Source organism: Cucumis melo, chromosome 1 (genome assembly GCF_025177605.1).
Source record: "Cucumis melo cultivar AY chromosome 1, USDA_Cmelo_AY_1.0, whole genome shotgun sequence".
Classification (NCBI taxonomy): Eukaryota; Viridiplantae; Streptophyta; class Magnoliopsida; order Cucurbitales; family Cucurbitaceae; genus Cucumis; species Cucumis melo.
The window spans coordinates 19,344,885-19,404,457 of NC_066857.1; the positions used below are offsets into that span (position 1 = coordinate 19,344,885).

General features: G+C 35.0%; 2 protein-coding genes and 1 long non-coding RNA gene across 4 annotated transcripts; all 3 read right to left on the reverse strand.

The window, feature by feature from the left end:
- Nucleotides 1–12,386: 12,386 nt before the first annotated feature.
- Nucleotides 12,387–13,191, reverse strand: LOC127149099 (amino acid permease 3-like). Its single transcript, XM_051084143.1, has 3 exons — nt 12,990–13,191; nt 12,737–12,876; nt 12,387–12,634 (listed from the first exon to the last, which is right to left on the reverse strand). The coding sequence occupies exons 1-3, from the start codon at nt 13,129–13,131 to the stop codon at nt 12,551–12,553; spliced, it is 366 nt and encodes a 121-aa protein (XP_050940100.1). The 5' UTR covers nt 13,132–13,191; the 3' UTR covers nt 12,387–12,550.
- Nucleotides 13,192–15,279: 2,088 nt separating this feature from the next.
- On the reverse strand, nt 15,280–15,803 carry LOC127149102 (uncharacterized). 2 transcript variants are annotated; one of them, XR_007820438.1, is made up of 3 exons: nt 15,704–15,803; nt 15,532–15,592; nt 15,280–15,358 (listed from the first exon to the last, which is right to left on the reverse strand). It is a non-coding gene; the product is annotated as an uncharacterized LOC127149102 (long non-coding RNA). The 2 variants fall into 2 exon arrangements; XR_007820442.1 differs by having other exon boundaries at nt 15,358–15,376.
- Nucleotides 15,804–19,096: 3,293 nt separating this feature from the next.
- On the reverse strand, nt 19,097–22,091 carry LOC103503087 (polyol transporter 5-like). Its single transcript, XM_008467255.3, has 3 exons — nt 21,825–22,091; nt 21,375–21,721; nt 19,097–20,464 (listed from the first exon to the last, which is right to left on the reverse strand). Exons 1-3 carry the CDS (start codon nt 21,958–21,960, stop codon nt 19,394–19,396), a joined length of 1,554 nt encoding a protein of 517 aa, XP_008465477.1. The 5' UTR covers nt 21,961–22,091; the 3' UTR covers nt 19,097–19,393.
- Nucleotides 22,092–59,573: the final 37,482 nt, after the last annotated feature.

Sequence of the window (59,573 nt, forward strand, 5' to 3'; positions counted from 1 at the left end):
CAATATTTGTGGAGTTTAAGGTTTGAAACTATTGATATTTGAAATAGTAATTGATGTTTTATCCCAATGACAAATGAACTTATAGTTTGTGTATCATTACTCTATGTTAAATGTCAAATGTGTATCATTGTGCACCTTTTTTTTTCAAGTACTTCAATATTTTTGAATTTCTGGCATATATATATATATATAGTAAACTCTCTGACCGTGATTAATGAACATGTAAATCTTGTATTGATTTCTCTATTATTTACGTTGATTTCATAACAAGCGCTGTAATTTAGTGAAACAATGAAAAATGCAGGCTGGGTTGATAATTGGTTGTTCATGGAAGCAAAGGGATGAAAGAGGTACAAACTTTTCACACTAGAGAGCCAACCCACACTTTCAGTATTAACATATTTTGGTTATATGCTGTATCTCTTCATGTTAGGATTGAAAATGCCCAAAGTTTCTTTATCGATCAGTTTACACAGCATGGTCTCATTGCCTATCATTGAAAATTTTCTAAGTGAATTGAAAATTTTGAATTCAAAGATTGGCCATTTGAGACTATCAGTAGGATTGGTTGGTGACATCTTAAGCCAAGTGGGTATCATAATTAGTAACATCATAAGAGTTTATCAAGTTGATGCTAGAAGTGGATTTTTCTTTTTAGGTGGATTCTTTGTTGAGGCTTTTTTGCTTTATTTTGTGTTTAAGCCAACAATTGTTTGGATAATCAAAAGAACTCCAAAAGAGAAGCCAGTGAGTAGCACAAATATTCAAGCTGTTATTTTTTTGGTTTTGTTGAGTTCTGTTGTGTCTGTTTTATTCGGTTAACCATCAATTTTTGGTCCTTATTTATTGGGTTTGATCATTCCTCATGGCTCTCCATTGATCATCTCTACTGTTGGTAAGCTCGATTTAATCGTTACCGAGTTGTTTGTCCCGATTTTCATTGCTATTTCGACTTTACAAGCAGATATGTCAAAAATGTTTGTCGCATGTGCGTCGGGATTTACACGATTCAATATAATCGTTGGGATCATAACATTTTTGGTCAAGGTGATTTCTAGCTTTGTTGGTTCATTGTACTGCAACTTGCCTGTTCAAGGCTCTTTGGCATTGGCTTTCTTGATGGAGCAATAAAGGTGTTGTAGAATTGCTCTTCATCACAATTCTCAGAGGATATGATGTATGTATATCTAAAAGGTAGGTGTAGGAAATATTTTTCATGTAACAACCAACAGGATGCCATATTTATTATTTATTCACAAAGTTCATTGTTGTTTCTAGTTTGTTGCCATATTTTTCAGTCAGGTTATGGCAAGGAGGAAATACCGCTGGCCCTGGTGTGGTGTTTTTTCTTTTGAAGATTAAAAAAAAAAAAATCTTTGTGATATGTGGTTTGCTTGCTTTGAACGACCTTTTTTTCTCTTAAATAAGTTGGTTTCTGTTTTTTACATTTTTGTTTTGTTTGTGATATGGATACTTAGTTACGTAGGTTTCGGTTGCGAGACTTGCAATTATAACTAGGTCATAACATTGTTACTTATCAATTCAACCATCTTGATGTCTTTTACAGGGAGATATCACTAAACAAATGACTGCAATAGAAGAAATGGTTGCAAGTGAGTACAATTAGCCAGACCCTTATCTTTGTGACAAGATCTTGAAGATGGTCATTTGTGAAGCGTTCTAGTTTGCTATTAGTTGCAATTTTAGTTATTGCTCTCTCAATATATTCTTTTTCTTTCTTTCTTTCTTTTTTTCCAAAGGATGATCAGTGTATAATAATTAAGCTTCATAATTTCTTTGTATTTGGAGCCAAGTTGTATATAAATGTACACATTATTAAGATTTCATTTTGTATATGTACAAGTAAAAGATTTCATTTTTAACTATTTGGTGTCAGACAAAATGGACAATAATGCAAGGATTTAATAAAAATAAATTTGAAAAAACGACATTAAAGATAGCTTTAATGTCGGTTAAAAAAAATTAAAGACATCTTTAATGTCGGTTATCCACCGACATTAAAGATAAACCGACATTAAAGGCCTTCAATAACACCTTCAAAGATGTCGGTTTATAACCGACATTGAAGGCCTTTAATGTCGGTTTATAACCGACATTAAAGATGTCTTTAATGTTGGTTATAAACCGACATTGAAGCCCAACCGACATTAAAGTCCTTTAATAACGCTCGCAAAGATGTCGGTCGCCAAGTGACATTAAAGGCCTTTAATGTCGGTTTTAAACCGACATTAAAGGTCAAATTTCTTGTAGTGAGAAGAGGAGAAGAGGAAGGAGAAGAAGAAAAAGAAGAGGAGAAGATGGGGAAGAGGAGGAAGAAGAGGAGAACATGAAAAAGAGGAAAATGGAGAAGAATTGAGACGAAGAAGGAAAGGAGGAAAAAGAATGAGGAGAGACAGGAGGAGGAATTAGAAAGGAAATATCAATGATAAAAAATGATAAGAGATTTAGGACGTGAAGAAGATAGTGGAGGTTTTGAGATTATGGAGGAAAAAGGCAGTTGAGATGGATTTTGAGAATGGCAAAAATGAGGAGAAATAGGAAGGAGGGAGACGATTAAAAAGTGTTTGGAGTAATAGATCTGGTGTTGAAGTCCCATTCTTTTGCAAAAAGTTGATTGGAGTACAAGTCAGAGCAACCAGTACTCAAGTAGATACACCTCTATTTGTTTCTTGTGTTTAGGTGTTGATTGATGAAATGTCATGAATTCGACCTCCGACCTACATTATATTGACTAACACAAGGCTGATATGGCATAGCTAACATGCATGGTGCAAAGATGCTTGGGACAAGCAGAACAAGCTATATCAACGCCGTCCTATGGATTACATTTGTTTAAAAAAAAAACCTCCTTGTTAGGACGAATTCTCAACAGCCTTCCTATGTTTTATATATATATTTTTTAAAATCATTTATTAGGATGGGTCCGCAACACCCGTCTTTTCAAACAAAATCTTATTTCTCTAAATACTTTTGAAACTGTGATATTTTGATAAATATTTTAGAAAACTCCATTATTAAAATAAAATGCCTGAATGTGGAAATAGGAACCTTGTATACCTATTTTCTAAAACTCGAAGACTAAAATGATAGAAATTAGAACCTCGATACCAATCATACATATTTCTAAAAATTAAAGGACCATGGAGGAAAAATTATATTAATTTAGCAATTTGGAAAACTATTTATCAAGATATTGCTCTTTCAAAACTATTTAATTAAATAATGTAGTTTTGAGTCTCTCTTTGGTCGAGTCTTCAAGACTTGACCAATTCTTTTTCTCTCTCCTTGGTTGAGTTTTGACCATTCTACTTTATTTTTTCTTATTTTTTTTCTCCCTCTTTCTAGTTTAATTTTTTTTAATTTAATTAAAATGTGAAGAAAAAGTTGTAAGGAATTAGTTAAAATGTGACTAGTGAAGGTTTAAATTTTTGAATTAAAAAAAGGTTAAAATGTGTTAAATTAAGAATTTGAATTAAAAAATATCGTGGTCCTCGTCTTGAATAAGAATTATTTTAACTAATTCTTATTTTATCTCATTTTATCTTCTCTCACATTTTAACTAATTCTTATTTTTTTAATTTAATATTAATTTATTTTTCTTCGTCTAACGAAAAAAGCTACCATTATTCATGTTTTTTTCTGAAAAAATTGGTTCAATTTTATTGTTATTGAAACATATTTAAAAAAATGTGTTCTTTGTAAAAATTGATGAAATTTCTTTCAACTTCTTTTTCTTTTTCAATGTTTTTTACGTTTGTTACTTGGCATGATAGATTTGTAATGATCAACCATTTATCAAAATTTCATTACTTGAGTGTGAAATTTTCTGTTAATAAGTACTTCGTTCGGTTTATATTAATGTTATTTCCAATGGATATTTACCGTTATAATTCATTTGTTTTATATTTATTAAAGGCGTAAATTTATAATAATTACTTCTGAGTGGAAAGTAATTAAATATAAAGCAAAATGTAAATACAATAATTTAACAGTTTTCATTTAATGAAAATTTAAAAAAAAAAAAAAACAATAACTTTGACGTCGTTGATTTCTAGTGGTTGTGCCCATCGACTCTGCACTCTTCGTTGGTCTAGTCCCTCCTAATTCTCTTGTTGTTATTGCTCATTTGGTTGTTTGAGTACTGCTGCAAGTGCTTCACAGTATAAATATTTGTTATGTTCTCCACGATTGCGCCCGTGTTCATGCATGTATGAAGTATGAAGATGATAGATCAGCCTCTAAATCATAGTATGATTGCCTAAAGTTTGACGATGATGAACTTGCGTTTAAATTATAATATTATGTTATGAAGTCTGGCGATTGACCTGATGGAAAAAAAAACACTGGAGACATGCAGCAGTGGAAATAAAGGATAATGCTTTACTCTATATGCATCTAAACGATTTAGAAGCTAACATGCACATGCTATGCGATGGACATAAACGAAAGGGATAAAAGGTATATAAAGAAACTTATGGCTATGGTCCCAAATATACCAAAACAACAAGCACCCAGTCTTTCTTTTGTCCCATCAAGAGAAAGATCCCACTAAGGGCATTCAGAGTTTTGGTTGAGGAAGATAATAACCATCATTAATTCACTACAAGAAATCTGGCCTTTAATGTCACTTGGCGACCGACATCTTTGCGAGCGTTATTAAAGGGCTTTAATGTCGGTTACGCTTTAATGTCAGTTTATAACCGACATTAAAGACATCTTTAATGTAGGTTATAAATCGACATTAAAGGCCTTCAGTGTTGGTTATAAACCGACATTTTTTAAGGTGTTATTGAAGGCTTTTAATGTCAGTTCATCTTTAATGTCGGTGGATAACTGACATTAAATTTGTCTTTAATGTCACTTATGATACATCTTTAATGTCGTTTTTCCACCGACATTAAAGATGTCTTTTTTTTTTTAACCGACATTAAAGTTGTCTTTAATGTTTTTTTCAATTTTATTTTTATTAAATTCTTGCATTATTGTCCGTTTTGTATGACACCAAATAGTTAAAAATGAAATAGTTTACTTGTACATATACAAAATGAAATCTTAATAATTTGTACATTTATATACAACTTGGTTCCAAACACAAAGAAATTATGAAGCTTAATTATTACACTGATCATCCTTTGGAAAAAAAAGAAAGAAAGAAAGAAAAAGAATATATTGAGAAAGCAATAACTAAAACTGCACTAATAACAAACTAGAACGCTTCACAAATGACCATCTTCAAGATCTTGTCACAAAGATGAGGGTCTGGCTAATTGTACTCACTTGCAACTATTTCTTCTATTGCAGTCATTTGTTTAGTGATAGCTCCCTGTAAAATACATCAAGATGGTTGAATTGATAAATAATAATGTTATGACCTAGTTGCTAGTAGAAATATTCACATTTGATTACTAAACTTTTGAGGGGGAGTACCAATACCAATCTCACCAAAATACTGAGCATTCAAGTAATTCTTTAATCCAACAATATCATAATCACAGTTAGTTACGAGATGAGGATGATATGATAGTTCCAAACAAAGGCAAGATTTTGTTAACTTCCCATGAACAAATTCTCCTTTAGTTACTTGAAAAATATAAGTGCATAAAAAAAATCCAAGCATCTAATAAGTGACCACATCTACATTTCTTGCTTTGTTATCAACTTTCTATTCATGTTTTTCAAAAACCAAGTCAAGTTTTGATAAATAGTCACCACCATAATAGTCTTTTCATTGCCAAACAAAAGAACCAAACATAAAGTGACCACCAAAACAGTTCTAAATATTAGAAGAAACTCAAAGTTGGATCTTGAATTCGAAAGGTTAACTGAAATAAACCTGATCAAAAGGAGTTGGGAGCTTCCCACGACAGAAATTAGATAAAGTCCATGTTGCATTTCTCAGCATGGATAATTTTGAGTGCTCATTTAGTTGACCAAGTAACGACACTAGTGCACAATGGCTATGAACAAGATCCCTACAACTTGGAGAGTCACCAGCAACATTACCTAAGGCCCACACAGCCTGTGCAAGAATAGGAAATGATGTTATTAAGCAAATCAAGTAATAGTGGTGTTATCCAAAAAAATAAAAAATAAATAAACATTCTAATTATTTTTTCTTGAACACAGTATGATTCATATTTAAGATTTTATGCTTAGGTTCCCAGCATTTTTTAATAGAAATAACTACTTTCAGAACAAATGAAAGAATACAAAGTCAGTACAAAAAAAGTAGAGAAATAGTTATAATAGCACAAAAAAAATGAAACTATCTACAAAACATATCAAAAATGGTTTTCACTAATCAAAAAGTACTACTTTATATTATTCTCAACACAAAGAAATACTAATAACCAACTGATTACCTCAGGAATTGCAGTGGCTGTTTCATCCACAATTAAACTGTCATCTTCAATCCAAGACAAGAGACCTTTCCCCCTCGCTGCAAGCATAGCAGATCCTCCACCACTCAACTCACCTATTAGATTATGCTTATTAATATCTCCACCAAACTCTTAATTGTTGATATTGATATACTATTATTACCAACACTACTAGTTGAATCTATCAAAACAATGCAACACAATTCTCTTTTATATGTTCATTGGAGGTCTAGCCAACACAGTAAGGACGGTGGAACATAAATGATTTTATCATAATGCACAATTCTCTTTTATATGTTCATTGGAGGTCTAGCCAATTCAACCATACCTCAGACCATCAATTACAGTAACTCTAAAATCAACCAAACTAACTGAGACATATATTTTTCACTAACAACAATAACACATTCATATGTTCATATATAAAACTAATAAAAAAATATGTTTATTACAACATAAAAAATAAACACAAACGTTAGAACTTATTTCAACAAGATGGTTTTCATTCCAAATCTTAGATGAGTGAAGAATGATGTTAAAGATAGTTAGTACAATAAAAATATAAGAGAAAAAGAGACATAAACATTTGACCGAATAACAAAAAATAGTAATTTAATGTCCAGCAATCCAACAATTAGGTTAAAGAAATTAACACAAATCGACAGAAACAATAATAATGTTTCTTTCTCTTTTCCTTTTTTTTTCCAAAAATTTATTGGTTAGTTTATAAATATGAAATTTGTAAGACAGTCTATGTACATTATTGAAAAGCTATTAAGAAGTTAGGAGGGAAAATTTATATGTCATTTATCAAATCTTTTAATTAAAAAAATTGCCGGAAAAAAAATAATAAATTGTAGAATAAAAAGAAGACGACGTGTGCAATTTCAGGACTTTGGTTAGGCCGTTAGGGCAAAGTCAAAGGGAGAGCGACGGCCGCCCACCATCCGCCTTACCTCACCGGGCGGAGAGTATAAAGAAGGCGTAAGAACACGCCGTCGATGAAGACGAAGGAACATTTCTATCGTCCATCCGTTCTCTAAACGGAACAATCTTCGGTTTCTTGTCACTATTCATCATCTCTTCATCAATCGACAACAAATCAACGACGACCATTTCAGTATCCGGCGGGTCCTCCACCGCGACGCGACCTTCAAGCATAACCACCACCATCGCCATCCTCGGCCTCAGCTTCGCCTGTTCTTGTATACACCATAAACCCACACAAACCAGGACGAAAGAGTAGGAAAAGCTATTTAGCGGCTAGTGGTCGACGAAAGGGCTAGGCACGATGGTAGCGAAGGCTGGACATGATCGCGCAAACATAAGGAACGAGGACGACGAACGAGCACAATAGTGACAGACGCAACGGTGGCTGGGACGACGACAACTGTGTGCGCGGTGACTATTCGCCAGAGAAGAGAGGGTTGAAAGTGAGATTGAGAAGAGATGGAAGAAATTGATAAGGAGAGGGAAGAAATCATGTGGCATGGCATCGTGAGAAAGAAAAGAGTAAAGTAAGAGAGAAGATACTTAAGTTTTTAAAAAAATTAAAAAAAAAATTAACTATACCTTTAATGTCGGTTTGAAACCAACATTAAAGCTCTCTCTCTAATGTCGGTTTAAAACCGACATTAAACATGCACATTTTAAAAAGCGACATTAAAGCTCCGTTTTCATTTTTTCAACCGACATTAAAGACCATATTTCTTCTAGTGATTAGTTGGAGATGAAATCTGGTATGCAACTTATTCGTGACAATGAATTTGGTATGTAACTTATTCTTGACAATTTGGCATGAATGATCTTGAGGTAATCTATTATATAGATTTAAAATATTTATTCTAACACAACCTTCTTCCGACTTCATAAATTGAATGACCAACTTTATTGGTGTAGACTCTGCTACTTCGTATGGTGTGTCTCTTAATAGTAAAAACTTAACCATATGTTGTAGCGTTTCTATCTCTATAAATCATTCCCTTATACAATTTAGTGTCGTTTGTCACTAGTGGGACTATCATTGGATTGTGTTCCTAAGCACTATCTACTACATTCATATCCAACTTACTAAATGAATTTAAGGGAAATTCATGTTCACGACCATCGAAGTCCATTTCTTCAAATTCATCATCAATATCTTTTTTGAAGTTTCTATATTCATTGTTAGATAGCATTTCTTCTTCATCGTACACTGATTGTGCATCTTATTTCGAATCAGCATCAACATATTCTTCAACTAGGTGCGGTTCTGCATTTAAGTTTATAGCCAAATCTATCCTACTTACAGTCGTATATATGCACCGTGTTCGAAAACGACAGTGCAATAAAAAATATAATGTCCATTGCTTGTTCATTCAAAATAAGGAATGACATAAACCTTACTGATTTAGATGATGTTAAATTTAGGTATCTATATATTATCTATATATTATCTCTATATGGTTTGAACTCATATTCACACCAAGTGTTCCCACCATTTGGAGGAATTGTTTTCCACTATTCGGATTTATATTAAAATTTCCGAATGGAGGTTGGTCATAATCAATCTGATACAATAACATAAATCACAAAAATTAAAACTAAAATAGATGGAACCAATTAAAAGATACAAAATTACAAAAATAGCATATAAATAAAATCACATAAATCACAAAAGAATTAAATTAAATTAAAATGAACCAATAAAAAATATAAATTCACCTAAATTAGGAAAATAAAAGGGGTTTTTTAAAAAACATAGTAAAGTGACAAAATATTTATAATGTATAGAACAATTTCGAAAACGAAAAAAGCCCACAGGTCCACAGTAAAAAATACCAAAAATGTCCCAGTCAATAACGTCGTTAACAACGCGCGTAATATATTGGTACACGATCGTTTAGATTTAGATATTGTTTAGTACACGATCATTTAGATTTGAGTGGCCAAATCTAAATGATTTTTTCAAGATTCATTGTACATGATCATTCAATTTAGTTACACGATCATTTAGATTTGGTACATGATTGTTTAGATTTGATCATTTAGATTTGGGTAGCCAAATATAGATAATTTTTTTTCAAGATTATTTCGTTTAGATTTGGCTAGACGGTTTTTTTCAACATTTTTTTTGTACACGATCGTTTAGATTTGACTACCCAAATCTAAAATATTTTTTAAGATTTGACTATTTTTTATACACGTCTTTTAGATTTGGGTGTTTTTTTTTCAAGTTCTTTTATATTTAAATCATGATCTTAGATAACCAAATAATAGTTTGAAAAAAATTTAAAAAAAAATTATATTTGGTACACGATCTTGAACTAAATAATAGTTTGGAAAAAAAGAAGAACGGGGAAGAGAAGAAAGACGATGGAAAGAGAAAAAATATCGTAGAGGAGGAAGAGAAGAAAGACCATGAAAAGGAAGGACAACCCTGAAATATTTTAAAAAATGGTCGCCTTCATGGTATTTTTCATTTTGTTACACATGATGTAAATGTTTTGTCGGTTTGTTATATTTATGAAAATTTTCAAAAATAAAAATTAACTTATTTAGGAAAGTGAACAATAATTTTATATATGTTGGATCGTGTTTTATATTGGATATAAAAATTAAAACTCATGAGTTAAATTTACTACAATGATCTAGAAATTGTTTGAAATAGAATTGAAAGATCAACACCCTCATTAGTGATTGAATCATATATCTAATTAGTTTAATTATTGTTTTACTTATCATATTATAGTATACCCATATTCAAATATTCATATAATATTTTGAGCGATATTATATATCTAATAAGAGAACGATAATGATTTAAAATATTTCTTTAAAAAATATATGATAAATCAAAGTTTAACTTTGAAAAAATATAAAACAAAAAAACAAGACTTTCCTTTTTAGGCGACTATTGATTTTTTTTTCTAAAATTAAGTCTATAAAATTAACTTTCACCTTTAAAAATCTATATAATGTTTTTTTCTAAAATTTTAAAAATAAACAACTAACGAAAAGCACTATCACTAATTTTGAAAACCAAGAAAGTAAAGTTTTGAAGAAATAAAAAACTTTTTACAAATTAATTTTTTATTTAGATTTTAACTAAAAATAAGAAATTATATAAAAAAAATAAAACCTAAATGATTATTCAATAGAATTTGATTATATTTGTGAGGAAAAAATAGACTTTAATTGTATAAAGACATTTATATATATAAAACTTAATATAGATTGCATCATATAGTCTTGAATTATAGATTAAAAAAAAAAAAAAAAGACATGTGGAGATTAGTCACATATTAGACAAATTAAAGATGCAATAAATAATGTGAGATTAGCGTGGTAGTCTGTCTTCTACTAACTTATAATTATATCAAATAACTAAAATAAGAGAGATGTTGTTCGATTAATTATTAGTTTACCAGCTTAGTTAATTTAAATAATTTTTCCTTTCAGCCAATCATACATGTTGAGGTTGATGGCCTATATTTCGTGTCTTGTAGTTTGTACTTGTATCATACAAGCATTTTATTTATCTAATAAAATTAAGTGTTTTATTTTATTTGACATTTAGTTGCATTAAGACATAAAATTAATAAAGTAACATCCAAGGTTATCTTCTGTATGTGGAGACCTACAAGTGGATCATATTTAAATAATAGCTTAAATTGTTTGTAGTTTGGTGAAACTACGAATACCACCTGTTTTGCGGTTGTTACAATTGCTCTAAAGTGTGAAAAATGATTTTATTCTAATCATTTATTGTGTTGAGGCATTAGAGCGTGGAGTATACTATACATTGAGTTTGTATAAGACCGGTCCATGAAATGAATAGTTTCTCTTATTAACACCGTTACTAGTTGAAATCACATTTCACTACAATGACCATAGATGACTTGACTTGAATCCTTAGTTAGTTATGAACTCTTATCTATGAAGGCAATCCTTAATTTGATATGCATGGGTGAAAGTGGCCTATGTCGCTGACTTAATATGTCTACCATTTAGGAATTCGTCTGATTGAGGAGCTGGAAACATAACTACACAACAAAGAATTCACTTCTTCTTTATAGATAAAGTAAGTAGAGAATTTGCGCTCTTGAGGGCTGATTCCAAAGCTTGAATAATGTGGCACCACACCTTCTCTTGGCTCGAGAGGAGTTCAATTATAGTTGGACTATAACTTATTGTTTATTAAAGGGATCAATTATACTTAATGAATTAGATGCAACTATAGGGGCTACGCAAAACAGTAATTTTTGGTTAGCTGTACTTACGAGAAATTTGTAAAGGGCAATGCGCTGTAGATTGGTTATATCTAATGGACACAAAAATATATTTACAAAAGAAGAGTGTAAATCTTAGTCTTCAGTGGAATAACTAATAGTTAATGAATGGTGATTAATTTAAATTAATCTCATATCACTAGAGCTTCAATTTGTAGTCCATATGGTCCCCATGTTAGCTCAATAAGGATAAACGAGAATAAATTTTATTTTTGGTTTAATTTACATTATTCAAATTGATTAAAGCACTACAAGAAATCTGGCCTTTAATGTCGGTTTAAAACCGACATTAAAGGCCTTTAATGTCACTTGGCGACCGACATCTTTGCGAGCGTTATTAAAGGCCTTTAATGTCAGTTGGGCTTTAATGTCGGTTTAAAAGCGACATTAAAGGCATCTTTAATGTCGCTTTTAAACCGACATTAAAGGCCTTTAATGTCGGTTTTCAACCGACATCTTTCATAGTGTTATTGAAGCCTTTTAATGTCAGTTGGGCTTTGATGTCGGTTTAAAACCGACATTAAAGAGGCCAACAATGTCGGTTTATAACCGACATTATAGATCCCCAATAATGTCAGTTTAAAAACGACATTAAAGCCTTGTTTTTGGATCCATTTTTACAAATTTATTTTTATTTAATTGCTGCATTATTTTCCATTTTTTATAAATTGACAGTCGATCCGTGTAAATAAATATTTTTTCTCAGGCCAACAAATCAATAAAATTAATATTATTTAGAAACTTTAATATTTGTCTTTTACATTTGCATACACAAAATGAAATCTTAATATTGTATTTATATATAGAACCCGAACCCAGTGAGTAGGTTTCCCGGTGCCATGTCCCCGAATGGTGCGTAGCCAGCAGCGCCACACAACATTAAAAAAGCGTTGTCACCGACACACTCACTAGAGTTGCCTTCTTCATTGTCTTAGCCTCTGAAGGTGGAGATTTTAGAGTGTCCTGTTCCACAAAACATAACATACCTCCATCAATCAAATTGAAAAAAGAAGAAAAAAGGAAAAGGAAAAGGAAAAGGACATCGATTTTTTCCGAGATTCGTACCTGAACTTCAATGAGGATAATCGAGTATGAGTAGGCAAAAGCAATGTCTCCAAGAGCTTGGAAGCTCCTCCATACTTTTTGTGTTTGAGTGACAGTTCCTATGATAATTCCAGTCAAGCTCCCTCCAATTTTTCCATTTGCTAAAACAAATTACAATCAAAACAAGAACAGTACAGTCACAATCTTCTTCTTAAAATCGCATTAAAAAGGTTTTAAATATTATACTATGATCCATGTGTTTAATGGGATTTACCAGTAATTTGAGCAACTCCAAGGCCAAGTCCAATAGTTGAGTAAGTAAAAGACATAACAGAAGCAACAATGGAGAACCACCAAAGTTGATCGAAGTCTTTAATTTGGGAAAATATTATCTCTACAATACCAAAACCTATCATATAAGGATTACTGTTAATTTGGCATGGATCTTTCCCACCACTTGCATGAAAGCAATTTGACAATTTGACAATTTCCCACCACTTACACAAAGCAATTTGAGTAATAAACCCATATTTTGCCTCTCTATCTATAAGAACAATAATGAGTAATAAATTTTAGGTTTATCTAACATTTACTCCTGCACTGTATCCAAATCATAAACCCGCATATATATTGACCTCTTCGAATGAATTAAAATCACTACGAAAAAGGATGTTAAATGATTACAAAGATGTTATAAGAGTGATTATGAATATAACAATAGTGATTTAACCTTTCTAAAATCAAATTATTATCAAAGAATCAAACATTATCCTTCAGTCTATTTTGGTCATGTATAATCAGAACAGTAATGAAGAACAGAGGCATAACTACTTTTACAACTTCTATCACCAAACATGATATTCTATGATCAAATAACCAACGCTTTGATGACAGATCACTAACCAGACTCTGTAGAGAGGGAAATTCGATCTCTTAAGATCACAAGTTCATGCGTCAATTCTTCAGATCACAAGTTCATGCGTCAATTCTTCAGATCCCAATATTTTTCATTGAGACGTATCACATACGTGACTTTAGTGAACACAGTAACATTCATTAACTTTCTACAATTTTTATTTTCATTCACAACATGATAAGTTGATAACTGATAAGGGAGTGACCTTCGTTAATTCAACGCAGTTAAAATAAGATGAAAGTCTCGAGATCTAACTCCAAGTCTAGATTTGAACCATAAATGGACTCCACTGATATAGCAAATAGAACACAAAGGCAATAACAACATATAAAATGGGGCGAATAAAGAAATTCAGCTCACCTCTTCAACCAATGACTTTATTTTAGAAGCTGTATCTCTTTTCAAATGTTTCTTCCTCTTTGCTAGAAGTTCTTCTGAAGTTCAAAATACATACAAGTGAGAAATTCTATGAGCTCCATAAAGCTCCAGAAAAGAAGACAGGAAAAACAAGTAACACCACTGAAAAAAGAATATCCACGAGGCATGAATCCCATAACATCCAGAATTTAAGGACCCAGGTCACGTAAAAGAACCCTTGTGATTGGGAGAATCTAGGCTCTACATGCATTTCAGCAGAACTAATTTCAGCTGAATTACAAAAGATACAATTTACAGAAAAACCCATAAAGACACCCACACTTATTGACGTGTTAATATGTACACATACACAAATGGATGTGGATCTTACTGCACCAAATACAAGTATGGTTGGCAAGCCAGGCACTGAATGAGTCAAAACCAAGGTCATTGAAATCAGTGGACTTACACTAGGACATAGAATAAGGTCAGTGTTTAACAAAAATCTTGATCGTAGATCCAATTTAAACTCTGCAGCCATAATCTTGTTAGACTCTAAAATTGTAAGATATAAATGGTTAGTTTCCAATCCACAATAATATGGATAAGAAACTAATAATAGCTGCATTTTACAATGTTCATGCAACCACTTAACTTTGTGGCTTTAGTCATTTCTGTATTTTGTTTATTAACCAAACCCATTCCTCAACAGTGACTGCATTTTCTGAAGGTTAAAACTTTCTTAGCCTTGTAGTTCTAGGCTTTATTTGTTCTCCAGAATGAGAGTATAGGATTATGATACTTCAATCAAGATAGGGTCTGTCCAGGGACAATGCATGGTGTAATCTAAGGGTATGTTTGGTTTAACTTTTCAAGTGTTTAATTTTGAAACAAGTCATAGAAAAAACTTAAGTGTTGGGCAATCACTAAAAATAGTTTTTGAACCACTTTCCAAGTTCATTTTCAACCATTTTTTAATAATAATAATAAAAAAAGTAAATAAAAACGAATTTTTCGAAAAACATTTTCTTCTCTAGTCAATTTAAATAGGCCTTAAATACGTGTAAACATCAATTCTCCTAACTCATATGGTGGCATGAGTTAGTGCCTACGTACTTTTTGGTCTTGATCAGTTGTACGTGTATCTACTACATGCAATGCAATTAAGAAACTTTGTCGCCTGAAATACAATGCAACAATAAGGTATAAATACAGGTAGGCATAAATTTTATTTTCCCCAGCCTCCAAGCCCCATTCTCTTTTTATATCTCTAAAAGCATTACTTCACTTGCCTTTTGCTGCATTGACTTGGCTAAGAATATAATTCCTTTCCTGCTCATCAAGTAATATCTGCTGGGCTTTTGCCAATGCTGCTCAGTATCAACAAACTGATTTTAGTTGGATACTTCAAGTAAGTTCAGTTTAATAAAATTTAAATTGCCTCAAACACAAAATATTACATGCACGAACAGTTAAAATAAAATCTCAATGTCCTTAATGCAAAACATTGAACAGGACAAAATTAATATCATAAATAAAATACCTGCAAAAGCCTCTTTCGATTGTGGATGCTTACATTTATCGGGGTGAACCAGCAATGATAACTACAAGTAATTAGTCATTCTAAAGTCAATAAGATGATTGGCAAAAACTCGAAGACACGATTGTACAACCTATAAAACAAAACCTGCCCAAGACCAGATTTCATGCAGTACCTTACGATATTGTCTTTTCACCTCTTCTGGAGATGCGTCAAATGGTAACTTCAGATACTCAAATGGGTTCAATTTGAAGCAGGACAAGATCCTATAAAGAATGAAGAGCAATTGGAATATTTCTCACAAAGGTAAGTAGTTGCAGTAATGTGCAACAGCAACAAAAATATCAGACATTTAGAATGTGTAATAGAATCCATAAGGATCTATACCCTAAGGCAATCATTTAAAATAAGTTGATATCCAGAGTTAGTAAATACCGGTTTGATTAGTATTTTGTTTCCTTTACACCAAATCCAAATTAAGTTTGAGTCTGACAATGAAAACATAATAATGACTTGATTTTCCTATGAAGATCAGCAAGTAAATGAACATACAAGTTCCAGAACAATTCAAAAGAGTGGCTTGGATTCTGCCTCTTCAATCTTCAGTTTCTTGTTTCCTTTTTACAAAAAGCATCATTTAGAACCAAGTAAGGAAACACAAAGTATGACTCATAGGCTAAATCAATGTATTCAATACTGATTAATACAGTTCAAAGTAACCCAATCCCACCATTATCAAGGAAAACTACAGAAGAGAGAAAGAGACAGAGAGACTTCTTTTCTCTTTTGAAACTTCCGATTTGATGAAGCAAGTTATGCCTCAACGAAAACCCAGAAACCACACTTCAATTAGCAACAAGAATTAAATCTATTCCAAATACATCAATGAAACATGATTCAAGTTAGTTCCAAACGAAGGAAATGAAAAGAAAATACGGATAAAAAATGAAGCAGAAGAAGGTTTTTCTAGGACACGCCCATGAACATGACCTTTGAGGAGGAATGAAACTGACGACGACGACACATTACATATTCAAAAAGGGATGGAAGAAACTGACGACGACGACGGGGATGGAAGAATCTGATGTATGCTGGTGGTGGTGGCGGCAGCTGTCGAAGAAGAGAGGGAAGAAAGTGATGAGATTGAGAAGGGTGAAAGAAATTTGAGAAAGATGATTGAGAAGGGTGAAAGAAATTTGAGAAAGATGAAAAATAGTGTGTAGGAGGGTTTGAGAAAAGAGTAAAGTAAGAGAGAGAAAGTTGAATTTTTACCAAATTAAAAAATAAAAATAAAATAAAAATGGGCTTTAATGTCAGTTCAAAAAAAGCAGGGTGTTTAATGTCGGTTTTAAACCGACATTAAAGCTCTATCTTTAATGTCGGTTTAAAACCGACATTAAACATCCGCCTTTTGAAAAACGACATTAAAGCCCATTTTTCACTTTTTTCACCCGACATTAAAGACTAGATTTCTTCTAGTGAAGGGAATAAATTATATATGATACAATTAATAAAATGTATTTGATAGATTATAATATAAAATTTTTACGAGTGAAATTAATATTTGAATATGACTCAAATAATAATAATAATATGAATAAAGATTCATAAAATAACCTCTATTTTAAAATTAATATGGATTCAATTCATATTAGAAGCACTGTAAGCCATATGAGAGAACTAAATTATTAATTATATTACATATGATATAATATAAAGTTTGAAATATAATATGGTTTAAGTTTATATTAATTTTATTTTAATTAATATATATTTAATTAATAGAATAACTCCCTTGTGGAGGAAGAGGGATGGAGTTATTGGATAGCTTCATCCCAAGTTACAGATGTGGATTTTGACTTCTATCCTTTATTTTTTTATCTCTCTTCTCATCAAAATCTCTCAAAGTTTTTCACTCGGTGCAAATCAATATCACATAAGCCACCAACTCTCTTTATGATTTTCACATTGAGAATAACAAGGAAGAATTTGTGGGGTTTTTGTTTTTGTTTTTTTTTTTTTTTTTTTTTTGTGGTTTTTCAAATTGACTTCCACTTACACGACAATCATACGCTTCTGCTATGGGAGTGTTATTCCTTTGATACAAAATTTGTTTGTTTCTCCAAATAAATAATTAGTTTTAATTACGGATTGGTTGGATTGGCAACCCGAATAATCTAAATAGTATTCCCAACCTAACACACACACAAAATCTAAGAATATAATATAAGAATCTAGTCAAAATTTATATAAATAATTTAGAAAAATATAAATAAATTGCATACCACAAATATTTCAATTTGTTGAGACAACAAAAAGTGGAAGACAATTAAAGGGAGAAAAAATTAGGGAAAAAAAATTCTTTCAAGACATAATGATGAAAAATTGATAAAGGAATGGAAGAAAATGAGAACGACGGATAGATTTTGTGTGAAGCGATGAGAATTGAAGAAGAAGGTGGAGAATTTAAAAGGGAGAAGGATGAGTCTCAAGACACCCTCTTTCCCCAGAAAGTTTGTCCCTTTTGAATGGCTTCTACATGTTCTAGCTATTCTAAAAAGAGGAGGATGAATCTTGAAGATTTGCTCATATTTTCATGAGTTATGATTTTTCTGCGCTATGCATACTTAATAAACTTTGACTGCACGTCAAGTATTTGACACTCGATTTGTTTGTATTTTAAATACGTCAAGTAACCAATCTCTATATATATTTAAATAACTTAGGGAGAGTCATAAATTTTGCCCTACTCAACAGCATTATTTTACGATTAATTACAAAACAACATTATTAGTTTGGTAGTATATTCTAAAAAGAACGTAACACTACTAAAATAAAACTTCCTACTAAAACAACCAAATATTTGAAGTGACTATCAATATGATTAATTTCATTGAAAATCTAAGACTGTGTCCATATTTGTAAATGAAATAAAAGAAAGTGAGCAATTGGAGAAAATTACTTTAAAAAAATGTTAAAATCCCACGTCATAAAGTGGCCCACCACTAATTATAAATAAGAAAATACATTAGTTAAAAGCTACATTAAATTTTACACTAATTGTTAGCTTATAAAGTGACACCTATCATTCAAAAACTAAATCATTATATCTAAATACACACCCACAAATACAGGTGATTTTGAGTGGTTCACACATTTAACTTTTGAGTTGATCCAAAGTCTTTGCTTCCAATTCTCTTTTTGCATCCCCAACAATATTCTCTTAATTAAATAACTAATCAAATCCTATCCAACTTTACTTACATTATTCCTCGTTTTCATATAAAAAAAATTAAAATAAATTATTGGTATCTAAAATATCTATTTATTTATTCCCAAACATTATTTAATTTTAAACTAATATTAACAACTCAATTTCATTACGTTTTTTTCTTAAAGATTTTATTTTAAACACTAAACAAATTATTAATTTTTTAAAGAGTTGTTAGACAATAAATAAAAGACAAAAAATTGACACACATTAATTAAATAAAACAAAATAATAAATGTGTACAAATGATTGTTTCATTCAAAAAAAAAAAAACATAAAATTAATAACAAAAATGTATAGTTCACACGGCCCATTGAAATTAATTTTAGGTAAACCATTAATCAATCTAAAATTCAAAAGATACATAAGTGATTAATTGACTTCTCCACTAGAATAAAATCATTTTGAACGGTACTTATAAGGCCTAATATTTATAAAGATGGAAACATTTTTCGTTGCTAATAAGACTTCGATACTAAATGTCCATAATATAACATTCAACCAAACAAACTTTGGTGAGACAGACAATTAGAGTAGTAATAGAATTATGATAGGAAGTTTGATAGAGACATTATCCCCAATCCCCAAATCACATCATCCTCGTAGTTCCACTTCTATGTTTGTATCCTTATTCTTCTTCTTTCTCCATGGAAAATTACCAAAAAGCCTTTCAACGTCCTCCAAATTTTGTCCTCTTGTCTCCGGGAAAACCACATAGAAAAACAACCAACTCACTGCAGAGATCCCAGCGAAGAGGAAAAACGCACCGCCGATGGTAAGTGCATGGTACAGGGATAAGAACGTCATTGTTACTACTCCACTTGTAATTCTATTTGCCATTATAGCCACACTTACTCCTAGAGCGCGCAGCCTTAATGGGAATATCTCCGATGTGTACACTGCCGCCATAGGACCCAATCCTATTGAGAAGAATGAAACGTTTGATAGCACCATAGCTATACACAAAACTATAGCCCATTTGACTTTTTCCTGAGACCTATTGATGATTGTTAGACTGAATCCTAGGGTAGCCAGTGAAACTGTCTGCCCCGCCACACTTGTAAGGATACACGGTCGTCGTCCCATTCTGTCAAGAAAGAATGTAGCAACTAGAATGAAGGCAGTTTTGACAATTCCGACAGCCACTGTGGCGAGTAATTTGTGATCAGAGGAGGTGATTCCGGCCTTCTCAAAGATTCTTGGGCTGTAAAGAACGACGCCGTCGTTACCGGAGGCTTGTTGGAAGAAATGGAGTCCAATAGCGGCGATTAAGATATGACGGACGGGTGGAGTTGGGTGGATGAAGAGTTCTTTCCATACGCTTTCGCCTTTGGTGGTGGAGTTGGAGAGTGGAACGGTGACGTTGGCATCGTCTGTACGGGAGAAGTTTAGAGGAATTCCTGCGGCGAGTTTGATGTCAATGAGTCTTTGTTGTGATTCTTCAATGGAGACGGATGTTTTGTCGAGCACTCGCTTGGCTTCAGCGATTCGACCTTTCATTACAAGCCAACGTGGGGATTCTGGCATTATTAAGACAACTATTGCTAAGATGATTGAGGGAATCGCACCGATTCCTAACATGAAACGCCAACTCAAGTGAGTTGGGAGCTTGGAGAAGGCAAAATTTGACACATAACCCAGCAATATCCCCACGTTTATGAAAATCTGCAAACAAAATTTTAATTATTCATTAAATTTCTTATTAATTTTGAGTTAATCAAATAACAACTTTAATTAATACCTCAATTCATCTTTAACCCAATGTGTTTAGTAATCCTCTCTATATATTGCGTGTAACAAGTTGTAAGAATATTTAATTTTGTGTGAAATATCTTTCTAGACTTTCAACTTAGAAAGTAAGAGATGGTCATGGTTTACTAGATAAGAATTTAAAATTTTAGAAATACTTAGACTGGATTCTTAAAAATTCAAAATAAATTAAATTTAGGAGTATCCTGAAAAATAACAAAATGAACAAACTCTTTATACTTTGGAATAAAATCAAGAGTTTTTGTGATTTGGATAGAGTAAATAGTTTGTATTTCTTTTATTACTTTTGAGAAAACTTCATTAATTTAATTATCTATCAAACAAAATTATAAAAAATGAAATTTTATTGGATATAAAATTCAAAACTCAGACATTTTTTATGAATTCTCTATGAAGTTTTATCCTTTATTGGAGGGATTTCTTATTTTTCTAAAAAACTATACCTACAAAGGGACATATTTATATGAAATCAACGAAGAACAAGAAAAAAATAAAGAGAAAAGGCAAACGTATTAAACTTGATTTGACATTTTAGTCATATGATAGATGCTAAAAAAACAGTTTTAAAGATCAGTAGTCACAAAACATTTTAAATCCTATAAACTAAAAGAATAAAAATAACTTATCAAAATTTGCCTACTTTGATAAAGTTCACTACATCAACTAATTATTATCAAACTAATAAAAACAAAAAAAGCCTTTTCTTTTTTCTTCCCAGTTTATATCAAACGAGAAAGAAATATGGAACTCAAAAAGTTTATATGATTTAGAATAAAGGTGTAAAGTTGATATATAGCGATGGGACCTCCGGGAATGAAGTAAAGCAACCACGAGAGGCCGCCGGCGAAATCTCAGTCGTATAAACAGGAGCAATCAATGAGGCAAACCCGATTCCGATACCAGCGAAGAACCGACCGAACATGAGGAATGAATAGTTAGTAGACAAGCCCATAAGAATAGCTCCAACGAAGAAGAATGCTGCGGCGAGGCCCATGGTGTAACGGCGGCCAATCCAGTCGGAGGTTCTACCAGCGGCAGCTGTGCCTAAAATTGCGTAAAGACTTATAATCCCTACAAGAATTTCCAACTTCACGTCGGAGATCTTAAAATCCTTTTGAATGAAAATCACTGCTCCACTCATTACACCGATATCTGTCATAAAATCAAATTAATAAAAGACTTAAGCAGATAGATAGGTTACAGTAAAGTAAAGTAAAGTAAAGTTGAAAAGAAAAGTGAGATTATAAAATAAGACCGTAGCCGAGTAAGACGGAGGCCATGGAGGCCATGGTTGAACAAGCGAAAGCATAGTAGTTTCGTTTAGGTTTGGTGGCCGGAGGAGGAGCAGAGTGGTAGGAAATTGAGGAGGTTTCATGTTGCCGGTCAGACATGGGAGAAGAGAGAGAGAGCTAAAATGGGTGTGGTGGGGAAATAATTGAGGTTGTGAAGTTTGTAGTTACAAATACTGGTTTTGTATATTGAAATTTGAATAATGATAATAATGTTGATTACCTTTTTTGGGTCTTAAAGTTCATTATCACTTTAAATAAAATATAGATAGGGAAAGTACTAGGGGTGATTGGTATAATTGAGAGTCAATGCTACCTAAAATTGCATGTCCCTTTTATTTACTTTTTAGTAATCATTTTTGTTCTTACAAAATTATCTTTACATCATACAAAAAAAAAAAAAAAAAAAAAAAAAAACAACAACAACAACAACAACAATTTTTTTAATCCAACTTGTATTTGAATGGACTTTTAAATCACTTTATAACAAATATTCGAAAAATCAATCCAAATCTCTACCAACATTTTTATGGGCTAGAGTTGAAGTGAGTTGATACATATTTTATAGAAACATTTAGAGAAAAATCCTAATTTGGTAATGAAATTTCATAATTATCATAGATTCTCAATTTTTTACCTAAATAAAAATTCCCTTTTTTTAAGACTATTTTGTCCATATGATTATCATTTAATATATATCATTTTCGGATTTAATTGTAACGACCCAACTCCTTATACTGAATCGAAGTCATTACTAAATATAGAACAAGTTGTTTAAGTCATAAAATTTAGTAAAACGCATAAGGTTTGAGAAATTTTATTTATGAAAATCCAAACAAGGTAGTATGCAAAAATGAAATTCGTTCTAAAGTCCTACTCGGGCCCTATCTACAAAAAAATGGTAAATAGTGAAGAATACTCGAACTTGGGTACTAAAGTAAAAAACAAGGATAAGCGGAAGCAGAAATCCCTATGGCTCGCCACGGTCACTTCTGGTCGCTCGCCAGCTTGCCTTTGCCCTTGCCTCGTCCTCTACCTGAAAACATGACATGAAAAGAGTGAGTATAAAATACTCAATAAGGGACCCACTACTAGTCCCACTAGGTGCCTGTTAATTTCCTGTCAGAGTCCTGTAACTGGTACCCAATCTCTGGCACGTTCCCGAACACATGCAACATGCGCTCCCGTAGGAACGTAACTCTGGTCTTCGGTGTCCCGGGGGACACCTAGGACAGTCGGGATGCGAGGACCCCGTCGACTCACTCGAGTCATATCTATATCCATGCTAGACTGGTGTCCCGTCGGACCGCACAGTCCTCAATAGGTGGTGATCCCGAAGGACACCCATGCAGGTACGACTCTAACAGGTTAAGCTAACAGGTACCCTAATCGCAGTATACATACCCATGGCATCAACATATAACATAACAGATAATTCATCATTACTCTCTCCATCTCGACACCCGTCGTACAGCCATAACAGTTCTCGTCATCACACAACATGCTATGATATAACCATGTCATCATTTGCATCATACTATCATTGATTTCATGCATCGTACAGTCTAGTCCTCAACATGCACATTTGAAGGTATACGAAATCTCATAATTCTAAACATGGAGCTAGTAGTAGAATCTCTTACCTGGAGATTTACTTGACGAGTCCTAACCGCGAGGCAGTATGCTTTCCAAGCAGCAGGGCCCTAAATGGTTAAAGACAACGATTAAACCTAACCTTCAAGGAACAGAGATCCAAGAGTCATTTGAAGCAACTTACCCCAAAATCAAGGTTGCGCTAACTCCCTTTAAGCCGAGGGAGAATCCCACGCTGCAGCAGTTACTTGGTCCAAGACGTCCCTTAAGGAAAATAATCTAATTTAATTCCAAATTAAATTATTTAGTGCCCAAACCATTGAATCTTACTGGATAATGCCAAAATAATTAATCTAATTACCAAAATTGGATGAGAGGAGCCAAATTAGGCTTGGCGGCTCGGCTGGGAAGAGAACAGGGATCGACTCGGCTTGGAGGTTGAAGATCGGCTTGGCTCGCGGCGCAGACAGGCGCGGCTCGTGGTGCAGACAGACGCGGCTCGGCTCGGCGCAGAGGCTACGCACGTACGGCTCGCACGCGGGCGCTGCTCGGCTCACGGGTGCACGCGGCGCGGGTCGGGCTTCGGGTCGGAGGCACGCGTCGGTTCGGGTCGCGGAGCGGGTTTTCGGTCAGGTCGAATCTTTGCGCGCGAGGCGCTGGCTTCCGGATTTCGGGTGGCGCGACGGCTGATGGTGGTCCGGCTACCCACGGCTTCGCTCGGCGACGGCTGCAAACGAGCGTTTCGGCTGCGCTGCGTCGGATCGAAGCGGCGCGACTCGGCTGGCTGACGGGTTGGCTGCGGACGCGCGAAGGTGACGCTGACTCGGCTTCGGGCGATGCGAGAGACGGCTGCAGACACGACGCGGCGTGCGTAGCTACTCCTAGGCGTGCGGCGGCTTGACTCGTCCGGCGCGGCTGGGAGGGTGGTTCGGCTTCTACTGCGGCTGGCTCCCGAACGCTTGTGCTTGAACTGGCGGCGAAGGCGGCGGCGCGGGTCGACGGCTAGGGCTTCGGCGGCTAGGGTTTCAAGAAGAACTTTAATTGCTCCTCTCTTTTTTTTTGTTTTTCTTATGCACGGGTCCCAAGGCTGCTTTATAAGAAAATATCCTCTTTTTTTTTCTATTTCCTTTAATTAATTTGAAAACCAACCACCTCCTATGTCTCCAAATCTCTTGAAATTTTCCTTATTAACCCCAACTAGGTCCCCACATTTCTCCCTTAACCAACCAACTTTAGTTTAATAATAACTTCACCAATTATTTTCAAATAAAATACTTGTTATCTAAACAAAATAAAGATTTCAAACCTTATTTAATCATAAATTTCAAAATGATAAGGTTCTTCCAATAAATTTGAATCTTCCATAACCACACTTAAATATTAATGACAATGAACAAAATCGAATTTGTTGGGGCGTTACAATCTTCCCTCCTTAGAAAACTTTCGTCCTCGAAAGTTCTAATCCTCGAACAGCTCGGGGTACTGGGCTCTCATGTCCTCTTCTTTCTCCCACGTGGCCTCTTCCACTCCATGGTTCTGCCAAAGGACTTTGACCAGTGGAATTTCTCGACTTCGAAGCTTCTTGACCTCCCTTGCCAGGACCTCGACAGGCTGCTCCTCGTAGCTCAAGTTCTCGCTAATCTATAGTGGCTCGAAGTCCACCACATGTGTTGGGTCTGCGACATATTTCCTCAGCATGGAGATATGGAATACGTCATGCACTGCAGCAAAAGATGGGGGGTAGCGCCAAGCGATAAGCCACGGGGCCAATCCGCTCCAGTATCTCAAACGGTCCTACGAAGCGTGGACTCAGCTTCCCCTTCTTCACGAACCTCAGAACACCCTTCATAAGTGCTACCTTCAGAAAGACCATGTCTCCCACTTCAAACTCGAGATCCTTACGTCGTATATCAGCATAACTCTTCTGTCTGCTTTGTGCTGTCAGCATACGAGCTCGGATCTTCTGTATGGCTGCATTGGTAGTCTGCACTAACTCGGGGCCTAGCATCCTCTGCTCTCCAACCTCGCCCCAGCAGACAAGGGATCTACAGCACTTGCCATACAGAGCCTCGAACGGTGCCATACCGATAGTAGCCTGGTAGCTGTTATTATAGGCAAACTCCATCAGATGCAGATGAGAGTCCCAACTTCCTAAAAACTCTAACACGCAGGCCCGCAGCATGTCTTCCAAAATCTGGTTCAATCTCTCTGTCTGACCATCAGTCTGAGGGTGGAAAGCCGTGCTGAAGTCTAACCTCGTACCTAATGCAAGTTGAAGTCCTTTCCAGAACTTCGATGTGAAACGAGCGTCTCTGTCTGAGATGATGGATACGGGTACTCCATGTAGTCTCACGATTTCTGTCATATATAATTGCCCCCACTTACTGGCAGTATAAGTGGATTTCCCTGGCACGAAATGGGCCGACTTCGTGAGTCTGTCGACCACAACCCAGATCACTGTATAGCCCTTTAAAGTCTTGGGCAGTCCCGTAATAAAATCCATCGACACACTCTCCCACTTCCACCCTGGCACACTCAAGGGTTGCAACAACCCTGCTGGACGCTGCCTAGGTGCCTTCACCTGCTGGCACACCAATCACCTACTGACAAAGTCTGCCACCTCCCTCTTCATGTTCCTCCACCAATAGAAGCTCCTTAAGTCCTGGTACATCTTCGTACTCCCAGGGTGCATGGTAAACGGGGAACTGTGGGCCTCAGTCAAAAGCTCTGTCTTGACTGCGCTGTCTTCCGGCACACACAAGCATCCCTCAAACATAAGGCCATCGTCAGAGGATATGGAGAAGTCCTCACCTTGCCCTGTCTCTACCATACGACGCTTCTCGACCAAGTAAGGATCATTCAGCTGAGCAGCGATGATCTTTTGCCTCAAGGTTGGCTGAACTGACAACTGAGCCAACTGTGCGGTAACCTCACCTACTGAGACTGCAATCTCGGCTCTCTCAAAATCCCTGAGTAAGGGGGTCTGCTTGGTGATTAGCGCTGCTGAATGTGCAATCTTCCTACTCAGCGCGTCAGCCACTACATTTGCTTTACCTGGGTGATACAGGATCTCGCAGTCATAGTCTTTCACCAACTCGAGCCACCTCCTCTGCCTCATGTTCAACTCCTTCTGAGTGAAGAAGTACTTCAGGCTCTTATGGTCGGTGTAAATCTGTATCTTCTCACCGTACAGGTAGTGCCTCCATATCTTCAGTGCAAAGACTACAGCTGCCAACTCCAAGTCATGGGTAGGGTAGTTCTGCTCATGAATCTTCAACTGGCGGGAGGCATAAGCAACTACCTTACCTTGCTGCATCAGGACACAGCCCAGTCCCTTCTTGGAGGCATCACTATAGATCACAAAGTTTCCCGACCCATCGGGCACTGTCAGGACTGGTGCAGTCACTAGCTTCTGCTTGAGCTCCTGAAAGCTACTCTCGCATGCTGGGCTCCAGACAAAAGGGGTTCCCTTCCTGGTCAACTGGGTCAACGGGCTGGCTATACGTGAGAAGTCTTCCACGAACCTCCTGTAGTAACCTGCCAAGCCCAGAAAACTTCGAATTTCACTAACCGTGGACGGTCGAGGCCAGTTGGTCACCGCTTCAATCTTTGCTGGATCCACTGAAACTCCCTCACTGGAAACCACGTGGCCAAGAAGCGTCACCTTCCTTAACCAGAGTTCACACTTGGAGAACTTGGCATACAACTTGTTGGCTCGAAGAGTCTCCAAAACCTGGTGCAAGTGCTCCTCGTGCTCAGCCTCAGTTTTAGAGTAAATCAAGATGTCATCAATGAAGACTATGATGAACGAGTCTAGAAAATCCTTAAACACCCTGTTCATCAAATCCATGAACACTGCAGGAGCGTTAGTCAAGCCGAAAGACATCACAACGAACTCGTAATGTCCGTACCTCGAACGAAAGGCCGTCTTGGGAATGTCACCGTCCCTAATCCTCAACTGGTGATAGCCTGATCGCAGGTCAATCTTGGAAAAGACAGTGGCTCCCTGCAACTGATCGAACAAGTCATCAATCCTGGGCAAGGGGTAGCGGTTTTTAACTGTCACCTTGTTCAGCTCTCGGTAGTCAATACAAAGGCGCATCGACCCATCTTTCTTCTTCACGAACAATACTGAGGCTCCCCAAGGTGACACACTGGGTCGGATGAAGCCTTTGTCCAGCAACTCCTGTAACTGGACCTTCAACTCTTTTAGCTCGGCTGGAGCCATTCTGTAAGGGGCCCTCGAGATAGGGGCAGTGCCCGACTCTAACTCAATGGCGAAGTCTACCTCCCTAGGAGGCGGAAGTCCTGGGAGTTCGTCGGGGAAAACGTCAGGGTACTCCCTTACCACTGGTTCGGAAGATAGGGAAACTTCTGGCTCTCTAATATCCACTACGCTTGCCAAGATGCCCCAAGTACCTTGACTGAGTAGTTTACTAGCCTTCATGGCTGAGATGACCTTCGGTATACATACCATGCCTGCCCCCCTAAATTTGAAACTAGCCCCAGAGGGAGGGTTAAAGACAACTTCCTTGCCAAAACAGTCTATATTTGCATGGTTGGCTGACAGCCAATCCATGCCTAGTATCACGTCAAAATCCTGCATGTCTAACACTAGTAAGGTCACGTCTAACATATGATTCGCTACCTCTACCCGACATGCCTTTATTTGTTCTTTGGACAACAGGACCTCCCCAGATGGAGTAGAAACAGACAAAACACTACCCAAAGGTTCTACCTCCAAACCCACATGCTGAACGAAAACAGAAGATATAAACGAGTGGGATGACCCAGAGTCAAATAGCACAAAAGCATAATGCCCCAAAATTGGGAGCGTACCTGTCACCACTGTACCAGCTCGCTCGGCCTCCTGCCGAGTAGTGGCGAAAACTCTCCCCTGTTGGGGAGCAGAAGGCTGGGGCGGTGTCGTCTCAATGGGTTTCCGAGGACACACATCAGCAGTATGCCCCGGCTGTCTGCACCTGAAGCAGACTCCACTTCCAGCCAAGCAACGACCTCCGTGGACTCTCCCACAGGTAGTACAAGCGGGTAGCTCTCTCAGAGTCCTCCCGGCTGCTGCAAGCTCCCGTCGGTGTCTCTGAAAGACACCTCCTGACCTCAGAGTTCGCTGCGGTACTACGTCAGGCTGCGTCTCCACCTTTCTCTTCTGTCCCAAGGCTGACCCTCTGCCGGCAGCCTTAGACGGATCAGCTCTCTCATGCAGGCTCAAATCCAGTGCTATACGTAGTGCGTCAGCATGAGTGGCTGGTCGGAGAGCTCGGACAATGCCCTGAAGGTCTAACCTGAGTCCTCTAACGAATTTCTCCGTCCTGGCAGCCTCATCCCTTACCACATCGGGAGCAAAACGGGACAACATGTCGAACTCGGCGTCGTACTGCTCCACCGTCATATCGCCTTGCTCCAAGTTTAGGAACTCTTGCAGCTTGGCGTGCTTCACGTTGGCAGAGAAGAACTTAGCATAGAAGTTCTCCTTGAACTGCTCCCAAGTTATCTTGCTGACGTCGCCCCCCAGCATTCTCTCAGCGGTCTCCCACCAGGCGGTGCCCCTATCCTCCAAGAAGAAGACTGCACACTGCACCTTCTGGTCTTCTGGGCACTTCATGTACCGGAAGATAGTCTCTATGGACGTCAACCACATTTGGGCCTTTGTGGGGTTGTCCATGGATCCGTCAAAGGTCTTAGGATTATACTTCCTAAAGTCCCGTAAATGTTTAGCCTCGGCCGACAATTGAACTGGTACGGGTTGAGCTTCCTCAGGGGCTGGAGGAACGACGGCCTGGGCCTGAACAGGGGCGGCCTGGTTCTGCTGGGCGGCAAGGAAAGGCGCCAAAGCAGCTTGCAGCATGTCCTGATAACGCTGCTCCATCGCGGCGAGATCCGCCTGGGTGACCGGTGCGTTAGGGTCGACCGCCGATGCAGCAGGTTGCACCTCCGGCTGGCCACAACCGGCTCCTCTGCCTCCCCTACCACCTCCTCGGCGTGCATCTCTACGTGGCGGCATTCCCCCTAAAATTCACCAACAAAACTTTTCACCACAAGAACTTAACACACCTATCTCTAGGTCTAGTCTATTCAGGCAAAATTGTAATCTTAACATTAGCAAGGCTTTAGACATACCTGGCGAGTGCCGAAGGACCGTATAGCCATAGGGTGAAGTAAAACCAAAACAAAACAATGACTTACATCGTAGGTCAATCTACAGAACCTAAAACACTGTGCTCTGATACCAACTGTAACGACCCAACTCCTTATACTGAATCGAAGTCATTACTAAATATAGAACAAGTGGTTTAAGTCATAAAATTTTGTAAAACGCATAAGGTTTGAGAAATTTTATTTATGAAAATCCAAACAAGGTAGTATGCAAAAATGAAATTCGTTCTAAAGTCCTACTCGGGCCCTATCTACAAAAAAATGGTAAATAGTGAAGAATACTCAAACTTGGGTACTAAAGTCAAAAACAAGGATAAGCGGAAGCAGAAATCCCTATGGCTCGCCACGGTCACTTCTGGTCGCTCGCCAGCTTGCCTTTGCCCTTGCCTCGTCCTCTACCTGAAAACATGACATGAAAAGAGTGAGTATAAAATACTCAGTAAGGGACCCACTACTAGTCCCACTAGGTGCCTGTTAATTTCCTGTCAGAGTCCTGTAACTGGTACCCAATCTCTGGCACGTTCCCGAACACGTGCAACATGCGCTCCCGTAGGAACGTAACTCTGGTCTTCGGTGTCCCGGGGGACACCTAGGACAGTCGGGATGCGAGGACCCCGTCGAGTCACTCGAGTCATATCTATATCCATGCTAGACTGGTGTCCCGTCGGACCGCACAGTCCTCAATAGGTGGTGATCCTGAAGGACACCCATGCAGGTACGACTCTAACAGGTTAAGCTAACAGGTACCCTAATCGCAGTATACATACCCATGGCATCAGCATATAACATAACAGATAATTCATCATTACTCTCTCCATCTCGACACCCGTCGTACAGCCATAACAGTTTTCGTCATCACACAACATGCTATGATATAACCATGTCATCATTTGCATCATACTATCATTGATTTCATGCATCGTACAGTCTAGTCCTCAACATGCACATTTGAAGGTATACGAAATCTCATAATTCTAAACATGGAGCTAGTAGTAGAATCTCTTACCTGGAGATTTACTTGACGAGTCCTAACCGCGAGGCAGTATGCTTTCCAAGCAGCAGGGCCCTAAATGGTAAAAGACAACGATTAAACCTAACCTTCAAGGAACAGAGATCCAAGAGTCATTTGAAGCAACTTACCCCAAAATCAAGGTTGCGCTAACTCCCTTTAAGCCGAGGGAGAATCCCACGCTGCAGCAGTTACTTGGTTCAAGACGTCCCTTAAGGAAAATAATCTAATTTAATTCCGAATTAAATTATTTAGTGCCCAAACCATTGAATCTTACTGGGTAATGCCAAAATAATTAATATAATTACCAAAATTGGATGGGAGGAGCCAAATTAGGCTTGGCGGCTCGGCTGGGAAGAGAACAGGGATCGGCTCGGCTAGGAGGTTGAAGATCGGCTTGGCTCGCGGCGCAGACAGGCGCGGCTCGTGGTGCAGACAGACGTGGCTCGGCTCGGCGCAGACGCTACGCACGTACGGCTCGCACGCGGGCGCTGCTCGGCTCACGGGTGCACGCGGCGCGGGTCGGGCTTCGGGTCGGAGGCACGCGTCGGTTCGGGTCGCGGAGCGGATTTTCGGTCGGTCGGATCTTTGCGCGCGAGGCGCTGGCTTCCGGATTTCGGGTGGCGCGACGGCTGCTGGTGGTCCGGCTACCCACGGCTTCGCTCGGCGACGGCTGCAAACGAGCGTTTCGGCTGCGCTGCGTCGGATCGAAGCGGCGCGACTCGGCTAGCTGACGGGTTGGCTGCGGACGCGCGAAGGTGACGCTGACTCGGCTTCGGACGATGCGAGAGACGGCTGCAGACACGACGCGGCGTGCGTAGCTACTCCTAGGCGTGCGGCGGCTTGACTCGTCCGGCGCGGCTGGGAGGGTGGTTCGGCTTCTACTGCGGCTGGCTCCCGAACGCTTGTGCTTGAACTGGCGGCGAAGGCGGCGGCGCGGGTCGACGACTAGGGTTCCGGCGGCTAGGGTTTCAAGAAGAACTTTAATTGCTCCTCTCTCTTTTTTTTTTGTTTTTCTTATGCACGGGTCCCAAGGCTGCTTTATAAGAAAATATCCTCTCTTTTTTTTTGTATTTCCTTTAATTAATTTGAAAACCAACCACCTCCTATGTCTCCAAATCTCTTGAAATTTTCCTTATTAACCCCAACTAGGTCCCCACATTTCTCCCTTAACCAACCAACTTTAGTTTAATAATAACTTCACCAATTATTTCCAAATAAAATACTTGTTATCTAAACAAAATAAAGATTCCAAACCTTATTTAATCATAAATTTCAAAATGATAAGGTTCTTCCAATAAATTTGAATTTTCCATAACCACACTTAAATATTAATGACAATGAACAAAATCGAATTTGTTGGGGCGTTACATTAATTATTATTTATTTCATTAATTACATTATTGTTATCATAATTGTATTATATTTTTCTTATTTGTATTTTAAATAAATATGAATTAATTATATTAGTCAAAACGTTTTCCAATTATTATGGAAATATTATTCAAAAAGATATATTTTCTTTTAATTTTTCCTTTTTTCACTACTCACAAGATTTTTTTCATTAGTCAAAAATTACTCATCTATATCAATTCTTCTGTAACTTTTCTTCCACCGCCAAATAACCTCAACCATCATTATATATTTTTTCTATCCTAATTTTATTACACAGGTAGATCTTTCGGCCACCGCCGAAAATCGTCGTTGATTGAAAAAGAAATTTCATTGTCGGATTTATCTAAGAGCTTTTCTAGCGTTTTTTTATTTCACGATTCCATTCAGTTTCACATATATCCGGTTAGTTTATTTAACAATATCATCATATGTCAATATATACCCAATATATAGTGTATGTTTGATTTTCAATTTTCGTTACAGTAGCTACATGTGCTATATGTTTATATAAATATATACCTCGTCATATTAACAATGTACGTACATTCATCCGGATGTACAATTTTGCAGGATGTTTCTTCCCTATTTAATTTCTTCACCACCGAAAGTCCTCAACCATCATTATATTTTTTTTCTACCGGAAATTTATTACACAATCGGATCTTTCTTCCACCACCGAAAACTTTACTTTACATTGCAGAGCTTCACCGTCGTTTTTTTAGATTTAGAATTTCCGTTACAGTAGTTATTTATTTTCTCTATTTATGTAAATATATAAACAATCTACTGTATTTTAGATTTTGAGGTTCCATTACAGTAGTTATTTATCTTCTCTGTGTATGTAAATATATACCCCTTCATATTATATAAATATATACTCAATCTACTGTATTTTAGATTTTTATATTGTAATGTTGTTAAAATTTTAATTTCAATTATAAACATTTCCTAAATTTTCCTTACTTTTATGTTCCTATATACTTCATAATATTGAAAATATACTGTATATTATTTTCCTATTTTTCAATCACATGATATTTTTTCAACCATAATGTATACATTATTTGAACTTTGCATTTTAGAACGTTACAATATTGTATTTAATATTGTAAATTTCAGTTAACTTCAAATTATAATATATAATATCCTGGTATACACTATTTTATTTAATATATACCACATCAGACAAAAAGCATATTATCAGATTGCTTTCAATTTCAATAACTGAAAAAATGCACTATTGTAATATACACTATTTTATTTAATATATATCATCTTAGACGAAAAGTGTATTATCAGGTTGCTTTCAATTTCAATAATTGGAAAAATGTACTATTGTAATATACACTATTTTATTTAATATATACCTCTACTTTTCTCTCACCCGTCTCTTTAATTTCTTCCACAATCTTCCTCTGAACTTTCTCATTTGCTATCAATTCCACCATCCCCCACTCTATCAATGTCTCCGTCATGTCCGTCCCGCCGTTCAAAAACTCCAAACAAAGTGCCACCAATTCCCTGTCCGTCGTCGACGAATTCCCTCTGCTGCCATGCCCATCGATTTTAAAATCAAAAGCGTGAACAGGTACGAGGCGTCGCATTGCCGTCAAATTTCAAAATCTCGTCCATTTTCACAACCATTTGGTCTTCCATCTCGATTCCGCCACAGTTTCATCTTCCATTTTCAAAACCCTAAATATCGGTTGAAGAAAAATTTCAGCATACGAAGGAGAGTATAATGGATTCCGCAATTATTGTCTATTGCTCTTTACTTACGTGGTTCAAAAATCTCCCATTTTCACGCCATTAACGTATCACTTGCCAATTTTCTTTTTCTTTTTTTAATTCGTAAATCATTTAATATTGGTAGTGTAGTAATTTGGGTTAGATTTTTCTGTAAAATATTAGTCCAATTAAGACCTTAATATAATATATAGGCAAATTAGGCCAATTGTGTAAAATCATGGGCCAAATTAGGCTATTTGAGTTAAACTCCCTATTTTAAAATCTAATTTTTTAATTATGTTGATACATATTTTAATCTAATTTTTTGGGTTAAGTTGACCCTTGCAAATTGATACGTTCATTTTTTTGCCAACCAAGATATTTTGGGTTGGTTCATAATTTTTTCTTCAACCGTACTAATGTACACCCTTACTTTTCAATTCTAACAACCGTTTATTAAATAGAGAAAGTTAGAAATATACAACGATTGTATCCAAAATATTAGTAAATATAACACAATGCAAACGAATTTGCAAATACAACACAATTTTAAAATATATTAGCGGCAAACATTAGATGGTATATATAATTTTATTGTATGAAAAAAAAAAATCCTACAAACTGAGAACAATAACTCCGGGGTTGATTCATTTCAAAGGTAGACGTAAGAATTAACTCAATCCATAAAACTTTCAGGTGATCGGTTCATTTTTCTTCTTAAGAACACTAAAATGTAGTGATGTAAATAAGAACCCCTAAAATGTAGTATTGTGTGTTGATATTGTGATCGTGAAAGGAAAAAAAAAGGATGAGAGGGAAAATAAATTAAATGAGAACTTTAGATTAGTTGGCGTTTTCTAAAAAAAGTTGAACTAAAGTCAAAATTTTCAACTACATATATCTTGTTTTTATATCGAACTCTGCAGATTTTTTTGAAAAAATGTTAAATTTTCTTTTATAGTTCTTTTAACTTCTTAATAAAAACTTAACATAGATTATCTGGATGTTTTAAAAAACATAACAAACCAACAAACAAAAAAAAAATTTCCATTCCATACAACAATTTTAAAAACGGAAAAAACTCACAAGCCCACAATGGAAAATACAAAAAATGTCTCAGTCAACATGTGATTAATCGACCACATGCGTGCATGTAATTCTTCTTTTAAATAATCATGATACACAATCATGTAGGATATGATACATAATAGTCCAAAAAATGATACACAATTGTATAGTTATTCTAAAAAAAAAATGCTTCATGTAATTCTTTTTCTAAACAATCATGAAATGCATGCAATCGTGTAGAAAATGATATACGATCGTGTATTGTAATCATGTAGATCAATCGTATAGATCATGTAGGAGATAATACACGATCGTGTAGTTCTTTTTAACAATGATACATGATCATGTAGAAAATTATACACAATCGTGTAATTCTTTATAATGATGGAAAAAATATTTCGTGTAATTCTTTTTCAAAATGATCGTGATATGCAATTTTGTAGGGAATTATACACAACCATGCAGGAGATGATATACAATCCTATAGTTATTTTTAACGATGAAAAAAATGTTTCATGTAACTCTTCTTTTAAACGATCACGATCGTGTAGGAAATTATACATGATTGTGTAGGAGATAATACACAATCGTGTAGGAAATACTTCAAATCTAAACAATTGTTTAAATCATATCAAATTGATATTTAAATTATCTTTATATTCTGGAAGCTGAGGTGTAAGAAAAAAAGAGAAGATGAAGAATGAAAAAAAAAAGAAGATGAATAAAAATAGAAGAAATAAAATATTGGAAGAAATCTGTATTTTATTTACCCAAAACAAGATAGCAGAGAAGCTGAAGAAATAAGGGATAAAAATAAAAATAGAAGAAGAAAAAGCTAAAGAAATCTGGAAAATAAGCTGAATAAATCGTAAAGAAAAAGAAGAAAGAGAAGTGACGAATATCATCTGTAATATCAAAGACAAATCTAAAATTTATGAAAAATTTATACCAACTTCATGAAATTTTTTATTTTATTACACGAAACTGTAAATATTAACGTAATTAACATCTCGTTGAAGAGAAAAAATAAAGAAATAAATAAAAATTAAAGGATGAAAAGTTTATCGTAGCCGACTAAAGCAAATTATATTGTTACAAAGTTAACATCTAACTAAAATAAACTAACATATTTACACGTGTGATTTGAACAATAATTTGTCTTGTTTTGGACATGAGTGTGGTGGGTGAGAGGTCAATTATATGCTGTGGCCCAAAGTAAGAATAAGATTGACATTGACAATCACTAGCAAAAACGTCTCAAGAAAATACATTATTTCTTGTTGTTTGGATTCTAAAATTATGCTTTGTAAAGATTTGCCATTAAATTTACAGTTGAGTACTTTAATACCCACTTACTCCCAATGGGCATGAGATGCCTTCTTTTGTTAGTGATGCACCATTTCATATATTTGAGTAGCCACATTGAGAGAACAAATGCTTATATGAATTCGAGAATCTAAACTTCAATTGGAATATTTTGACCATTAGTGGCTTCAAGATCATCGTTACCAATTTATTCTTCAAGAGGCATAACATACCAAGGAAGTTTCACAGTGACTTGTTCGAGTATGAACACAACAACTTCATGATTGTTACTATGAGGTATCATAACAGTTGAGCCATGAGGACTAATATGCTAATAGAAAAATATTGACCAAGATTGGTGTTTGACATTTATATTTGTCAACTATGAGATATAAATACACTTATTATTGTTCATTTTATTAACAAGTAAAAGTTTTCAAATTCTTAAAATCGTCGATCGACTAAAAGATTTATATTACTCTCTTTCATTTGTGGGCTTGAAATACTTGAAAGATCCAATAAGTAGGAGTTTGAACATATGTGATCTATGTTGACCACCTAATTATTCTTTCTTAATACAAAGAAGGAATTCTACAAATGGAAAACGTCACTTGAAACCATTATCTTAATGGTTGTTATATCATCTAATAATAATTTGTACCCTTTTGTTCACGCTGATAGTCGACAAAAACAATGGGAGAGCGCTCTAAGGTCAAATTTAGAATGATTAAAAACAAGGGTAGATGCGCATGCCAAGGAACAAAATACTTGAAGTTCCATATAGAGATGGATATAGTCAACAGCAGAATGGATATAGCCAACAGCAGAATTGTATTATTGGTTAAAACCAAATAATTATAAAGAGACTTAATCATCTCTGCCATTAGAGCCGTAGTTGCTCTGTTAATAAATAAATAAAGTATGCAATAGTTAACCTCAAAATATAAGAGTAAAAGACTATTGAAGTGGAATGATAGTAGATATCTTTATTCATTTAAAGAGAAACTAGAATCCATATACAGAACACCAAAAACCAAATTCATATATTTAAAATATAAGGAAAGAACACTTATTTAAAGACGTATTCATGGTTATTTGAATAGTCGTGTTCTTATTCTAAAATGATTATTCTTTTGAAGTGACGCAATCATTCATGTAGACACCATGTGTTCCAACAACCTCCCCCTCTCCCCTCAAATGGTAAGTTGACAAAGTAAGATAGAAGAAAAGATTCCATTTTTCCTAATGGGGAACTTGTTTCAAGATAAGCACTAAAAAACTTTGAACTTTCCCTCGTTAGCATCAATTGAGTTTACTTGGTTATTCAATTTTGCACGATTCAGAGCAGAGTCGCGAAATGTCTTAAAGAGAGCGTGTTCTGTGACTTAGCCTTTTACTAATCCAGTTTTTGTTTTGCAGTCTTTGTTTCTATTAACAATCCGTTCAATTGCTGCCTCGTTTCTTTCACCAATATTTGCCAGACTTAGACAATTTTTTGCATTGAAGACTGAAGTGTAACAATTTTAAGACGATTTCTTTTATGCTGTGATGGTCGAACAAATCCAATTCGACTTGATGTCTTCTGATCTCAACCGTCTATTGTGTTTTGAAGGAGCACTTTTCAAAAGGTGGAAACAAAAGATGTTATTTTTCCTCACGCTGAAGAGGGTGACCACTGCTTGTACTAGTGAAAAGCTAGAGGTTTCAGAAAAAGATCCTATAGAAGAACAACTAAAGAACCTCGCCACCTGGACAGAAACTGACTTCATCTGCAAGAACCTAATTCTTAATGGTCTTACTAATGAACTATATGATTATTATAGTACTATGACTACTGCAAAAGAACTGTGGGACGCGCTACAAAAGAAGTACAATACCGAGGAAGCGGGATTGAAGAAGTACGCTGTCAGCGATACCTAAGATATCAAATGACTTATGACAGATCCATGGAGGCACAGTCACATGAAATCCAGAAAATAGCTCACGAGAAATCATAACATGATAAAAAAGACTTATGACAGATCCGTCGAGGCACAGTCAAATGACTTATCGATAAATGACCTCAACTGTGGAAGGATTTCAAGAATACTTTAAGGCACAAAACCAAAAAGTTCTCACTGGAAAGCCTAATCACGAGGCTAAGGATAGAGGAGGAAGCAAGGAAGCATGATAAAAAAGAAGAGGTGTACACTATCCCTAGAACAAGCCCACTGCAGTTCTGAAACCGGATTTGAAGACGAAAAGAAACAAGATGAAACAAGGATCCAACAAACAAAACAACCCATAGTCTAGAAGTACGGTACAAATTGTTTGTTATAATTGTAATAAGCTTGGTCATATAGCTAGAAATTGTAGAAACAAGAGTCATTCTGTTGCGCAAGCGAACATGATAGAAGATGAATTAGTAGCTATGATATCTGAAGTTAATGTGATTGGGGGGTTTGAAGGTTGGTGGCTAGACATCGGTGCATCCCGCCATGTCTGCCACGACGTTAGTCTTTTTAGAAAATATAATGCAGTTAAGGATAAGAATATCCTTCTAGGAGATCATCACACAACCAAAGGGGTCGGTATTGGAGAAGTAGAACTGAAATTCACATTCGGCAAGACGCTTGTGCTGAAGGAAGTTATGCGTACTAAAAAATTCGAAAGAATTTGGTCTCAGGATATCTCCTCAACAAGGTTGGATTCACACAAACAATAGGATCAGACTTGTTTACTTTAACTAAAAACAATGTATTTGTGAGGAAGGGTTACGCTACTAATGGTATGTTCAAATTGAATCTGGAAATTAATAAGATTGCATCTTCTGCTTACATGTTGACTTCTTTTAATGTTTGACATGCAAGACTTTATCATGTTAATAAAAGGTCAATTAGCAACATGAGTAGGTTAAGTCTTATACCTAAGTTATCTCTGCATGAATTTGAGAAATGTGCATGTTGTAGTCAAGCTAAGCTAACTAGAACCTCACATAAGTCTGTAACTAGAGTAACAGAGCCTTTAGAATTAATACATTCTGACCTATGTGAATTTGATGGAACTTTAACCATAAACAGTAAAAGGTATGTAATTACTTTTATATATGACTGTTCTGATTATACATTTATTTATTTGCTTAAAAATAAAAGTGATGCCTATGAAATGTTCAAAGTCTTTGTAACTGCAATAGAGAACCAGTTTAACAAAAGAATTAAGAGACTTCGTAGTGATAGAGGAACTAAATATGATTCAGTTGCTTTCAATGAGTTTTATAACTCAAAAGGAATAATACATGAAACTATTGCGCCTTATTCTCCTGAAATGAATGGAAAAGCAGAAAGAAAGAATAGAACACTAACTGAGTTAGTAGTTGCTATCTTACTTGAGTCAGGAGCAACACCATCTGGGTGGGATGAAATAATTAAGATTGTTAATTATGTCCTTAACAGAATTTCTAAATCAAACAGTAAAACTTCACCATATGAAGTCCTTAAACATAAAACACCAAACTTGTCTTATCTTAGAACATTGGAGTTGTCTAGCTTATGTTAGAATAGCTGATCCAAAAAGAAGGAAATTAGTGAGAATAGTAAAGCCTATAGATTCTATAACTTAGAAAACAAAGTAATCATAGAATCGAATGACGTAGATTTTTTCGAGGATAGATTTCCTTTTAAATTTAGAAATAGTGGGGGCCTATATAGTCAAACTAGTGGGGGCTCAAGTTCCAGTAGTCTACCTTCAATTAAGATCCAAATCCAAGACAAGGAAGAAGATCCTAAACCTAGAAGAAGTAAGAGAGCTAGAATAGTAAAAGACTTTGGAGAAGACTTCGAAATGTACAACATAGAAGATCAAAAAGATCTAATAGAAGCATTATCCTCAGTAGATGTCAATTTATGGCAAAAAGCTATCAATGATGAAATGGGCTCTCTTGAATCAAATAGAACTTGGCACCTAGTTGACTTACCACCTCCTTGTAAAGCTATAGGTTGCAAATGGGTTTTAAGAAAGAAATTCAAACCTGATGGATCAATAGATAAGTATAAGGCTAGATTAGTAGCAAAAGGATTTAGGCAGAGGGAAAACATGGACTTCTTTAATACTTTTTCCTCGGTCACTAGAATCACCTCTATTAGAGTGTTAATATCCATAGCTGTCCTAAATAATCTCTTAATACATCAGATGGATGTTAAAACTACTTTTCTAAATGGTGATTTAGAAGAAGAGATTTATATGGAACAACCTGAAGGTTTCATAGTTCAAGCCCAAGAATCCAAAGTTTGTAAACTAGATAAATCCCTTTATGGCCTAAAACAAGCTCCCAAGGAATGGCACCAAAAGTTTGACAACTTACTCATGTCAAAAGGATTCAAAGTAAATGAAAGTAACAAATGTATCTACTATTAGACTAAAGGTAGGCTATGTATTATCATATGCCTATACGTAGATGACATGTTAATCTTTGGATCAAACTTGCACATCATAAATGATGTAAAATCTATGTTGAGTGCAAATTTTGACATGAAAGACCTAGGTGAAGCTGATGTAATCTTAGACATCAAAATTACAAGAACTGAAAATGAAATTTTCTTAGATCAATCTCATTACATAGAAAAGATTCTAAAGAAGTACAACTACTTCGATAGTAAATCAGCTTTTACACCTTATGACTCTAGTGTGAAATTATTCAAGAACACTGGTGACAGTGTTAACCAATCAGAGTACGCTAGTATCATAGGTAGTATGAGGTATGCTGCTGATTGCACTAAACCGAACATAGGTTACGCCGTAGGATTACTATATAGGTTTACCAGTAGACCCAGTCTAGAACACTGGAATGCAATAAATAGAGTAATGAGATACCTTCAGAAAACCCAAGACCTAGGATTACATTATAATAAGTTTCCCATTGTACATGAAGGTTACAACGATGCTGATTAGAACTCCCTCTCAGACAACTCAAAGGCTACAAGTGGCTACATTTTTAATATAGCAGGAGGAGTTGTTGCTTGGAAATCCAAGAAACATACAATTTTAGTCAAGTCAACGATGAAGTCAGAGATGATAACACTAGCTACAGCTAATTTAGAAGCAAGATGGCTTCGAAGCTTGCTATAAGAGATTCTCACATGGGAAAGACCGATACCAACCATACTAATCCATTGTGATAGTACTGCAGCTATCGCAAAAGTTCAAAATTGTTACTATAACGGTAAGAGATGACATATACGTTGTAAGCATAGTACTATTAGAGAATTGCTCACTACTGGTGCAGTGATAGTGGATTATGTATGATTTAACAATAACCTGGCTGATCCTTTGACGAAAGGACTTGCTAGAGAAAAGGTGTTTAAAACCTCAGAAAGAATGAGACTCAAGCCTATTAAAACTTGAATTACTGTGAGGTAAATCCAACTTGAATGATTGGAGGTCCCAAGGAACAAGTTCAATGGGTAATAACTAATTATAAGTAATATGACGAGAATCATGTTAAATATTTAAAAGTTCCATTCTTATGATTTAGTGATTAGCATGACATCCTGAAGCATATGATGAGGTTGAACTTTGTTCTTAATGGAATCTATACTCAATATCAAGTAGAGTACCTAGCTACAGAAGTATTCTTAATAGATTCACCTTTGTGAATGTGAAAATGAGGGTTGCTTCCAATGGAATTCTAGGCAGATTCCTAGAGCATTCACTAAACTAGGATATCCGTGCAAGGCCATAAAGCACGAGCTATTTTAAAATTTCACTCAAATAATGTTGTGTGTGCGATAGCGCTGGAAGTAAAGTTCAAAACTATGAGTTACTTTACAATACTCTGAACTAGTGACACTACGTAAAGGTTCAAGTCATCAGACACCTTTACTTAAGCATAGTACTATAGAGACAGGCACTACTCGATGAAAATGTTTTTAAAATTTTCAAGTGAGGAACTGATAGTAAAAAAATTTCAACTGGTGGATTATTGGATGAAATATTTGTAAAAAAGGAAAATATATTATTTCTCTCTCCAAAGCATTCCCACATTGATAAAATTAGAATGTGGAGGCTTCTTCATATACCTATTAGTTGGCCAATGGGTTTGGACCCTTAGGGCACGCAAATTTTCGAAGGAGGTAGGAGATAGGTAAATGAGGATATGCCAACATCTCCACACGCGCGTGCCACCGCTGTCGTCGATCGGGCGTGGAGAGGAGATGCGAGATAATATATGTATTTATTAAAAAATAAAAAAAATATTTTTTAATCTTCTTATTAAACGTTTTATATTTATTTATTAAAAACAAAAATAATATGTATTTATTAAAAAATAAAAATAAAAATTACCATTATTTAATTTTTGACCGTTTACGAAATTAATTTTTTGACCATTTGACCGTTAAGAATTAAATTGACTGTTTGATCGTTTACAAAATTAATTTTTTGACCGTTTGACCATTAAGAATTAAATTGACCATTTGATGTCAATTAATTTGTCCCCGTTGTGAATATGACCGTTGGTAATCCACCCACATGATAAATAGGTCCCCACTCTCATTCTCAAAACACACAAGAAACATTCTTCTCATTTCTTAAAAAGTTTCTCGACCTGTGTTTTTTTTTAGTGTTTCAGTTCCAATTAGTTTCTGTGTAAAATTAATTGACAAAAAAGAATTGTTTTATCTTGGGGACAACGATGCATAATTCTGTTTGCACGATTCAGAGCAAAGTCGTGAAACGTCATAAAGAGAGCGTGTTTCGCTACTCAGCCTTTCACTAATCCAGTTTCTGTTTTGCAGTCTATGTTCCTATTAACAATCCGTTCAGTTGCTGCCTCATTTCTTTCACCACTATTTGTCAGACTTGGATGATTTTTTGCATTGAAGACCGAAGTGCAACAATATCTCTTTTCATTAATAATTACCACTTATAGAAATCATTAAAAACATATAATGCTTACCCTAAATCCATACTAGCTCAGGCTCATCATTATTAGAATGGGTAAAAGGTCAACTTTCAATTCAATACTCATTACGTTATCCAAAGATTAGTTTTCCCTTTGAATCTAGATCATGGGATTTTCAATAAACTAGGTTGGGTTTTCTCTCTAATTAACTTCATATTATAGGCTTTGATCCCAATCCTTTTGATAAACTTTCAACCAATTCTCTAGTTAGGCTTTTCATAAGCGGATCTGCAAGATTACTTTTTGACCTCACAAGTCGATTGTGTTAATTCTACTAGAGAATAGTTATCTGATTGTATTATGTTTTCGTCGTATATGTCGAGACTTTCCATTATACATAATATTTTGTGCCCTTCCAAAAGTTGCTTGGCTATCATTATGTATACATATTGCAGACACCAATTAGACCAATTGGGAATATCTTCCAAAAAATTTCAAATCCATTTTGCTTCTCATGCAGCCTTATTTAAAGCTATAAATTTGGATTCCATTGTGGATCATGTTAAAATAGTTTGTTTGGAAGAGTTCCAAGATCCAACCCCACCTCCAAGAGTGAAAACGTAACCACTTGTGGATTTGGAATCTTTAGTGCTCAATATCCAATTGTCATCACTATAACATTCAAGTACAGTAGGATATCGAGTATAGTGTAAACTATAATATTTAGTATGCTTTAAGTATTCTAAAATTCTTAAAAGCTTTCCAATGATCTTACCTTAGATTACTTGTATAACGACTTAGCTTGCTTACAACAAGTGCTATATCAGGACGTGTACAACTCATAATGTATATTAAACCACAAATGATGTGAAAGTATTCTACGTGTACAACAAAGACTAGTATCAATTGGAGGTACTTCTTTGCTATCACAATGTCATATATTTTATATTTCTCAAGCATTTTAACAACATAATGTAATTGAGACAACAACAATCCTTGTAGGGTTCTAGAACTTTTAATACCAAGAATAACATCTGCATCACCCAGGTCTTTCATCTTGAATTTAGTGACCAACATTTTTTTAGTGTCGTAATAATGTTGATAATGTAGCTACCTATAACTAGCATATCATCAACATACAAGCACATAATGGCATGATTATTCTTATTACTTTTGACATATACACATTTGTCACACTCATTAATTTTAAATCCATTTGCAAGCATTACATTGTCGAATTTTTCATGCCATTGTTTTTGTGCTTGTTTTAGTCGATAGAGATACCTTATTAATTTGTAAATTTTTTTTTACCGTGGAAAAAAACAAAACCTTCAAGTTGTTGCATGTAGATCTCTTCTTCTAACTCACCGTTTAAAAATGTTATTTTGACATCCATATGATGTATCTCAAATCCATACAAAGCTGATATTCTTATGAGCATGCAAATGGAAGTAATTTTAGTAACTGGTGAGCAAGTATCGAAAGAGTCAAGTGTTTCTTGTTGCTTGTAACATTTAGTTGCTTGAGAGGACATGTCACTATCCACAACCTTTATCTAATATGGAGCTTGTAGAGAAGACATGGCCTCTTTAAATGTTTGAGGTTCGTTGTCTAACAAATATGTTAAAAAATCAAGCCCAAATGATCTTGAGATCCTTATCCTTTTACTTCATCTAAGTTCCTCATCCTTGTTTAACTCAACATTTGATCTGTTGTGAGATTCACTCGTGATAGCATCAAAAGAACATTTTTGTAACCTTGCTTCACAAGACATTTTGTGTGGAAAAACATTCTCAAAGAATGTTGCATTCCTTGATTCCATGATTGTATTAACACACTAGTACAAATTTGGGTTTTAACGACACTACAAATCAAAACATTGTGTCGTTAAAAATAAAAAAGGGATAGGGTAGGAGTAAAATGTGTCGTTGAAAATAGAAGTGACACATTATTCCTTGACACAATTCTATTTTCATAATTTAATTTTTCTTGACACATTTAAAGTGTCGTTAATTAACGACAAATTCTTTGTGTCATTAAATAAATTTTGAAATAAAAAACTTTAATTTAAAAATTTTCAATTCCCTCTTCGCGCGACATTAAAAAACAGTTTTACAATTTGCTCAACCTTTTCTCTCTCTCCCTACCAAAAAACGGAAAACAATGTAACTCATCTGCAAATCTAAGAGATTGTCGTCAAACCCACTAATCTCACACCGTCGAACAAGCAAACATTGTCTAAGGGACTGCCGTCGAACCCAGCAATCTAAGAGACTACTTTGAAGAATCTTGGCCGCTTCGATTTCTCTTCTCCCTCGGCTACTAGAAAAATGAGTTTTAATGATACTACTAATCAAGGAATTGTGTCGTTGAAAATAAAAAAGACGGGGTGAGGTACAATTATGTTGTTGAAAATTATTTATTGACACAATTCTATTGACGCAATTTAATTTTTCTTGACACATTTAAAGTGTCGTTAATTATCAACAAATTTTTTGTGTCATTTAAAAAATTTCGACATAAAAAAACCTCAAATTTCAAAATTTGTTAATTCCCTCTCTCACACAATTGAAATTATATGACAATAGCATATTTTCTCTCAACATTTTCTCTCTCTACCAAAAACGCGAAAGTCTAGGCTGTCTCCACCTATATCATGCATATATTCATTATTTTTATAATTTTATACAAAATTAGAATCTAGACTCTATTACGAACCCAATGCAATGAAAAACACTTAAAACAAAGTCCGAACAAACAAAATCAGGTAAATCGAAGATCAGAGACCAATTGGTATATAACAAAAAAGATTCAATACTTCCACGCACGTAAACACCTCAAGGTCGTGAGTTCGAATCCCAGCCGAGCGTATTCCTTTATTTCCCATTTTCGAAAGACTTCATGTGCGCACCTTCTCCACTCTTCAGCCAATCTACGCATGCCACATGTTGTCTTCTCCTCACGCAGGCGCCTTTGATGTCCTGTGTTCGAATCTCATAGCCTGCATCATTTTTTCTCACATATTTTCAATGGCAATCTTGTAAATATATAACAACTTTCTGAAAATCCTTTCTTTCTGTCAAATTGAGCGCGCCTGGCCCTGAAGTTATGAGTTCGAAACCCATGAAGCAGTTATTTTCATTTCTTTTCTATATATAACTCATTTTTCTGTAAATCTTAATCAAAATTTTCAGTTATGTTTGATCCATTCATAAATCCAACTCCAATTTTCACCCAAATTCTCTTTAAATATCATTTTTTCTCTAAAAATATTCCATCAATCTTTTATTCCAATAGAGGGGTAATCTTCTAAGAGGTAAGAGGATCATGGTTATTCAATTTATTTGAGAGTTTCTTCCATTTTTATTTTAATTTAGCATGTTGATTCTTTAATTTTTGTTCAAAAACGAATTCAATTCCATGTGATCTCTATGAAACAATCTTCTAATTTGCTCTTGATTGTTTAATTAGATGCAAGATACATTTTGTTTAGAAAATTAAAGTGCAAAATTCAATTGATTATCTTTGTCTACAAGAGATATTTTTTGATCCAATGGAGGGGTAATGTTCTAAGAAGTTGTAGAGATACACCATTTTGTCCTTTATTTATTATTTTATTTTATTTATTTACTTTATTTTATTTTATTTTTATTTTATTTTAAAGGTTGGATTTGAATTTGAATTTAACTTTTAAAAAAAAAATGAATATCAGTCTCTTCCTATTTTTCCTCAACTCACCCAATTTTCTCTCCTACTCCCACCTTCTCCACTCTCTTCTCTACTTTCCCTCAACTCACCTAATTTTCTCTCCACTCCCACCTTATCCACTCTCCCCCTATTTTCTCTCAACTAACCCAATTTTCTCTCTCACTCCACCTTCTCCACTATAAAAACAAAGCAGAACTTTTTTTGGAGGGTACCTTTGAGATCAATCGGAAGTGTCAGCTAAGGAAACTAACTTTTTTTTTTTAATTTCCTCTCTTTCCCTTCTCTTTTGAGGGTTGAAAAATTATAAGATGTAAAGTTTTTTAAATTTGTTTTTGTTGTAATTTCGTTAATTAATTTTAAGGTGACTTTAATTTTGTTAGGGTTAGACCTGTTAAGCTTAGGCCAATTGGGTTTACTTTGCTTTTATTGTTAGTTCAAATTTAGGTCAATTGAATTTATTGTTGTTTAGGTCAATTAATTTCAATGCTTCGAATTTGTTAGATTTAGGTCATTTGAGCTTTTAATTTTGTTAGGTTTAGGGCAATTGAATTTATGGTTGCTTCAAATTTGGTAGATTTAGGCCAATTGATTCAAATTTGTTAGATTTAAGCCATTTTATTCTATATTCTTTAAATTTGTTATGTTTAAGCCAATTGATTTAATTTGGCTATTGTTAATTTTTTGGTTTAGTGTTTATTAATTGATTAAACTCGTAAAAGACAGAATAGTTTGTTACGTTTGATATTTATTATTTCTCAACTTGTATATTATATTAGATATATTATTTTATATTATTTCCAATATATTATTTTATATTATTTCCAATATATTTATTCTCAATCTGTATATTATTTCCAATATAGTATTTCTCAACCTGTATTATTTGTCAACTATATTGTTTGTTGTATTATTTGTCAAATCATTTGCCAACCTGTATTATTTCCCATGGTCATATTTCACATTGTTTTGCTAATATTATTATTATTATTATTATTATTATTATTATTATTATTTTATTATTATTATTTATTTTTCAATTTCTATAATTACAAAATGTATGAAAAATTCATTTGGTTTTTGCCATATGGATATAAAAATTTGGATGGAAAGGAATAATGTTCATTTATGGATTTTATGGTTCTTGGCTTGCAAATAGTATATTACATTTTTCAATTAGTAAAAAAATTTCAATTTTCCTCACTTAGATGACTTTTTTTGCTTTTTCAAACTTCTGTCAATCTATGAAGTATCCTGCTATGTAAGTTTCATTATCATCTAATTTTGACATTTACGAATAGTGATAGACTAAATTTAAAACTATAAGAGGATAAGATACAAAACTAGGACTTCTCAATTTAAGCCATTAAAGATTTGCTTATGTGTTCAATGTCAATGATGATGTTTTCTTGTTTTATGGTTCCCAGGAAAAAACAATGATTATTTAGATCAATATATTGTCTACTTGATTTTTTGGGTTGAATTTGATAGAAGAGGAACTACAAGAGATCTTTGATAGCAACACTTCTCAATCTTCATGGTAAGAAAGTTTTGAAACTTACTTATTTTGCAACTAGATTTTATATATTATTTGGATTTTTGGAGTAATGTAAAATTTTAAAGTGTTTGTTATTTGTTACATTGTTTGTTGTTTTCTCATAACATTGGTTGCAACTTTTGTTCTTGGAATAACTTTGAAAATGATGTTAACTTAATTTATCATGAACTCCGTTAGGAATCAAATAATGAGTTAATATATTGCATATGAAATAATAATTGTATAACTTACGTAGTTTGCTATTCATTATTAGGGCTTTCGAACTTGCAAGAAAGAAAAAGCCTCTATGAAGGGTAATCAAGATATGAGGGTGGAGATTTAGTAAAAGAAAGAAGTAAGTGTGCTTTATGTTTTGTAACGTAACTTAACTATTTTATTTTAGGAATCATGTTAACATGTATTTAGGAATATTGCTTTGACTATCCTGCAGTGGTAGCCATTGAAAATCTATTTTGTGCGATCCGCTTAGACGTATGTTTTAGGAATCATGTTGACACGTACTTAAGAACTTGATACTTTGTTGTGGTAACTATTCTGCAGTTATGGTAGTCATTGAAAAGCTATTTTGTTCAATCCGCTTAGACATATGTTATAGGAATCGTGTTGTTTTGTATTTACTTTGGAGGAGGGGGGCTAAGGGTAAGTTTATGCTAAGTTTCAATTTGATGCAAACTAGAACATTGCTTGGACTGTAAAGATTGAATCAAAACTTACATTTGCAACATTTATATACTATGCTTATGCTTATGCTTATGTAGTCGGTGTTTTTTTTTTTTTTTAATCTTTTGCATTCCTTATGGGTCTTTTATTAAAAACCTTGGTTGTATGAACTTTGGACGCTTATTTGGAAAAGTTTATTAGTCTGCTTATTAAGAAGGTGATTTTTGTTTGGCATGTACTTAATGTTTATGCTTATGCTTATGCATTTCCCGTAATGAATGTTGGCTAAGGTTCATTTTCTTCAAATTTGCAGGTAGTTGAAGAATTCACAGACCATGGTATCGATCAAGTTCTCATTTATGCGTCAGTTTGATTAGATTAGATCACACATACATGTAATATTACAGTAAATTTATCTTTTGGATTATTGTAAAATCTTACCGATAATGTAAGTTATATTTTTTTTATTATCAATATAAATATCTTTCCAAACATATGTGGGTAATGCTGAAATTTAGTATTTAATTGTTTTGAAAGAAGAAAAATATGTGTTGCGAAAATGAAGAATAACGACACCAAACATGTGTCGACATATAAGCTTTTATTAAACAGAAACATTGTCGTTAAAGCACATTTCTTGACAACAATTTTGTGTAACGAAATATTTACAACGACAATATATTAGTGTCGAGTTATATTGAAAGGTGATACACTTAAAACGTCGTTATAAAAGTATTAATGACAAGATATTGGTGTCGAGTGATAGATAATGGTGACACATTTAAATTGTCAATGTAATAGTATTAATGACAATATATTTGTTTCGAGTGACAGATTACGGTGACACGTTTAAAGTGTCAATATAAGGGTATTAATGACAGTATATTTGTGTCAAGGTATAGATAACGGTGACATATTTAAAGCGTCAATACAAGATTATTAATGACAATAAATTTGTATCGAGTAATAGATAGCGGTGACCCATTTCAAACGTCAATTTAAGAGTATTAATGACAATATATTAGTGTCAAGGTATTGATAATGGTGACACATTATTTGCGTCAATATAAGAGCATTGATGACAATATATTGGTGTCGAATTATAGATAACGATGATATTAATGACACAATTTTGGTGTCATCTAAGCATATTTAATGACACGTTTTTCAAAGTGTCGTTAAATAGCCTTTCTTAACAGTGGCTTCAATGACGCAAAAATTGTGTCGTTGAAAGTCTTTATGATGCAAAACTAGCGTCGTTAAAACCCATATTTGTGGTAGTGACATATATATTTGAAATATTTGATTTATGAACTAGAAATCTATATACACAACAATTACTAGCAAAACCAATGAATATGCAATCAATATTTTTTGGTCCTATTTTAACCATTTTAGGTTTAGGTACTACAACCTTTGCTAGGCACCCCTACACTTTAAAGAATTTGTATGAATTTTTTTTTATTTCCATTTTTCATAAGGAATATTTTGTGACTTCTTATGAGGTATTCTATTTAATAAGTAATTTGCCATTAACAAAGCTTCTCCCCACAAATTTTGGGAAAAAACTGAACTTATAAACATTGTGTTCATCATTTCTTAAGTGTTTGATTTTTCCATTCAGCAATTCCATTTGATTGAGATGAATTAAGGAGCAGTAGTTATTACACTTTGTATTTATGTCCCAAACCTGTATTATTTCTCAACAGGTATATTATTTGCAATATATTATTTTATATTATTTTCAATATATTATTTTATATTATTTCCAATATATTATTTTATATTATTTTCAATATATTATTTTCAATATTTTATTTCCAATATATTATCTTATATTATTTTCAATTTATTTTTATATTATTTCAAATATATTATTTTAAATTATTTTCAATATATTATTTTTAATATTTTATTTCCAATATATTATTCTATATTATTCTCAATATATTATTTTATATTATTTTGAATATATTATTTTATATTATTTACAATATATTATTTTATATTGTTTTCAATATATTTATTCTCAATCTTTTATATTATTTACAATATATTATTTCCCAACATGTACATTATTTTCTGTATTATTTGTCAAATGTATTGTTTACTGTATTATTTGTCAAATCATTTGCCAACTCTTTTATATGTCAACCTTTACTATTTTCCAACTTGTATTTGTCATATTTCACATTGTTTTGCTAATATTATTATTATTAATATTTATTTTTTAATTTTTATAATTGTAAAATGTATGAAAAACTTATTTATTTTTTTGTCATATGGATATAAAAATTTGAGACGGAAAAGAAGTGATGTTCATTTATGGATTTTATGATTTAAATTCCATAAATACATGAAATTTCTCATTTTGAAAATTTAATTAATAAATTGTTTATAAACAAAATATATCAACAATTTTATATTTTAAAATGAGACTGAATAGTGTTTTTTTTTAATTTATTAATTCTTTTGATACATGAAATGTCCCACTAAACGTCTATGATGAGATCAAAATATCAAAGTTTGATATTTTAGTATTCTTGAGGTGAATAAAAAAAATAATCTTTTTAAACAAAAAAATAAGTTCCATTACTCTAATGGCTCTCATGCCACCTATCTAATTATAAATTCATGTTCATCTTTTTTCTTAGATGTGAATCAAACCATGAGACATTTAAAAAATCAAATAAAAACATTGTTCTGTGAATCTCTGTAATTTAAAAGATAAATTTTGGTAAGCATTTTTATGGGTGTGGTAGGATGCTAACACACAACTGACTTTCGAATCGTAAATCTAAATTTACATAGACCAGTATTTTTTGGTGACCAATCACACTTTAATATGGTTGGTAGTGACTTAGAATCTACTATTTATTAAGATTAAATAATTGAGGATGTTGGTCGCTCCACATCGCATCAGAGGTAATAAAGCAATGAGTATTCAATTTGTTTGAGAATTTCTTCCTTTTTTTCTACTTTTTGTTTGCGAATTAAATTTGCATCTAAAAAATAACTTGTTTTGATTCTTGTTACAAATTCTCTTTATATTCCCTACATATTCTTTTATGTTTTCCTTTTTCTACTAACCACATTCCTTTCAAGCTTTGGTTTCAAGAATTTTTACTAGCAATCATTCCCTTGGGTTTGACATCCTAACTTGCCACCAAGCTACGGTAAAAAGTAAGAGCAATTTTTTTTTTTTGTAAGTTAAATTGGTGAGTTCCTTATCCTTTTACTTGGTTCTTGGCTTGCAACTAGTATATTACATTTTTCAAAATTGTGCTAATCTATGAAGTATCATGCTATGTAAGTTTCATTATCATCTAATTTTAACATTTATGAATAGTGATAGATTAAATTAAAAATATACGAGGATAAGATACAAATCTATGACTTCTCAATTTAAGCCATTAAAGATTTGCTTATGTGTTGTATGTCAATGATGATGTTTTCTTGTGCTATGATTCCTAAGGAAAAACAAGGATTATTTGGATCAATGTATTGTCTACTCGATTTTTTGGGTTGAATTTGATAGAAGAGGTGTAACGCCCCCAATTTTCAAGGTAAATTTTATCATTTTGTGTGATTTTTTTTCAGAAATTTAATAATTTTGGTGTAAATTCTCGGTTTCCTTCGATGAGGGTAGAAAAAGAAATTTAGGGTTATGAATTTCTTAAATTAATATTTGGTAAATTGATATCTTGATAATATGATATTAATTATATTATTATTATTATTATTTACTTTTGTTATTATAATTTAATATTAATAATATTATTATTATTTAATATTATATTTATTATTAATATTATATTTATTATTTAATATTAATATTAATATTATTATTATTTAATATTATTATTATTAATATTATTTAGTATTAACATTATTATTATAAATTAATATTATTATTATTATTATTTTATATTATTACTATTTAAATATATATATATATATATATATAATAATATTTTTTTTAAACCCTAAGAACACGCGCGCGCCCCCCCTTCCCCAGGATCGACGATCTGTTTGACCAGTTACAGGGAGCTACAGTGTTCTCTAAGATTGATCTTCGGTCGGGATATCATCAGTTGAGGATTAAGGATGGTGATGTACCGAAGACAGCATTTCGTTCCAGATACGGACACTATGAGTTCATTGTGATGTCTTTTGGTTTGACGAATGCTCCGGCAGTGTTTATGGACTTGATGAACAGAGTGTTTAGGGAGTTCCTAGATACTTTTGTGATTGTGTTTATTGATGATATCTTGATATACTCCAAGACGGAGGCCGAGCATGAGGAGCATTTACGTATGGTTTTGCAAACACTTCGGGATAATAAGTTGTATGCAAAATTCTCGAAATGCGAGTTTTGGCTGAAGCAGGTGTCCTTTCTAGGCCATGTGGTTTCTAAGGCTGGAGTCTCTGTGGATCCAGCTAAGATAGAGGCAATCACCAGTTGGACCCGACCTTCCACAGTCAGTGAGGTTCGTAGCTTTCTGGGTTTAGCAGGTTATTATCGACGGTTTGTGGAGAACTTTTCTCGTATAGCTACTCCTCTTACTCAGTTGACCAGGAAGGGAGCTCCTTTTGTTTGGAGCAAGGCATGTGAGGACAGTTTCCAGAACCTTAAACAGAAGCTAGTTACCGCACCGGTTCTTACTGTACCTGATGGTTCTGGCAGTTTTGTGATTTATAGTGATGCTTCCAAGAAGGGTTTAGGTTGTGTTTTAATGCAGCAAGGTAAGGTAGTCGCTTATGCTTCTCGTCAGTTGAAGAGTCATGAGCAGAACTACCCTACACATGATTTAAAGTTGGCAGCAGTGGTTTTTGCATTGAAAATATGGAGGCATTACTTGTATGGTGAAAAGATACAGATCTTCACAGATCATAAGAGCTTGAAATACTTCTTTACTCAGAAGGAATTGAATATGAGGCAGCGAAGATGGCTTGAGTTAGTGAAGGATTACGACTGTGACATACTGTATCATCCAGGCAAGGCAAATGTGGTAGCTGACGCTCTTAGTAGAAAGGTATCACACTCAGCAGCACTTATTACCCGACAGGCCCCATTGCATCGAGATCTTGAGCGGGCTGAGATTGTAGTGTCAGTGGGGGCAGTCACTATGCAGTTAGCCCAGTTAACGGTACAGCCGACTTTGAGGCAAAGGATCATTGATGCTCAGAGTAACGATCCTTATTTGGTTGAGAAGCGTGGCCTAGCAAAGGCAGGGCAAGCGATTGAGTTCTCCATATCCTCTGATAGTGGACTTTTGTTTGAGAGGTGCCTTTGTGTGCCATCAGATAGTGCGGTTAAAACAGAATTATTATCTGAGGCTCACAGTTCCCCATTTTCCATGCACCCAGGTAGTACGAAGATGTATCAGGACCTGAAGCGGATTTATTGGTGGCGTAACATGAAGAGGGAGGTAGCAGAATTTGTTAGTAAATGCTTGGTGTGTTAGCAGGTTAAGGCACCAAGGCAGAAACCAGCGGGTTTATTACAACCCTTGAGCATACCGGAATGGAAGTGGGAAAACTGTCCATGGATTTCATTACAGGACTGCCAAGAACTCTGAGGGGTTTTACAGTGATTTGGGTTGTGGTGGACAGACTTACCAAATCAGCGCACTTCGTCCCGGGTAAATCCACCTATACCGCTAGTAAGTGGGCACAGTTGTACATGTCTGAGATAGTGAGATTACATGGAGTGCCAGTGTCGATTGTTTCTGATAGAGATGCCCGTTTCACTTCCAAATTCTGGAAGGGTTTGCAGACTGCTATGGGCACGAGGTTAGACTTTAGTACAGCTTTCCATCCACAGACTGACGGTCAGACTGAGCGTCTGAACCAAGTTTTAGAGGATATGTTGCGAGCGTGTGCATTGGAATTTCCAGGTAGTTGGGACTCCCACTTGCATTTGATGGAATTTGCTTATAATAACAGTTTTCAGGCTACTATTGGCATGGCACCATTTGAGGCCTTGTACGGCAAATGTTGTAGATCCCCGGTTTACCGGGGTGAGGTAGGTGAGCAGAGATTGATGGGTCCTGAGTTAGTTCAGTCTACTAACGAAGCGATACAGAAGATTAGATCACGTATGCATACCGCACAGAGTAGGCAGAAGAGTTATGCTGATGTTAGACGGAAGGATCTTGAGTTTGATGTGGGGGACAAGGTGTTCTTGAAGATAGCACCTATGAAAGGTGTCTTACGATTTGAAAGGAGAGGAAAGCTGAGTCCCCGTTTTGTTGGGCCATTTGAGATTCTGGAGCGGATTGGCCTTGTAGCGTATCGCTTGGCATTGCCACCATCACTCTCGGCAGTTCATGATGTGTTCCATGTTTCTATGTTGAGGAAGTACGTGTCAGACCCATCCCATGTAGTGGATTATGAGCCACAGAAATTGATGAAAACTTGAGCTATACAGAACAACCCGTTGAGGTGCTGGCTAGAGAGGTGAAAATGTTGAGGAATAGAGAAATTCCTTTGGTTAAAGGCTTATGGCGGAATCACCGGGTGGAAGAGGCTACATGGGAGCGAGAAGATGACATGAGGTCCCGTTATCCCGAACTGTTCGAGGAATAAAACTTTCGAGGATGAAAGTTCCCTAAGGAGGGAAGAATGTAACGCCCCGAATTTTCGAGGTAAATTTTATCATTTTGTGTGATTTTTTTTTCAGAAATTTAAAAATTTTGGTGTAAATTCTCGGTTTCCTTCGATGAGGGTAGAAAAAGAAATTTAGGGTTATGAATTTCTTAAATTAATATTTGGTAAATTGATATCTTGATAATATGATATTAATTATATTATTATTATTATTATTTACTTTTGTTATTATAATTTAATATTAATATTATTATTATTATTTAATATTATTATTATTATTATTATTTAGTATTTACATTATTATTATAAATTAATATTATTATTATTATTATTATTTTATATTATTACTATTTAAATATATATATATATATATGATAATAATATTTTTTTTAAACCCTAAGAACACGCGCACGCCCCCCCTTCCCCATCCGATCCTTCTTCTTCTTCTTCGTCTCCAGCTCTTCACGCCGCCGCCGCCCGTTTTCTTTTTTTCCCCTTCCGTTCGCACATGTCGCCACCTTCGTCCCTGTCTCCGACCTCCTCTCTGTCACCAGCTCGGTAGTACTTCACCGTCCGCACGAACGCTCCCTCCTTCATCTAACCGGCCGCACATCACCGACGGAAAACCACCCAACTGCAGCCGTCTCCGACCGTCTTCTTCTGGGTTCCGCGTGCACGGCCAGCCATCGGCCGTCTCTGCCTCGGTTGTGCAGCGTCGGCCGTCGTATATCTAGCATCGACGTAAGTAACCGGGCAAACCTTCCCTACCATCGCCGCCGTGTGTTTCGTCGTCGTGTGGTGTGGAATTTAAATCGGCTCCAAGTCGGTTGAGTGGAGTCGAGCTACCCGAGCCGCCATCCTTGCCTGAGCCGAACTGAGTCGCGAGCCGAGCCGAGCCACGAGCCGAGTCAAGTCGAAGACCGAGCCGAGCCAAGCCGAGGGTGGGCCAAGCCAAGCCGTGCCACCTAAGCCATATTTTTCTCCCTTCACTTCGGGTCACGATGAGTCTTCGGTAAGGATCATTTTGGTAATTTACCCAATGTTGCCATGACCGTTTCGAGTTTGAATATTGGAGTAAGACTAAGTCCTATCTTTCATTCCTTGAAGGTAATAGGGGTTTGACGCTCAAGTTCTTGGGTCCCACGGCAAGTTCAGTTGGGAATAGCTCCCTTTACTCGGGTAAGCCGACGTTGTTGTTTCGAATGATTTAAAAAGGTGACTTTTATTGGTGTCATCGTTTAAACCCTGGTGTTTTCGTTTAGGTGGATCTGTTGAGCGTGGACTCGATCGAGGGGCATAACCAAGTATCAGGTAAGGGATTTCCTACTACTGGACCTCGGATCGAGGCTGGAAACGTAGTAATCCACAGGGAATTACACGTTAGTAACTGTACTGAATGAATTGATGCATGTTTGACTATTAAGTATCGCTGTTATGCTCTTGTCTGATGTAAAGGTAACGTGACCGCTAGTTGTAGCTTATGTGCCATCGGGTGTAAGGAGTTGTTTATGGATAGACACCGATGCCCGGATGTTCTGTATATTGTAGTTATGTTAATGGGCAACGTTGTGGACTGGAATTGTATGCTGATGGACTTTACAATCTTAAGGTTAGGTGTGTGGTAGTCTATTGCCTGGATGTTGATCATGGAGTGTTGTCGTGGAAGGACTATGAGTCCGATTCTGATTTGACTAGTTGACTGGATATAAGGAATATCACAATGGTGTGTAAATTGGAAACGCATATAGCAACTGAGGATGTAGTTGTTTAAACCTATACTATCTGGCTGGCAAAGCCTATGGCGAATTTGTAATATGAATGTTGTCAGAGTGTGACTGTTGTAGACGGTGTAGTATGGACTGAGGGGTAACGGTTAGCTTCATCTATGGGGTAGTGTACCTTACGGATAGGTGTATCCTTCGGGATCACTGGACTGATACGTGCATCCTTCGGAATCACTAGACTGATATGTGCATCCTTCGGGATCACTAGACTGATATGTGCATCCTTCAGGATCACTAGACTGATAGGTGTATCCTTCGGGGTCACTAGACTGATACGTGCATCCTTCGGGATCACGAGACTGATGTGTGCGTTCTACGGAACCACTAGACTATTTACGTAGGGTACCCCTACATAGGAAGTTAACTTTTGTTCCCTAACGGGCCCAGTAGTGGGTCCCTTACTGGGTATATTTTATACTCACCCTTTCTCTTCTTTAACTTTTCAGGTAAGGGTACAGCGAGGGGCAGACCGACGAGGGGCAAGAAGGATGCGTGAAGGCCATATGGACGCGTCTGGTTTTCTTTATGCTTCTGCTGATGTATTTTGTTAGAATATTTGGTTTTGTGATTTTGAGTTTGATGACTTGAGTATTGTATTTGAAACTTCGTGACTGTGATTTAAAATAGGGTCCGAAACTGCTTTTGTAATACTTCTAACATTTTTAATGAATCGTAACCGGTCCGTTATGATTTTTTTTTTTATGTTTTGTGGTCGAGTCTTAGTATTGAGTAGTGACCTCAGCTTAGTCCGGAAAGTTGGGTCGTTACAAGAGGAACTACAAGAGATTTTTGATAACAACACTTCCCCAATCCTCATGGTAAGAAAATTTTGAAACTTACTTATTTTTGCAACTGCATTTTGTATATTATTTGGATTTTTGGAGTCACCTTCTGATGTAAATTTTTAGAGTGTTTGTTATTTGTTACATTGTTTGTTGTTTTCTCATAACATTGGTTGCAACTTTTGTTCTTGCAATAACATTGATAATGATGTTAACTTAAATTATCAGAAGACTCTGTGGAGAATAATCAAGATATGAGGGTAATTGAAACTTACATTTGCAACATTTATATACTATGCTTATGCTTATGTAGTCGGTGTTTTTCTTTTCTTTTCTTTTTTATCTTTTGCGTTCCTTATGGTCTTTTATTAAAAACCTTGGTTGTATGAACTTTGGGCACTTATTTTGAAAAGTTTATTAGTTTGCTTATTAAGAAGGTGATTTCTGTTTAGCATGTACTTAATGTTTATGCTTATGCTTATGCATTTTCCGTAATGAATGGTGGCTAAGGTTCATTTTTTTCAAACTTGCAGGTAGTTGAAGAAATCCACGGACTATGGTATCAATCAAGTTCATTTATGCGTCAATTTGATTAGAATAGGTCACACATACATGTAACATTACAGTTAATTTATCTTTTGGATTATTGTAAAACCTTTACCGACAATGTAATTTATATTTTTTATTATCAATATAAATATCTTTCCAAACATATGTGGGTAATGTTGAAATTTAGTATTAAATTTTTTTGAAAGAAGAAATATATAACAGAAAAATATGTGTTGCGAAAATGAAGAATAACGACACCAAACATGTGTCGACATATAAGCCTTTATTAAATAGAAACAGTGTCGTCAAAGCACATTTTTGGACAACAATTGTGTAACAAAACATTTACAATAACAATATATTAGTGTCGAGTTATATTGAAAGATGACTCACTTAAAGCGTCGTTATAAGAGTATTAATGACAATATATTTGTGTCGAGTGATAGATAGCAGTGACACATTTAAATTGTCAATGTAACATTATTAATGACAATATATTTGTGTCAAGTGATAGGTTACGGTGACACATTTAAAGTGTCAATGTAAGGGTATTAATAACAATATATTCGTGTCAAGATATAGATAATGATTATACATTTAAAGCGCCAATATAAGGTTATTAATGATAATAAATTTGTGTCGAGTAATAGATAATGGTGACCCATTTAAAGGGTCAACCTAATAGTATTAGTGTCAAGATATAGATAACGGTGACACATGATTTGCGTCAATATAAGTGTATTGATGACAATATATTGGTGTCGAGTTATAGATAACGGTGACATATTTATTGCATCAAAGTAAAGATATTAATGACACAATTGTGGTGTCATCTAACATATTTAATGATATGTTTTCTAAAGTGTCGTTAAATAGCTTTTTTTGACAGTGGCTTCAATGATCCAAAAATTGTATT

Bases quoted from the DNA above. Each gene is read 5' to 3' on its own strand.
- LOC103503087 (XM_008467255.3), bottom strand. From the start codon at position 21,960: ATGTCTGACCGGCAACATGAAACCTCCTCAATTTCCTACCACTCTGCT. The intron at 21,722-21,824 runs GTCTTATTTTAT...ATTTTATGACAG, and splicing joins CTCCGTCTTACTCGGCTACG to ATATCGGTGTAATGAGTGGA. The intron at 20,465-21,374 runs GTCCCATCGCTA...TTTTGTTTGCAG, and splicing joins GCTTTACTTCATTCCCGGAG to ATTTTCATAAACGTGGGGAT.
- LOC127149099 (XM_051084143.1), bottom strand. From the start codon at position 13,131: ATGATAGGTTTTGGTATTGTAGAGATAATATTTTCCCAAATTAAAGAC. The intron at 12,877-12,989 runs GTAAATCCCATT...AATTTGTTTTAG, and splicing joins TGGAGTTGCTCAAATTACTG to CAAATGGAAAAATTGGAGGG. The intron at 12,635-12,736 runs GTACGAATCTCG...TTTGTGGAACAG, and splicing joins TTATCCTCATTGAAGTTCAG to GACACTCTAAAATCTCCACC.